Below are 72,089 nucleotides of genomic sequence, written 5' to 3' on the forward strand. Positions count from 1 at the left end.
CTGGCTATTCTCATTCCACTAGACTGTTGCATACCTATGGACTGGGGAAAGATTTTTGAAAAGGATTCAAACATATGTTAGAAAAGGCATAAACTGCTCATTCTGGTTCACAGTGTTTTGATCTTAATGACTAATTGAAGCAGCATAGAAGTTGACATGATGGAAAATATATCTCATTATCTATCTTTTTATCTCATTATCATTGCCTCATTATATCTAGAATCATAGATTTAGAGGTAGAAGTAACCTCAGAGGCCATTTAGTCTAATCTTCTGCTTTACAGAAGGGGAAACTAAGGCCAAATGTGCTTAAATGACTTGCCTGGGGTCACACATGTGGTAAGTGGCCAAGTCAGAATTCAAACCAGGTCCTCTGACTCCAAATCCACACTTTTCTACTCTCTTTCTGCCCCATTGCCTTTTGATCATCCTATTGCCTTCTTTCCGGTCTTCCTTGCCTTTCTTCATATGGTCTCTTTCTCTCTTATTTTTGTAACCATTATTAATCTTGTATCTTTGAATCTTCATGATTTCATCTTAATTCACAACATAAATTCCATCAGCAAATAATCTAAATATCCAAGTTTCTCTCATTCCACTCATTCTTGTATCAACCATACTCCATTAGTGGTGGGAGGTGAGGAGATGAGGGGAGGGATTCTTTTTACCAACGACCTTAGGACTCTTGGGGAAGGGTTAAGCTTAATTAATTAAGCTCAAATATTTCTAATAAAAGAACCATTCTGTCTCTTGCTAATCATCCCTTATGATCTTAGTAAATTGCAATTACCAAGGTAACTTAATTAGGTTGAGGATTTATTATTATAGAACTGAGACACTAAAATCTTGCACATTAGCTAAACTTGTTTTTAAAGGAGATGTGGAGAGTGGAAAAGATGCCCTAATTGTGCATAAGAAGTAGAGAGATTGAGTGGAATATTTTGAAAGGCATTCAGAACATTTTGCTGAGACAATATTTAGTGTTTTATTTGAGATTACAGATCTGTTTTCAGCTCCCAGATTCTCTAGGACAATCTCCTGAGGCCAAATGAAGAGTAAGTTTTATTACCCATCAGGGTCTCCTCATCCTTTCATCTTTGTGAGTTAGATAAATTGTGTTCTCTACAGCTCACTATCTGTGGCTCTTTTTCATTTAAGTCCCAAAGCTCTGTTAGTTCTTCATAGGCATTTAAAAAATTCCATGACATTTTCCAGAAGAATTGGGCCTTTAGCATAGCTTTCCCAGTCCAGCATTACAGTGATAGAAATTAAAATCTTGGGAAAGCTGAAAACTTTGTTTCTCCCATATTGACATGAGTGCCTTAGGTGTAACTCCTTAACAAGAATAACATCTAATATTATTGATACTATTTATATTATTTATATTTATATTATTAATGATTTCTTATCATCTTGACAATAACCTTTCCCTCAGGACTTCACATAGAATTTTGATATGCATTTCTCTAATGCTCTTAGCTTGTTTTACTGTGTGCAATTATGTATAATTGTGTTTTATTAGTTGACTACATGTTAAAAGGATTGAATCACGTCTAAACATTATCTCTCTCCTTAGGCCTGGTCTCAAATGGCATTGTATCTTTCCTGAGCCTGGTCTTGAATGGTGCTCTGCACACAATAGGCCCTTAATAAGTGTTATTTGAATTAGATGATAATTTGCTCTTCATAAAAATCTCTATTGGGTTTGTTGGGAAGAGCTGGGAAATTGTCCCCATTCTATGGGGATGTACACTGAGAATCAGAGAATGTAAGTATTATGAACATGCTTGTTCAGGTGGTTGGTGGCAAGGGCAAGATAAAAATCTAATGCTCTCCTAATCCAGTGTTTGGCTCTTGCTATCATTCTGCATTGTCTAAATAATAATACATGTATATTATATATTGTGGAAGTATGAAACAAAGGCAAATGTTTTAAAATACATTTAAAGCAAGTTACTGGAAAATTATAACAACAACCACAATTTGCAGAAAAATAAATATAAATTTATAGTAATATAATAAAAACTTCTCCCAGGATGTCACCATTTCTCTCACAATTTCATGGAAAAAGATGAGAATAATATTAATATTATCATTAATTTTAATAACATAATATTTATAATAACATGAGGTATTATACGTAGTGGCTAAAGTGTTGGTCTTGGGAGTTATGAAGAACTGAGTTTAAATCTAGTCTCAGACATTTAGCTGTGTGACTGTGAGTCACTTAATAGCTACCTGCCTCAGTTGCTTTAACTGTAAAATGGGGATCATCATAGCCCTACCTCCCACAGTTGTGAAGATCAAATGGGATATTTGTAGAACATTTAGAATTGTGCCTGTCACACCATACATGCTTAATAAATGCTTTTCCCCTTCTCTTCTTAAGTGACTTGCCCATAGTTACATAAGTCAGAAATCCCATAGGTTGGAATTGATCCAATAATTTCCACCTTTCAAAACCAGCACTCTACCTATTTATATCATGCTGAAACCCAAAACAATCAGAATACAGATAAATAAAGGTGAAAAATGCCTGGCATACCCTAGATTATGGGGATTGGCCGTGGTAAGTGAGAACAACTAAAAGTTCATGAAAATAGAAGAGGAGTCTTCCTCAGATCACTGAACAATGAGATAAAAGGAGAATCATTGACCAAAATAAAATAATTCAAGAACTCACAAAAAAACCCTAGCAAAACAAACAAACAAACAAAAAATCCCTTGGATCCAATGTTTCCCTCAGGAACAAAGGGATTCAGGTTCAGATAAAGACAGTTGGTTCTCTAGATTATTTAATGCTAATTCTATGACAACAAAGGTCAAAAAAGAAATTTCCTCCCATATCAAACACTGCACAATTTTGGTATATATCAGGGTATCAGATTACTAGACTGAGACCATCAACTATCTATCTATCTATCTATCTATCTATCTATCTATCTATCTATCTATCATCCATCCATTCATCCATCCATCTATCCATCTATCCATCCATACTTCTGTCTGTCTGTCTATCTGTCTATCTATCTATCTGTCTAACTGTAAGAGCAGTTGTTCTCTTGGACTCCTCTTTTCAGCATTCATAAGACCTTTAGTATCTCCATTCTCCCCACCCTGACTTTTACAAGATATCTTGTAAATTTATCTCTCAAAGCAAATTAAGTTGTGTTGCTGCCATCAGGCATCTCTTCTAAATAACACTTGGTCCAATCTGACTGCTTTGCTGTCTTTGTTTTCTTTGGTATTAGTTGTACCTTCCCTAGGGGCAAAAATCCAGGATTGAGTTTTTAGGGTCTAAGTTTGGTAGCTACATTGTCTTTGAGGTTAAAAGTTTCTTATTTTAATTTGAGTAGAGTTCTGACTTAATGAGACACACGCAGTAATTGCCACATAAATGTTCATTCCTTTCTCTTCCTCTCTCTCCCTTCTAGCTGGTAGAGCAGAAGAACTTAATTATTGTAGTTTGAGCATTGATGATTTTATGATATTGATCTGCAAGCAAATACAGTTCAATTTGTCAAATACTAGCCCCTAATACGTTCATGTCATTGTGGTACACACTTTAGGGATATAACAAAGTCTTTGTATCCAAGAAGCTATAAAAGCTACAAATTCATTTACTTAAAATCGGGTCCAGAAAAAAAAAAAAACAAACTAAAGATGAAAAATGAGTTGCAAGGGTAGGGAAATAAACTTTACCCACAGCCAGACTTTCAACCACTCTAAAGGGCATTTTAAAAGAGGGGTACTATAGTTATCTAGATATCCCATCACCTCATTGACAGGTAAGCTCTACACAACCAACACTTTCTCAGGAGTTAGGGAATTTCTGTCCCTTTCTATTTGCAGATAATTAAACCACATGCTCTGGGGTGCAATATTTACAAAGAATTCCTTAGGCTGTTTTAGCAATTATTTTACAAGCACCACAATTTCACCTTAATTGTAAGCACCTTGAGGAGAAGGTCTATATCTTGTTTAGGCCCTCTCTGCATTCCCCAAACTGTTTATCAAGGTTGTTTGCACATGGTGGACACTCAATACATGTTTGCTGAATGAATGCCTTCACCAATTACATGAGTCATGAAGGAAATCTTGGGGACAGAAAAGTGCTATGAAACATCATTATAAGTTAAGGCACCGCTGGTTTACTGCCATATTCTAAATTTTGGACACTGTCATCACCTTCACTTCTCCTTCATTGACAATTTTCAAGTCAGTGTTTTGAAGATTTCTCCTTGGAAAAACATTCAAATTTTATTTATTGGGAAGAGAGAATTTCTTGGACAGAAATTTGTTCCATAGCCAATCTTGTTGGAATGCATATTCTCCAAAATAAAGGGTACCTGGGGTACTTTGTAGTTTTTAATAGTAAAATGTAGGAAGGTTTTTATTGGGATATATTACCAGGAAAAAAAACCTCTTCTATATAACCACGCATAAATGTCCAGTTGTAAAAAGAACTATATGTCTATGTTAGTCTTCTGGAACATAAAGAAATAGTTCATTCAAGCACCAGAAAAGGAGGCAATGAAAAAAAATCAAAAATATTTTTTATGAGCTTTTTTACAAAAAAAATTACAGGAAGAAATTTTAGGTTAATCAGTGGAAGAAAAAAGTCAATATCATACATGATTTTTAAATGCATATCTATACATAGGTATAAATATATATGTGTTAATGGTGGAGATAGTAGAAGGGAAGATGAAAAATATTCAAAAACACTTTTGACATAGATATATTTCAGTTTAATCAATAAAAGAAAACCAGTCATCATAAGATATTCATATGTACAATATTTAGCCATCATGTGAAAGCATGACCTAAGGTTTAAATTCATCTTCATCAGTTATGAGTAACCTAATGAAGACTGGAAGGTAGCCCCATTATATAAATCTGGCTAATTATTTTATCCTGATTAATATTAAGCAATGTTTTTCGTTGGTGAAGGCCTCAATCCTCATAATTCCCTAGAGATTTCAGAATACAGTCAAATATTTGAAAGATAAAATTACATTCAAACATGCCAGATATATCTCAAAGAATTTCCGTACTATATCTCCTCAGTCTATAAGTCAAAAGATGATTTTCCTCTCTGGCATCCCTATATCCTCCATCTGGAATCTGAAAATTAAGCTGCTTTTTTCTCTTGCTTCACCATTAGTCATGAAGATTTTATAGTTAAAACTTGGCCGACAGTGTAAGACGAAATAAAATCCAGTACTCTCTCTTGGATCTTTAATTCTTCTTCACTACTTGGGGAAACGTATCTATTTCTCCTGAGGCTTTGATGACCTTATGCCTCTCAATCCTTTAGAAATTTTTCCTCATATGCGATATCCTTTCTGTCTTTGTAGCTTGTGTCCATCTTAATACAAAGCAGGAAGAATGGTGATGCTCTAGTCCTACTTCTATGGCCTGCCATATTTCCTAAAAAATTGCTAAGAAGTCAACAAGCATTTACTAAGCTCTTACTATGTGCCAAGCACTGTGTTAAGTATTGGAGATACAAGGAAAGGCAAGATGGTCTCTAAACTCAAGGAGATCATGTTGGTTCCATAATTTCTTACCTCTAGGACCTTAATTATATCCTTTCATCTCACTGGGTCTCAGTTTCCTCATTTTTCTAAATCAGGGATTCTTAACTTTTTTTTTTATATGTGTCTTAGACTCCTCTGTTCATCTGGTGAAGCCTATGGAGCTCTTCTCAGATGTTTATTCCTTATATTCATACTTGAAAGAAATAAAAATTTTAGATTGAGGATAATTAAAATAAAAATATAATTTTATTTTCCACTGAAGTTCATGGACCTCCTGAAATCTATCCATGGACCCCTTTAGAAGGAGTTCAATGTATACCAAGTTAAGAGCCTCTACTCTAAAGTCACTTTTAGCTCTAAATTATATTATTCTTTGATTTCCTGCTTATGTTTACTTGATTTCTTTGGCCCATGTTTCCTTTCTTGGCTTCTGCTGTCAATATACTTAAATATCATACATTATGCAACATATACAAAAATATATTTTAAATATATAAAATGTACACAAATGTCATACATCACGCAAATAATCTTTTTAAATTATCTCTCCTGGATCTATTTTCCAGGTCAGTGGTTTTTCCAATGAGATATTTCACATTGTCTTCCATCTTTTCATTCCTTTGGTTCTGTTTTATAATATCTTGATTTCTCATCAAGTCACTAGCTTCCACTTGCTCCAATCTAATTTTTAAAGTAGTATTTTCTTCAGTGGTCCATTGGACCTCCTTTTCCATTTGGCTAATTCTCCCTTTCAAGGCATTCTTCTCCTCATTGGCTTTTTGGAGCTCTTTTGCCATTTGAGTTAGTCTATTTTTTAAGGTGTTGTTTTCTTCAGTGTATTTTTCAGTATTTTTTGGGTCTCCTTTAGCAAGTCATTGACTTGTTTTTCATGGTTTTCTCGCATCCTTCTCATTTCTCTTCCCAACTTTTCCTCTACTTCTCTAACTTGCTTTTCCAAATCCTTTTTGAGCTCTTCTATGGCCTGGGACCAGTTCATGTTTTTCTTGGAGGCTTTTGGTGTAGGCTCTTGCACTTTACTGACTTCTTTAGGCTGTATGTTTTGGTCTTCTTTGTCAGCAAAGAAAGAATCAAATGTCTGAGACTGAATCTCGGTGTGTTTTCACTGCCTGGCCATATTCCCAGCGAACTAACTTGACCTTTGAGTTTTTCAGTGGTGTATGACTACTTGTAGACTAGACAGCTCTATGTTCCATGTTTGGGGAGGAGGTGCCGGCTCTGCCACATCAGCACTGCTCCTTCCCCAACCCCCAACCCGGACTGGGCTTAGATCTTCAGCAGGCTGTGCACTCCTGCTCTGATCTGCCACTTAATTCCTCCCACCAGGTGGGCCTGGGACCAGAAGCAACAACAGCCTTGACTGCCCCACCTCTGCTGCCCCTGGGGCTGGAAGCCGAACCGCGAACTCCTTCCACTCCCGCAGCTTTTCCCACTAACCTTCTCAGCAGTCTTTGGTGTTTGTGGGTTGAGAAGTCTCGTAACTGACGCAGCTCACTGATTCAGGGCGCTAGGGCATGCTCTGCCCAGTTGCTGGTCTGGTTGGTCCACGCCACTCAGGCTGGGCTCTGCCTCACTCCGTCCCGGCTCCCAGCTCCGTGTGGGATAGACCTCACCCAGAGACCATCCAGGCTGTCCTGGGCTGGATCCCTGCTTCCCTCTGCTGTTTTGTGGGTTCTGCCATTCTAGGATTGGTTCAGAGCCATTTTTATAGGTTTTTGGAGAGACTCTGTAGGGAGCTCACGCTAGTCCCTGCTTACCAGCCGCCATCTTGGCTCCGCCCCCCATACGCAAATAATCTAATAAATATTAAGCCAAATCTCATTTCATATATTGCCACATTGTAGCTTATACGTACGATGGAAATAACACCGGATCTAAAATTAGAGCACTTAGCTTTAATTCCTGATTCCCACACTATCTGAACATGAACAAGTAACTTCTCTGAATTAGTTTCCTCATCCTTAAAATGGGGGTTAAAATGATTTTACTGCTCATCTGACAGGGTTGTTGCTGGGAAAAGCACTTTATAAAGCATTACATAAATATTAGAGAAACAGAAAGAAGGTGTAGGTACAAGCCTTGTCTCTGACAAATATTGACTATGTGACCAGGAGCAAGTCACTTAATCTCTTAGTGCCCTCAGTATCCTCAGTGCCTAGCACAGTGCCTGGGACAGAATAGGTTCTTCATACATGCTTGCTGTTTGATTGATTGACTGATCTTTATCCATGCAATAGCTCTCCAAGAAGGCAAGTTTTATTATCCTCACTTAACTAGAGAGGAAGTTGAAAGGGAAGAGAAAGGGAAGGGAGCAAGCATTTGTTAAGCACCTACCATGAGTTGGGCACATTGTTAAGTACTTTATAAATATCTCACTTGATTCTCATTTGAAATTGAGGTAGACAGAGGCTGTTACACATTTTGTAAGTGTCTGAGGTTGGATTTGATTTAGGTCTTCCTGACCCCAGGCCTCGTGTTATATCCATTGGGCCATCTAGCTGCCATAAATTTAAATGTTGTCCTTCAGTCATTTTAGTCATGTCAGACTCTTCATGACCCCATGGAACTTTGTTCATGGGGTTTTCTTGGGAAAGATATCACAGTGGCTTGCCATTTCCTTCTCCAGTGGATTGAAGTACAGAGAAGTTAATTATGGGATCATAATTTTTTAACATTCATTTTAAAATTTTAAGTTCCGAATTCACTCTCTCTCTTCTGCTCCTCTTCCACCCATTGAGAAGGCAAATGATATGATACTCATTATACATATGACATCATGCAGAACATGTTTTCATAAGAACATGTGAAAAAAGCAGAAAAATAAAGTAACAAAAATATGCTTATTCTGTACTAAGAGCTCACCAGTTCTCTCTCTCTAGAGATGGATAGTCTTTTTAGCATGAGTCCTTTGGAATTGTTGTGGATCATTGTATCGATCAGAGTAGCTAAGTCTTTCAGAGTTGACTATCATTAAAATATTGCATGATCAGCAATTTAGAGCTAGAACCAACCTTACAGACTTTACCTCCAATGCAATTCCCCCTTGCCATTTTCCTAATGTGGGAAGGCTCCTTAGGTATATTGCCAAGACCAAAAGTCAAGTCTGCTTTCTGCCAGGTTCAAAGGTGTGAGGTGGCAGTACAATTACCATTTTGTTTGTCTATGACTGAAACATCAAAGAATAATTGAAATTCTAAAATTGAAGGGGACCTCAGTGGACTTGATCTGATCCATGGCTTGGAAGGAATCTACACTATGTCTGACAAGTATGTTTTCATCTAGTCTGTACCTAAAAACCTCCAACTGGGGACAACCCAGTCATCCAGAGACATGATATTCCATTTTTGGAGAGATCAAATTGTTGTGAATTTGTTTTGCTGACTTCCACCCTGAATTTGTTCCTTTGCAGCTGCCATCTGATTCTGCCCCCTGGGATCAGAAGACAAGTCTAATCATGATTCAGTATAGCAGTCCTTATACATGAAGACAACAACTATGCTTCCTTTCCCCTTCCCCCTTAAACCTTCTCTCTTTAAAGTTAAACATGCCTAGTTCTTCATATGTTAGGGGCTTAGAGGTCTTTACCATCCTGGCTGCTTTCCCCAAAATACTTTCCAGTTTATTGAACCCTTCTTAAACAATGGTAAAGCCAGAACTGCATGTAGTACTCTAGATATAGTATGACTATGACAGAACAAAGAGAGATAACTTACTTCTTTGTTGCTGGAATCTCTCAATGGAGCCCCAAAATGTATGAGCTGGTTGAGCTTCTATATCATACTTTGGAATCATGTTTGCAGTCCACTTATACCTTCCTCCCCCCACTCCCCCTAATCTCTTCCTTGCAAATTGATAGCTGCTAAGCTTACACAATAATATATTTGTGAAAGTTTTTTTTTCAACCTAAGTATAAAATTTTATATTAATCTCTATTGAATTACATTTTATTAGATTTAGTCGAATACTTTCAAAGCCTTTCTTATATCTTGACTCGGTTATCCCATATGTTAGCTATTTCTTCCAGCTTTGTGAAACCTGGAAATGTGATGAGAAGGCTGTCTATGCCTTTAGATATGTCACTGATAAAAATAATAAACAATACAGGGTCAAATACATATTCATTGGCCATTAGCCTTTTATCAGATACCCCTGAATCTGTATACTATCCCTGGCTGTTCCTTATTTCTCTATTTCTTCCCCTCCTTGTCTCTGTGAGAGAGCTCACAACTTACAGCTTTCTCTCTCTCTCTCTCTCTCTCTCTCTCTCTCTCTCTCTCTCTCTCTCACACACACACACACACACACACACACATATACACACACACACACACATACACTTTTCAGTAAAGTTTGAAGCAAGTCCTTCTGCTAAGGAGAGGGAACTGGAAGATGTGAGAAGCTTCACAAAGTGGAGTTTTGGCACAACCAATGTGGATGGTATGAAAGAGAACTGGGAAGGAGGAAAAAGATTGCCTTGCTGCAGTGAGGATCCAATTAAGGTTAGATGGCATAATGATAGAAAATAAGGGACAAAACTAGACCCGTTGCTTGATTTCTTCCAGCTCTGCTCAGTTGCTTGTGAGTAGGAGTCAAGGTGACTAATGTTAGGAGTAAGCCAGGGCTGAAGTTTAAGACTGCTTTATAACTATTTTATTAGTGTATTTTTTCCAAATTCACCAGTTTGAATCTCTGAGGATTTTTGTTTGTTTTGTAGTATTTCAGAGGCCTTCCACTCTCTCCAATCCCATCTTCACGCCTGCCTTCTTGACACATACCAGCAATGTGATCAGTGACATGACTCAGGAAGTTCTTTAAGACATTAAGTTATAGAGAATCTGACATGCATTGGTGAAGGTGTTTTTTTTTATTATTTGAGAATTTCCAATAGCAATGAAATCACAGATCTTATCCTTACCCAATAGCATAATGAAGAGGATTCATAAATCTATCCATAAGATTATTGTTGATTTAGTGCTGGAAGATCTCTTAGAGTTCGTCTACTTTATATAATCACCTTACAGGAGGGCACATTGAGTCACAGAGTAGTTAAATTACTCTACTACCACCATACAGACTGTGAAGAAGTACCATCATTTAGAATGTACCCTATGGGAATTCCATTCATTATAAATAATGAAAAAAATTCCTTCTTTCCTTGCTTCCTTCCTTCTTTTCCTCCTCCCTCTTTTCTTTCCTTCTTCCCTCCCTTGCTTTTCTCTCTTCTTCCCTTCCTGCCTCTTTCCCTCCTTTCTTTTATTTCTTCTTTCTTCCCTCCTTCTCTCTATTTCCTCCATCTTCCTCCTTCTGTACTTTCTTTCTTTCCACCTTCCTTCATCTCTCCCTACTTTCTTTCCTTCCTTTTTTCTTCTCTCCCTTCTTTCCTCCCTAAGTCTTTTCTTTCCTTTCTTCCTTCCTCTGACCCTCCATTCTTTCTTTCCTTTTTCTTTCCTCCCTCCTTTCCTCCCTTCTCTCTGTTTTCCCTTCTTCCCTCCCTCCCTCTATTCCCTTCTTCTTTCCTTCCTTCCTTCCTTCCTTTTTCCTTCCTTCCTTCCTTCCTTCCTTCTTCCTTTCTTCTTCCTCTGTCCCTCTCTCCCTTCCCTTCCTTCTTTCCTCTCTTCCTTCCTTTCTTTCATTCTCTTCCTTCCTCCAGTCTACTTATTGTCTTCCTTTCCAAAGATCTAATAGCAAAAAGAGACATTCGGATTATACAAAAACTAATGTAAATTCATATATCTAATACTGGAACAGACCTTAGGGGTCATATAGTCCAAACTTAGAATTTCACAAATGAAAAAACTGAGATCCAGATAAGCAAATCGAATTGAAGTCACACAGATAGTAATTGGCATCTTCAAAAGAGATCTATTTTGTGTACATTCTTTGTAAATGCTGGAATAATGATTAAGCTTTTTTTCATTATTTTTGAGTTTTTATTGCTAAAATAATCATTGATCAATAGGAAATCTCCATGTTACATCTAAGATCACAGGGACATAGATGTAGAAATAGAAGGAGTTTTAGAGATAGAATCCTAGCATCACCTCCTTCATTTTCCAAGTGAAGAAATGGAAGGATTTACTGAGTGTACACAGGCAATAAATGGCAGAACCAGAAATTCCAACCTAGTTCATTCTACACAGCACTATATTTGTTGATTGGTATATATTTAGTTACTACCATGTAATGTAAACAGGTCAGGGACATTTACATACCACCAGTATGACAGCATGACTTGGGGAATGGATAACTTTTAGTTTTCTCAATATGGCTTTTCATGATCGTTGTATATGTGAACTGTGAAGATATAGCATTCCCAGTTCTGGGTCACAGAAATGGGAAGGGTCTAGACACTATCAATCCTCATTCTCCTTCTATTTCTATTTAGAAAAAAACTATAAGGTTTTGTTAAGTGTTGAAAAATAGCTTTCATTATCAATTACTAAGCAATTCACTTCATGCTTCCTTATTCCCCCCTCCACTCATTTGGATTTCCTTCCTCAGATAGGGTTGCTGATATGAAACATCTATTTTCTGCTAACTATTTTTCTGTTGAGAGAACATTCACTTAACTCATAGGGTGATGAATCAGCTTTCCACAGATTTCCCCAAATTGTTGCTGTGGAGAGAGGCAGAAGGAGAGAGAGAGAAAGACAAAGAAGGAAAAAGAGATGGAGTGAGAAAGAAAGAAACAGAAATAGATGAAGGAGAGGAAGAGAGACACAGAGACAGATAGAGACACACAGAGTCAGACAGATAGAGACTAGGAGAGAAGGAGAGAGAGGCGTGAGAAAAAGGAAGGGAAACAGAGACAGAATGGGGAGAAAAATTGACAAGAGAGAAAGAGAAAAGAAGGATACAAAGATGGATATAGGCAGAGAGGGACAGAAAGAGATGTAGTGGGGAGAGAGAGAGTGAGAGAGAGAGGGAGGGAGGGAGGGAGCAAGGGGGAGAGAGAGAGAGAGAGAGAGAGAGAGAGAGAGAGAGAGAGAGAGAGAGAGAGAGAGAGAAACAAGCTCTCTAAGGGCAATTTTTCAGAAACTTATAATGACTGACAAAAAGGATTGTAATGGATGGTGTCTTTCAACCCTAACTCTAGTAGGCACAGCCTAAATGCTACAATTCATCACTTGACAGGCTCTGCTGTCCTTTAAAGTTCCACTAAAGTCTTTGAAGCTCAAATAGCCTGCAGCAAAGGACTCACAAGAAAACCTTCTTGATAGGCACCACTAAACCACAGGGAATTCTCTTATCAAAGAAACATTTTGCTTTATGTTTGAGAGAGTGAACATAACTAATTCATAGTTTGTGATAATGTGTATGTAATTTATAAGAGATTAGAAGCCTGTCTTTATTGTGGATTGAAACACAAAGATTTTCCATTCTTGAGGCCAGAAATGTAGTTCATTTCCAGCAGTGGGGGCTAGAGGGGTGAGTGGTATATTATAGTAGAATGAGCATAGACTTGGAGTTAGGAAAACCTGGGTTCAAATTCATTCTCAGACTCTTACTGGTTGTGTGACTCTAGGCAAACCCCCAAATCTCTGAGCTTCAGTTTCTTCTCCTGCAAAATGGGAAAACTATAGCTTTTTAACCCTAATGTTGTCATTCAGTCGTTTCAGTTATATATGACTCTTTATGACCCCATTTTGGGCTTTTCTTGGCAAAGATACTGAAGTTTGCCATTTCCTTCTCCAGTTCATTTGACAGGTAATAAAACTGAGGCAAACAGGGTTAAGTGACTTACCCAGAGTCACTCAGCTAGCAAGTGTCTGAGGCCAGATTAGAACTCAGGAAGATAAGTCTTCCTGACTCCATGCCTGGCACTCTATCCACCGTGCCACCTAGCCTGCCTCAAAACTTAACATAAATGTTAGGTTTTTATTATCATTATATATTTTATCCCATTTATCAATTTTATTGACATATTTTGTTTTGACTGGACACTTCCCAAACTCCCTATGCCATCCCCATCCCATCCCCATCCCCCCACTCAAGTCTACACCCAGAAGACAGTTAACCCAAAGTGTCCAATGGCATGATTCAGATTGATTCTAGATGACTACCTTTTTCTTTTGTAATCTGCTTATTGTTAACAAGAGGGGAAAATCTGCAGCTTAATTTTGATAGTTATCAACATTGTAGCTTTGCACTTGATATGCAATTGGTTGCTTTTTAATATCATCTTTGTTTACACTTTCCTGTTCATTGTATTGTTATTTTTATTCTGCTACTTATACATTAAATCACTTCATCTTAATTGCCTCTTGTGTTACTTTGCATTCTTCCCATTTATTGTTCTTTGTAGAATAATACTATTCCTCTAAATCGATAAAGCACAATTTCCTCACCTGTTGGCATTGCTAATCTCCCTACTCCATGCATTTTCATTTGCCATCCTCCTTAGCTAAAACTTTCACATTTTTGCTCCTGGCTTTCTTGGCTTCCTTCAAGTTCTAACAAAAATTCTATCATCTATAAGTCCTTTTCTAATCCCCCTTAAATCTCTTCTCTGTTGATTATCTCCAATTTATCCTGTATGTGTTTTCTGTACATAGTTCTTTGCTTGTTGTTTTCCTCATTCAAATGTAAACTCATTGAGAGCAGGAGATGTCTTTTGCCTCTGTTGTGTCCCAAGCACTTAGTGAGGAGCCTAGCACATAGTTGGCACTAACTAAGCACTTGTTGACTGACTGAAGATCGAGGGGGAAGTAACTTCCACTAATTTAGGTGACAGCACATTTCGGAAAGATCTTATTGTCATGAATTTCTCCTCTATCAGTTCCAAATCTGCCCTTCTATGTTATTTTCATTCATTGCTCACCTACCAAGCAGATCAAGCTGACTCACTTTTCCATTTGTCGGTCCTTCCAATAATTTGAGCCAACTTTCATCTCTCCTTTACATCTTTTCTTCCTCAGGCTAAATAAATATCTTCATCTCCTTAAGAAGATTCTTGTATATCTCAGTATATCTCACAATCCTGGTTATGTTTTTACTCCCCCTAGTCAACTTCCTTCCCAAATTATGACTTTCAGAACAGAACACAGCAACCCAGTAGTGATTTGGCCATGCAAGAATGCCAAATTACTATCTACCTCAACATGTAGGGTATTGTCATTTGTCCTTTCTTTTCATTTGGAGGGGGGAAAGCAGGGGATTTGGGGTTAAGTGACTTGCCCAAGGTCACATAGCTAGTAAGTGTGTCAAGTGTCTGAGGTCAGATTTGAACTTAGGTCCTCTTGACTCCAGGGCCTGTACTCTACTCACTGCACCACCTATCTTCCCCTTGTCCTTTATTTTCAAAAGAGGACCAATAATATCATGATATTGGGGTCAGGGTACAGTGTGTTCAGCTGTGGCTGATCAGTAAAATAGTGGATGATGAGTAATTTCTTGACTTGTGCATGAATTGGATTTAAGTGAAACAGAATTGTGCAAAGTTGTCATCCTCACTCTCTTTTCCAGAGTCATCACACAAAAGTGGCAAGACAGAAGTCAGGATGTTGGGTGATGCAGAGGAATGCAGAGAAGGACCTTGGCAACTTCAGTTTCTGACTAAGCATCTGCTTTGTCACCTTCTTTTGGCCACTGGGATAAATTCTTCTCTCTACCCATCCTACCAAGGGAATTCTTCACATGCTTGGGGGAAGACATCCTCCTGACTCATTATTGGATTTGAGGCCGGGTGGTTACCCTCAATCAGCTTTAGCTTATCTGCCAAAATGGTTTTATTGGGTTGTGTCCACTGCACATGCTACAGCTTCTTGGAGCCGTAGTTGAGAATTGGATAACTGATTAGACACCAAAGGTAGATGAGCAGCCCTGAAAAAGGCTTGGCAAACCCTCACAGCAGAGGTGCTAGCCCTTCCTGAACACCCCATAAAGCATATAGAAAAAAATCCTTTACAGAAATACTACTTACTGGTTGTATGGTCTTAGGCCAATCTTAGCTTCTCTAAGTCTCAGTTTCCTTATCTTTAACATGAAGTATTAAGACTGGATGACCATTTAAGGTCACTTATAGGTCAACATGTATGATATTTTGAACAATGAAAATAATGGATATAATAGGAAGTAGGTATACATGGTGTAATAGATAGAATATTGAATCTGAATTCAAGAAAACTGGACTTGACCTCTGAGACATTTACTAGCTATATGCTGTATATATATATATATATATATATATATATATATACAGAGAGAGAGCAAATACTGAATTTACCATTTGAGAAGTTTCTTCTTCTGTAAAATAAAGTTAATAGTTACCATACAACTGGGTTTTTGCCAAGTCCACAAGTCTCCTAGCATTTCAAAAGAGCCTACCATGTGCCAGGTGCTCTGTTAAGCAATGGGGATAAAAAGAAAGACAAACACAAAAACAAAAACATGCAAAAAACCCAGCCTCTGCTTTTAGTGGATTCACATTTTATTCATGGAGATAACATGAAAACCACTATGTACAAACAATATATATGGATAAAATCAAGACAAATTGTCAGCATCAAATGAAATAATGCTTCTAAAGCACTTTGCAAACCTTAAAGTATAGCAATTTCTGCTATATTATCTAATTATCATGGACAAAAATAAAAAAAAATGTTTGAGAAAGCTTGGATGAGTTTCAATCTATACCAGTATGAAGAAGTCTCCATGTCAATAAAATCATGCATTCACTGCAGTATTGTGTCATGTATTTGTCACAAACTGTGTTTTCTTATCTTCCTTGTAGTTGTGCTTTCTTGTTTAAAAATAATACATGTAGCAAGTTGACAAATATTTTGTATGGACTGGCCAAATAGAAAAGCCTGCCTTTAACTGTATGACCCACAGACAATATCCACCACAATATTAGGTTAATTGCTAATAGCAATAACAATTTGTTTACTTACTATATAATTACTGCCAGTTGCTTAAATCTTAATCATTCAAAATAAAAGGCATAGATTCCATAAAGATTCTACAATAGAATTTTCAAAGATGTTCATTTGAAGTCAGTCACAAAATCATCAAAGAATATTATGTAGAAGTTTACACAGGTACTTGGATGGCCTGGCACATAGTAAGCACTTAATAACTGTTTATCGAATGAATGAACAAATGAATGAATAATCCATTATTTCAGTGTTGTGAGTACTTCTTTCACTGGGACAGACTTCTGCCCCCATTGTTCTTTTCCTTTGTATTTCTTATGCATTCCCTCTAATTTTCCATAGGTGATCCACATATTTTATAGCTCTAGTGCAGCATTGGATTATCCATGTATTATTTCTTGATCTCAATACATGACCAGGCTACCACTTTTTCTGATCATACAAGTACTCAATAATGTCTTCTAAGCCACTTATTAAGCACAATGCATTATTGGTAATATGTTGCAACCTACTTCTACATGTCAAATGTCTTTCCTTTGCCCTTAAGGTAACCTGGAATCATGATTCTCCTGAAATCTTAGTGTTCCATGATTTATAGTTACATACAACCCCAGGGAGAATATTTAGGGGGAAGGAGCAGCTTGGGATATTGCAAAGTATTGTTCATTTTCCCAAATGCAATCCAGGTTCTTTTCCTACCCCTTATTCTATCATTGACACAAGACATTATCTGTTCATATAACATATGTATTGATCAACTAACTCAATGGCTGCCCCTTCCCATAGCATGTCACTAATCAGGTAATATGCATTATTTATCTGGTTGCTTTTTTCTATACATAATGCCAGGCCAACCACTTCTGAATGGATATGGATCTCATTGTGGGGGCCCTGTAGTATTCTGCGGCTTGATGGAACCATCATAATGTTATTCACAAATGGGAGCATCTGGAGACATTTACCATTTGTAGAGAATCCCTTTTCCATTTGTACTTTGTACCAGATCTCCTCTATGATGGAAATTAACAACTCTGGCGAGAGTGTTTCTTCTCTCTGTTTTATGCACTTTTGATATTGATAATCAGAGAATCAATAAGCAGAACTATCCTTATGATGGTGCTGTATTGATAAATTAATCTTACAGAATTTTAGCATAAGCTTGAAAAGAATGTTGTTGAAGGAAAACATTTTGTTCTACCAAACCATATGCTTATTATTATTATTATTATTATTATTATTATTACCTTATTATTATTACTATTTAAAAGCAATTGTGGAGTAAATAATGGAATTTTGTATTATCTACATCTCAATCAACTGTGTGGCTGTGTAGACCCTTTACTTTGGAAAACTACTTGTGAAAACTTGCTTAGTTCCCTCTTTTTTTCTGTCAAAGATTTCCTAGATAATACCCAAGATAATACCCACGCCACTCCAGTAAAGTTTTATAGAGATGAGAGACCAGACATCTGGTCTGGTAGTTGCTAAGTAAGCCTTTTGGTGATAATATAATCTGTTATCTTTTTTTTTAATTCCGTGAGAATCCTTCCCTCTGAAATATTTTGAAAATGGATTTCAAAATAGCTATAAAATTGTTTCTTCTCTAAAATTCTTCTGATTAGATTTAGTCCTTCTTTCTTACTTTAAATTCTATTTCTATGTCCTCATGTAGCATATTGCTTACTGAGGGAGGTAGATGAAAATTGATCAACATAGAAACTCAAGCAAAAGTGTCTCATTCCAAGACTGCTTATTTCTATGTATAATGTCAGGCCAACCACTTCTAAATGGTTCAATTTCATCAATACATGGCCCTTGGATCATTTGGCTTAATTTAATCAATCCTTCCATAACTTCATTTTCCATCCATCAATCAATCAAGAGCACAAGTAATAAACAAGCATTTATTAAGTGCTTATTATGTGCCACATATTGTTCTAGGAGCTGTAAAGAGAAAAGCAAAAATGTCTGCTTTTAAGGAGCTAACATTCTTTATGCTACTTTGTGTTATATGATACTCCTTCATATGCTCTTTCATCCTATGCCTCAGTAATGTCTTACAAATGAGCTTGCCTCCTAAACTAATGTTGGACCTTGTTGCTGTGTCTCTTCTTATGTTGTTTGCCGGCTAAAGTAGTTTCTGAGCTCTTTCGGCCTCCTCATTGTGCTGACTTTTACATAGCTATACTGATTTTAAAAAAAGAGAGATAATAACTTGCATCAGTATGTTTAATTTATCCACCTTTTATTTTCCAGGGTGAATAGCCTGTTAAAATAGGTTGAATTACTTTTTTTTTAATTTTGTAACTCACCTCATTCTCCACCCCCCCCCCGAATTTGGTATATTTATGAGCTACTATTTAAACCCAAAACAAAAAGGCAACAAAATTTACCACATGGTCTAATAAAAGTGCAATAAAAAACTTAACTATATAGATATATTCAATCTCTCAGAAACCTATTTTAAGTTAATACAGGATTTGTTAGATATTCTGTATTGTTTTAATTTATATAAATTCCATAATAACATATTGAGCATGCAATAATTTTGAAGAATATACTTGATTTGTCAAAATGTGGAAAAAAACTAAGAAGACAATGCAATCCTTCCATATGCCTTTGTGAATGGGATAGTCTATAATTGTTGAGGGGCTGCATTTATTTGAGTTAGGAAAGACCATCACTCAGAAAACAAAGTATGGACTATTCATTTTCAAATTGAAGTGAATTAAAATTAGTTTGTCTTCAGAAATTCAATGTTTCATGATTAGTGATGACAATTTGAGGTCAGCTAAAAGTAGGTTTAGGAATAACTTTTGGGGGAGGGGGGTGGAATTATTTTGCTTTTTTACTATTGGATCCAGGAGAGGGCAGCACCTGATTTCTCACCCTGCAAAAGTAGTTCTGATTATACATTGCAGTTCTCTGATCTTAAGTCATGCTCGGGCTCCCTCTGCTGTCCTTTTGGATTTCAGATTGGGAAAAAAGAAGAAGAAAAAAGAAAATCCTTAACCCCCAAACTAACAAAGTTTTTCACATTAATTTTCTATGAATTTCTGATGCTCAGATGGCTACATACAAATATATGATATTTCCAAAATAAAGAATATACTAAAATTTCTGTACAATTTCCCCACTGGCAAATCAGTGTGGGAGAATAGTCAAAGATACTAGTCAAAGTTGCTAGTCCTAGTTCTCAGACTAATTGTGCAATGTTGGAAAGTGATCATTTATCTGGGCTTCAGTATCTCCATCAGTAAAGTCAGATAGGGTAAGGAAATAAGAATATTCTTAGTTTCTTTCATTACCCAAATTAAATTATTCTTTAAATCTAAAAAAAATTGCAAATAGAATAAGGCGTGGATAAAAAAAAATCTATAAATAAATACCACCAAATAAAAATTCTCTAAATTTGAGCATGAGGAAGGACTTCATTGAACCTTGCATTTTGTTAGAATGATATGAGTCACAAACAGATACAGACTGGTTCTGCAAATACAGAGACCTTCAGGATTGAGGCAGGTAACCAGATAATGAAGACAGAAGGATTTTGTGGCTTGAATTACTCAGATAATGATCTCTGTCCTCCACTTTCTGTGAACATGGACACAGGCTCTGTGCTGCCTGCAATGATTTCTGATCAAAGTTACTTTTCTTGGTCATTCTATTGTTTCTGTTGTCAGTTCTAATGAAGCCAGTGTCTAGGGTTTTAGCAAGACCTCAAAGTGGGTCTTTTAAAAATAATAGAACCAATATGAATTAGACTATGTCTGTACACATGAAAAGTGATGTAGAGAGTTGAGTCAATTATCTAGATAATTAAAAGCAAAAAAATCCCCCCAACAAACAAATACATAATAGTAAGAACATAAATTTTGAACACTCAAAACACTCAGATCATAGAAGCAGAGACACTTAATCTTTATTGAATTAATTAGACCTGAAAATAATCTTAGAATGCACCAAGTACAAACCAACTCTTTTTTTAACAGATGAGTTAATTGAGGCCCGTAGGTCTTTAGTGACTTTGTCCTTTTTGCTCAAAATTTCACAAATCAAATCTTTAATAGTTCACCCTAGAAGTCACATTCTCTGACTTCTCATTTAGTGTATTTTCCCCTGTTTTCTTCTACCTGGACATTTTTTTTCCTCTTGGCTTTAATCGTTAGCTCATTACCTAAACTTATCACTTCATGTTATATGTGAAGTGAGTATATATACACATACATAAATGGATGTCAGTGAGAAAACACCATTAAGGTTACTGAAATATCCTCTACTTAAGCTTCAAATAAACAAACTAACTGTTTACTTAACAAAGTTGGCCAAGCTTGCTTCAAGGATATTCGTGAACATTAATCAACGAAACTATGTTTGCATTTCCCAAGTCTTGCATTTTTTTCACCAGGAAGCCAAGCCTAAGTCACAATTTAACATGAAAATACAGAAATATTTGAAATGTGAAAATATAACAGCTGTTGTAAATGATAATGAATGCTATTAACAAACGAAATAGGAAAACTTGAAGGCAAAACTAGTCTGCTGAAAGGATCAGTAACTGTTCCTCAAACACAATATGAATTCACAACATGAATATTACTATACACTAAGTACCTTTCATTAACACCTCCTAAATAAGAAATTAAAAAAAGAATGACTAAATTTGAGTGAGTAAAATGAGGAAGAAGAAGTAATTTTGGGTAGATTCATATGAAATGTTGAACAGATCAACAGGACTTGTAAAAACTATCAAATCTGATATTTACTATCTCTGTGTCTTTGGGCAGAGGCACTTAAACCTCTGGGTCTCAGTTTCCTTATCTGTAAATTGAGGTGGTTGGCTTGGATGGCCTCAGAGGTTCCTTCCAGCTCTAGATCTTAAGACTTCACAAAGTTGTCTCAGGACGTGAATGTAGACCATCAAAAATATGCTGCTATAATTGGTGTAATGGAAAAGGTGGTGAAATTGACCAGAGGCAGAGGATCAGAATTAAAGTTCCATCTCCCACATTCACTAGTCATGGAAACTTACCCAATCTCCTTGAGCCTTGGATTGTTTATGTTTAAAGTTAGGAAGAATGATAGTTCTTTTTCTTGACGTCACAAGGTGTATTGCAAACATCAAATCAAATAATATATAAAAAACATTTAAAAATTTTAAAGCAATATATAAATGGAAGTTCTTTTTTTAAATTCCAGTGGTCAGACTTATTTGAAAATCAATTTTAAATTTTTAATTTAATTTATTACTATTATTATTATCATCATCAATCTGTTTTCTAAGTGCTTCACTTACAGCATCTGGAGCTGTTTATTCTTTGGAATGAACTCCTCATCTCTGTGACTCCAAATTAGGATATCTGGAGAGTCTTATTCCAATGAACTGACCTTGGAATTGGACAATCGTTTTTTTTGCACCTTGGCCCTATAATTTCCTGGGTCCATGATTTTGACATAGTGGTAACCTTTATTACTATCACATCATCAGGTCATCTTGAGAGTTATGGCCAAAATGCTCATTACCTTGGTGTGTATGATGCTGTTTTGTACAATGATCCTCTTGGAACTCAGCTAGATTGTCCTTGACTCAACAGGTGAGGTGAGTTTCTGTAGCTTTTCTAGCTCAGTTAGACCTACCAGAATTTACACTTTACTGTCATGGTCTCTAAGAATGCAAAGTCTTCTCCATGGTGGAATGATATTAAGATAGGACTTCAGTGGAGGTTATAGGGTAACAACAACGATGATGATAATGATGATGATGATAACTAACATTTGCATAGTATTTAAGGATTACAAAGTACTTTTTATATGTTATCTCATTTGATTTTCACAATAACCAAGGAAGATAGGTGCTCTCCCTGTTTTGCGGATGAGGCAACTAAAACTGAGCAAAGCTGACTTGCTTGCCCAGAGTCACACAGCTAATGAGTATCTGGGTCAGTATTTGAACTCAGGTTTTCCTGACTACAAGTCCACTAAACTCAGAGACATCAGATATGAAGTTGCTAATTGCATGAGGCCCACAACCTTTGAAGGCACATACCAGATTAAAATGCAATTAAGAAACACTTACCAAAATAAATAAAGACAATTTTGTAACAAGAAATAAATAAAACAAAACATAGGTAACATTATACTATAAAACTAATTAAATATGTATCCACACCACTGCCGTATACCACCTGGTTGCCTGTTGGGTTTTGGAAAAATAAAATCCTTGTGTGATTAATGAGAAAGAATGGTGTTAGTATAGGTAAAATATATTTGATCACCAGATATTTGTAGGTAAATAAGTATAGATAACAAACATTACATTATTATTTTTAATATGCATTTAAAAGATTTTTCTAAATTTTCTTTTAAAAACATGAACATATTTTAATATGCACAAATAATTGAAGATGGTATGTGAAACTATGAAGCTCTAATATATATAGCTTAAAATACATATATACATGTCTGTGAATATTTCATGTATATATTTGTATAATTTAAGTACCAGGGTTGCCTTGTTTATCTAATGTTTCCCTTTGTATATTTTTAAAATGTTTCTTTCATGAATTTTTTTTCTTTTCTTCAGACACTTTTTATAAGATACTTTTTATTGATGGTCAATGAAATCACATGATTTATTTTTCCAAAGTTTTAACATAATTTCTATTAAAATCCTTATGATAACCCGGGATCCTTTCAAGCAGAGTTTAAGTTCTGGTAGGTCCAACTAAGCTGGAATGAACTCCCATTCAAATAGAAATGATATAGAGCTCCTATCACTAGCAAATAAGCTTGCAGCAGAGTAGGTAGATTAGTCAGAAAGACCTGGATTTAAGTCCTACCTGTCTTTCGCTCTGTCTCTGTCTGTCTCTCTGTCTCTCTCTATCTCTCTGTCTCTCTCTCTCTAACTCTGTCTCTGTCTCTGTCTCTCTCTCTTTCTCTCTTTCTCTCTCTCTCTCTCTCACACACACACACACACACAGACACACACAGACACACACACACACACACACACACACAGCTGGACAACCATAAGCAAATCAATTATCTTCTGTGTCCTAGGAAACTCTCTAAGACTTTAAGATATAAATTCCTTGAGGATGTATATTACTAAAAGGTATTCTCTTCACCAAAGAAATCTCATGTCCGGAACTCTCACTTCTTGGAAAAAAAATCACCAACATTGTACACACCTGTTTCAGAGTGTACAGATTTAAGTAGAACAAAAACAGATAAGGGAGGAAAAGATTAGAAAATGGCTTTTTTTCATTTACTTAAATACAGCAGAATCTTACTTTCGACTTTTGAGACTGGGTGCAGGGAAAAGTAACTAACAAAGTAATGATGGGCTTGTTAAAAGAAACAAACTGATATTAAAATTGAGAGAAAACCTATCCCTCTTATATTGTTCAGTCACTGAATGAACCCAAACCAAAAAAACTTTTGCTAAGAATATATTTGGAACACTGTGCCCAGATGCAGATTAGAAAATTATTCATAATTCATTATCTGAGATAGCTGGGACATTGAGAAATTAAATTACTTCCTTATGGTAGGAACAAAGGAAGAAAACAAGCATTTATTAAATGCCTACAATTCTTGGAGGTCCCATGATTTTGACATCGTGGTAACCATTGTTACCACCACAGTTTTCCTATTAATACTAATAATGCTATCTTTACCCTTATTGGCCGCTTACAGTCCAGAGGTGTAATTGGAATGGAGGTCTTCCTGACTACAAGTCTAGCACTCTATGCAGTATTCTGGGCTGCCTCTGAAGAACAGAAGAATATGTCCGTTAATAAATTCAGATTTGCTTATGCTTTTTACTCTTTAGTTCCATAATAATAAAGGAAATTTTGATTATAGCTTCTGTATTTCCTTCCTTCTTTTCCAGTTTTCTTTGAGGTTTATTTGCAAATCTTTCTTATGTTCATCATATAATAAAAGGTCTCTTCTCCCATTATCTTTTTTTAAATCTCCATAAAGCATTTTGAGAGTATAATTTTTATTAAAACTATTATGCTGAATTATGCATTCAATTCTGTTAGTTTTGTGCTGCTTAGATATAGTTATAATGGAATTTTGTTGCAGAAATCCCCAAAACTGTATGTTTCAGGAAGAGGAAAATATACACATACACGCAAATGCAGGGTTTAAGTTATTTTAAGTGATAAATATCACAGTCGTAGTATAGTTTTACCTTGGAAGTGTCAGTAAGATTTACTTTGCATCAAAGTTCTACTTTGGCATGTTTATGTGCATTTTCTTCTTTGCCTTACTATTAAGAAAGTGACTCAGGATCACAGAACAGTCTCCTTGCTGTGACTAATCCCCCAAGTCTGGCCCAGCCTTTTAGGCTATATCACCTGCCTAGACCCGCCTATGGCCTCCAAATGTGGAAAAAAAGAAAGCTGAAATTCAGCAAAAAGTCTTTTTTCTTAAGAATGTCAACACATTTACTGAGTAGATTTAAATGGAAAGTATTTTTTAACATTGGCATTGATATATATATATATGTATATATATGTATATGTGTCTATATATATATGATTGTGTCTGAATCATGTGTATATATTTAACTCTAAAACATTAAAGTGCTGAAAATATTTTCATAGATATTTGTCTAAATGGCATGCACATGCTTATAGCCACATACAGAATATGTATGAATGTTAGTTCTTAGCTACTTTTTAGTTTCACCACTGTGGGTAAGGGTCTTTTCTAGGATCAACCTTGAGCCCTTGATAGTGAGAAACTCCTTCTCAACAGTGAGAAGGAATTGAAGGTCTGGATAATCTGAGCAAAAGTAACTTTATTGAAGTAAGTGAAAGTACTCTTTTCCCTCAAAGAAGAGCTGCTTACAGAATCCACATGATAAACCCAGGGGATTTCATTCAGACTACACTGAAAAATAATACATTAAAAATGTGATTTACTCTTCAAATGTTTCTATAGATAGGGAGAAGAGAATAAGAAATACAGAATATTAATATAAATCAAGAGATTCAATTTAGGGCTCTATTATTATCTGTATATGAACATTTTGCAAAGTAGTGTTAGTTTAGAGTTTTTTGGTCCACATTTTGCAATTTTTATGCTCTGTAATTGTTGATAGTGTTCTAACATGGATTAATGGATGGAATAAGGTAATTAAGTCATCTTTCTGTATCTTAAAGAGTGGAGTATTTTATTTTCTTGCATTTTAAAGTTAAAATATTACTTATTCCCTGTATATGCTGACAGTGTTTGTGGATTTATCAACTGACCAGTAGCTTCACCTGCATCTTAATGATGATTGTTCTGGGGGTGTGGGGTGCAGGTGGCAATCACACACTGGAAAACCAAGAACCAAACCAAACCAAACCAAACCAAGCCAAACCAAACCAAAAAAGCTTTGCAGTTAAAAATACTCTTCTGGCAGAGGAGTAGAAGACGTCATCAGTAAGAAATTTACCAGTCAACTTCATTTGCAGTGTAAAATAATTCCACCAGATGGATGAGTAGTATTGCAAATTGTTCTCTTTCCAACAGGTTTCTGATTTGGTGAGAAAGGATAACAGTTTACAGATTAGTACGTAGTGATACAGACAACTTTATCCCTTACCCTTTCAGTCCCTTGGCAACTGCCAATTTACATGGCGATTTCCTCATCAAGGAGCTCCCTAAGCATCTTAATCTTCCTCATCAAATAATTTAAATTCTCCCAAAGCAGCTTTATTTTCAGTAGCTTTATAGTCTGACAGCAGCAAGGACTTTATTCTTTCCTATGCCTCTTTGGAGGAGTGCATATGAGAAGATGGAGGAAGGAAAGATGCTCTCTCTCTGTGTCTTGGAGCATTGTCAACAATCTGTGAGATAGGGGAAGAGTATCATTTGCCCTTTCAAGGAAGACTCTTCACTTTCTTATCTCCCCAAAGGTATTTGTTATTATATCTATTGTTTTATTATTTTTAAGTTATTCCTATTTCCTTTAGAAAATCTAGATGGGATTGGGCATGATAGCACCTGATTCTAGCCCCTGCTGCTGAAGATGCTGAAGTTGGTGGATTGCTTGAGTTAGGGAGTTTAGCCCTTCATTAAAGTTAAAGCTTGGTGGGTGTATGTACTAAGTCTGGCATTAATAAAGTGTTTCTCTGAGAGTAGAGGACCAGGACAATGACTAAGGAAGGGGAAACTAGATCAGATTGGAAAAGCAGAGAAGGCCTGCTCCACTTTTAGTATGTGTGAGATGGGGACTTAGTCTTGAAACCACAACATAAATAAAAAAAATGTAAATGTGCTTAAAAATCAAATTACTCTGTTCTGCACCTGTGAACTTGGTAGGGTGGGATATCATAGGGTTCTCAGAATATGACTCATATAAAACATGGAACAGACATTTGATACATATTTGCTGAGAAGACTCAGAGGTTCATAGATTTAGGGCTACAAAATACTTTAGATGTCACTGAGCAAAATCTCCTCATTTTACAGAGAAGGAAACTGAAGTGAGTCACACAGGCAGTAAGTAGAAGATCTGAGATCTGAACAAGGTTTTTTGACTTCCAAACTTAAAGCTTTCCGTAGTACCATATGTAATATAATGAATGTTCAGGTTATTAATATGTTCTCTAGCATGTGAAGGAAAGTAACTCCTCCCCTAATTTTAGAGGTGAAGCACCTCATAAGAAACTTGTCATACAGGTCTTGGAGGAAGTACAATCCGATGTGTACCTAGGGTGGATAAAGGAAGAGCCAGATACTGGGCAAAGATAGAGATCTTATTGCAACTTTGACCAAATTCTCAGTGGATAAATGGAAATCAGCATAAGGAAGCTTTGGTGTTCCCAAGACCTACCAGACACTCTGGGAAAGAGTGAGAAAGGAGTACCAGATAGCTTAATCAAATAGACAGCTTCTGCTGAACATACTCATCAAATGCCTTTATCCCTGTGCTGTGACTTTGCCTAAGTTCTGGAGTGGTGTAACAAGTACAGGTGTAGATAAGATACTCTGAGAGACACAAATATTATTCATACTCAGGGCACCTTCCCCAAAGGGGATGACTGACCAGTAATCGCAGAATCACAAATAGAAAAGAAATGCCAAAGTGCTCAGGCCAACATATCTACAGTGTTTTAATGGGCCCTGGAATCTTCCATAATTCTTCTATCTTCTTTCCCATGTCATCTTTCAACACCAAATTCCATCTGTCAGAAGTTCTAGTGTTGCTTACTTTGCACTCTGCAAAAGGGATTGGGCAAGAAGAAATTCTGGACCACTATCCTTGGTCAAACAGCCTTACCTTCTCCCTTCCTACATCAACTGTTCAACCACCTTACCTTCTCCACTATGGTAAAAGTAGCAAGCATTCTCATATCATAATTTGTATGGCCAGGAGCCTTAAAAAACAAAAAAGGGATAGGTTCAGAGAAACATGGGAAGACTTGTATCAAATGATGAATAACCAGGTGAGCAGGTCCAGGAGAACAACCAGGTGAAAAACAATTTTGAAAAATTTAAGAGCTCTGATTGGCACAACAGTCAACCCAGAGGAGTCATGATGAATTATGCTGCCTACTTCCTTGTTTGTAATTTTAAAAAAATTATGGAATACAACAATCATTTCCATAACATAGTACAATCAGAAGATGATTGCACATGAAACTGCAAATCTACTGTGCACAGCTTGCTATTCCTTTCAAATATACAAGAAAATTATCATGTAATTTTCTTTTTTTTTCTCCCCTCCTCCTAGAAATGGCTACCATTAGACATAAATAGGTATATACATACACACACACATATATTATATATATATATATGTGTATGAATGTATGTATATGTAATGTATATATATTTACATATATGTGAAATAATTCTGTACATACTTCTATTTATTAATTCTTTCTCTGAATGCAGATAGTGACTTTCTTCATATGTCCTTTATAGTTAAAAGGGATGGTTTCAAGATTCAGAGTAAGACATACATTTTTGGAAATGAAACATGTGGGAATTTGTTTTTCTTGACTTTGTATATTTGCTACAAAGGTCTTGTCTCTTTTAATGGAGGAAAGAGAAGATAAGTGCTTGCTAATTGAAAAATCAAATAAAGTTGGAAAAAAAATTGGAAAAAGGTAAGTATGTTTAGTATATCAGTTCCAAAAAAATAAGCAGGTTCTTTTAACTACCATTGAGTTTTAGAGGGAAAAGAAACAACTAAGCATTTTCTTAAGTGGGGGGAAGAATATTTAGTGAGAGAAGGTTCAAGACAGTGAGTGGGATGTATAGTTGGTACTGTGCATAATCAAAGAGAGTTCATACTCTCATGCATTCCATTCTTATTTGCTTATAAGTGCTTTTGTTTATCAAATGAATGTGCAAACTGAATCCTCAATAACAATTATTAACTAAGAGAAATAAGATACATATAAAGAAATAAAAATTCAAGAGGATGTGATGTAAAGAATTTCAAATGAATGAATGAATAAAAATATTTTTAAGCACCAAAAATGTGCTTAGCAAAGCATTATGCTAAGTAAGTCATCATAATTGAAGCAGAGGGACTGCAGTAATGGTCCAGACCTCTGATCTATGCATTTCAGTGTCCTATAACTTAGAGAGGTATGAGGGGCTGATAAAAATGTTGTCTGCCATTTATACAGTGCTATAAGGTTTGTAAAGGGGAAAGGAGGTGGTGCAGTGAATAGAGTGCTGGGCCAGGAGCCAGGAAGATTCCATCTTATTGAGTTCAATTCTTGCCTCAGACACTTACTAGCTGAAGGACCCTGGGCAAGTCACTTAACTCTGTTTGTTTCAGTTCCTCATCTGTAAAATGAACTAGAGAAGGAAATGGCAAACCACTCTAGTATCTTTGCCAAGAAAAGCTCAAATGAGGTCATGAAGAGTCATGCATGACTGAACAATAACAAAGTTTTGCAAGGCATTTTAGCATATATTTATAAGAGCCTTTGAGAAAGGTGCTATTATTGTCCCTATTTTACAGACGAAGAAACTGAGATGCAGATTAATTGACCTGCTGAGTCCAGTCTAGTGAGTTTCTGAGTGTGAATTTGAGCCGATCTCCTAGCTTAAAGTTCCACACTCTATTTACATTATTACACTGCTTCTAATTATATAAGGGTATGACTTCCTCACCTCCACCCTAATAAGATCTTAAGGACATTCTTTTAGTCATAGTGACTTGTTCTCCACCTTAATAAATTACTTAATTTATACTTGTTAGAGCTCTGTCATCCATGAATTAATTTGAACTTAAAAAAAATCGGTTGGGGAGAAGGCTGATGTATTCAAGGAGATTTTGGCAATGCTATATAGCTTCTCCTCTTTTAAAACACACTCACATGGTATATTCATGACTTACTGCATATCTCTGCACACCTACATTGATCCAATGAATGGCTGCATGTGTGCACATGAAGCCACATGCCTTCACAAGGGCATTTCCCCCCAGTTATAACCCATGGCCTTGCAGACTATTGCCCAACTTTCATAGCCTGAAGCATAAACAAACCTTTATTTCCCAGTTTGCTGATTTACTGCTCAATAGATAAGTATAATCCTAGGATCATGACCTGGCCCCTCCTTCTTGGTCTCCTTGCCAGCCAATGGGATGATAAGTTCTGGCGTTGGCCATCCTGTGGAATGAAGATCGTTTATATTTGGCAAATTGGGGAATTTCTGGCTAAGGAATCTGACACCTCTAACCAAGTATGGAATATCTGGGACCAGCAGATGTTGCTCTGCATAGTTCTTGACTAATGACGTTTCTTACCATGCAAAGATTGTAATGTTTCTCTCCTTTGTGAAGAAAACAAATGAGAAACCCTTCTTTGGGAAGGGATATAATTTCTCCAGGAAAAACAAATCAATACCAGCTCTCCAGTTTCAATACTTACAGTAAGTGCATATTTTACATATCTCATTCACAGAAGCATCCTTTTGTGCCAATAAATATTGATGGACACAGTAATGTATGCTCATTGCTCAACTTCCTCAACTGAGAAAGCTAAAGATATTTTTTAAAATCCCTGCCAGGACTGCCTTAATTCATAAGAAAGTTGAGAAGGCAAAGTTTTCACACAGAGATCATATGTATGTTTTGCTTTCATTGTATTAAGTAATCTAGAAATATGGTTGAAAAATATGTGCGCCAGTGGCCACCACAAGTGTCTGTATTACAGCTTATGTGGTTGAGCTGGAAGAAGAGTTTGTGGGTGAAACTAAGCTCCCAATACTTATACCAACACCATAAGAGTAAAAAGGATCACATAATTGTAACCCAAAGCAAAACTGCAAATTCAAAATTATATATTTAACTCTTAAGCTTCTGGGGAGCTCTAATCTTTTGCTGTCATGCTAATTTTCATCTGTATATTTTTGTTAGCTATCTCCTTTCTGTCTTTGTATACCCAGGTGGGCACAGCATATATTTAATAGGTTCTATTTGATTGTTTGATTAGTTGAAGGCATGAGACATGAATAGAGAACTTCCTTCAGAGTCAGGAAAACCTAGCTTCAAGTCTAGCTTCTAATGGGCCTTGACTGTGTTGCCCAGACCTGTCCGTTTACCCTGTTCTTGCTTTCTGTTCCCTCTAAGACAATTTATTAGTTGCAGAACAATAATGTATTCCATTGGTGGAAGAAGCTGTGAGGAGCTCCCAACATAGATGAAAATACAGGATCCTACCAAACAGATACATTATACAGAGTTCTATTCATTTTTAAGTTAGGGCTGTCCTGATGATATCATTTTCTATCTAGTTTTGAACTGTTGGTAAATAGTCTCCTTTATGCATCCCTTGATTATCTTTCTTTTAGATACAGATTTCTAGATGTTTCCTTCTAGGATGAGATCGTAATTGTTCCTTAAATTTTACTGTCATAGTTGATTTTTTTTTTGGCGGGGAGGAAGGGTGGGGTGGTTGTGTTCAAAACTAATTTTGCAGCTATGAAGATCTTCTCACTTGAAAACTCCTACCAGTGTAGATCAACAAGTGTTTTGAACCTTATAGTTTAAAAGTTTCCTGGGGTGTTGAGAGGTTTACCTGGCCAGGGTCATATAGCCAACGTGTCAGAGGTGGGAAATGAGCCCAAATTTTCTTGGCTCCAACACACTCTCCAATATGCCATATTTTCTTTCTTTCCCCATCACTCTTCACTCCTCTTGTGGTCAATAAGCGGCTGGGGGAATAGGTCAAGGAAATTGCCTTATAAATTGTTTTTGAAACCACTTAGAAATTTTGTAGATGGCTGTGTCTCAAAGCCAGGAAGACCTGGGTTCAAATCCCTCCTCTGACAAATTATGTATGACCTGGAGAGTCACTTAACCTCAGTACTATAAACAGCTTCTGAGAAGTTTTATAAATGACAGATTATAAATCACATGGAAGGAAACCATTGGGATTAGTAGAGAAAGCTTTCTCATCTAGCAAATCCCTTTGCCAAGAAAATCACAGGTCCAATGCCTATCTCTATTCCTACCGCAATGATGACAAACCATGTCCAGAGAAGGCCATGTTGCAAAGTTTTGTAACTACAATGCAAAGCAATCTCTCCCCTCCATTACTGGTTTCCAGTCTGTAACAGTGTTACATTGTAAAGAACCCCACATGGATTCCAAATGTGCAGTAAATTTACACGCACTTGCCACATATATCTATTTTCTTTCCTGGCCGCACTCACCACTTCTTTCCCTTCCTGTCTGACAATATGTTGCCATGCTATAAAAGCCCTAATGCCCATTTTCAACGATTAGCTGTACATCAGTATTACCACCACAAATCCACAAGTTTCACATCAAGCATTAAATGGGATGAATATTGATCTGCTAAAGAGGATTTATTTATTTCTAGCTCTATCCAAAGATCAACCGCTAGCAGCTTTTGGAGGATCTGCTGAGCTCTCACAGCACAAAGCTCCTGCACACATGACACTGGACTTGACATTTCGGTTCTGGAAGAAAACCAAACAGTAAATTCAGTGCAATGATCCTAGATAAATGAGATGATCACTGGAAAAGCTGAGATAGTTAAGTGGTCTATCAGAGAAGTCCAACGGATGGTATCGAACAGTTGCTACATAGAATCCTTGCTCATGTCAATATGGTCCAAAGTGCCACCATATCAGATGCCAATATAGTTACATTGAAAACAATCCTGCCTCTTCCTTAATTTCAGAATCTTGGTATGTCCATGTCTTCTGACTTTAAAAGGCCAATGTTAGTATATCAAGTGTCCCGACCTAGAGCTTGAATAATTTGCATAGCAATGACTGAATTTTATGAGCAATTTGATTGTAGCCAAGTCAATTATTTAGGAAATACATTAAGGCATACGTCACACAAGGGCAGGTAGGTGGTGCAGAAGATAAAGCACTGGTCTTGGAATCAAAAAAACTTATCCTCATGAGTTTAAATCCAGTCTCAGATACTCACTAGCTGTGTGACCCTGGACAAGTCACTTAACCCTATTTGCCTCTGCTCCTCATCTGTAAGATGAACAGAAGATGGAAATGGCAAACCACTTCAGTATCTTTGCCAAGAAAACCCCAAAAGAGGTGACAAAGAGTTGGACATGACTGAAATGACTGAAACACAACTAAAATGACTCAAAAGTATGCATCACATGCACTCTAGCACCATGTTTTTTTTTTACTGATTTTAACTGGTAACTTAGTTAAGATTTCTAGGTACTTCAGGTGGGATAGTGTGCTAGCCTTGGAGTCAGGATGACCTGAATTTGAATAATACTGATTAGATGTGTGACCCTGAGCAAGTCACTTAGGCTCTGTTGACCTCAGTTTCCTCAAATCTAAAATTTGAGGAAGGGTACTAATAACACATGTCTCACAGTGTTGTGGTGAGGATCAAATGATACAATATGTAAAGCACTTTGCAGACCTTAAAATGTTATATAGCTGGTAGCCATTATTATTACAAGATAAGAACATATATTTATACCGCTTAACACTGGGAATTCTGGAATCACAGGAGAAACAGAATCTTAGCTTTAGAATTGGAAGGGATCACTGAGCTCATCTAGTCATTCCCCTCACTTTATAAATGAGGAAATTGCAGCCTAGAAAGGCCGAGCAACTTCCTTATGGTTACAAAGGGAGTAAGTGGCAGAAATGAACTTTGGGCTTTTGAACCCAAATCTTGTATACATCCCACTGCAACAAATTAACACTGATGTGAATTTTATGGGACATATACTTTCCCGGAAAAATTCTTGCTCCGCAATGGTATTCAGCTAAACTAATCAGTTTATTACATGAAGGTTGATGATCAGGAAAGATGTCTTTTAACTTTGGATTTGTTTAGCCTCCAAATTCTTGACTGTGGCTTTCACACAATAGAATTTTCCCCACAATTCCATTGGACATTGAGAACCCAATTTTGGTTATATCTAAACAGAAAAACTGAGATTTGTAATTATTCAGTGAAGTTGATGGACATAGACAGATGAATTTGAAAGCTAAACTAGTCTACCTGAGCTTTGGTCTATACATTTAAAAAAAAAAAACCTGTGAAACCTATTAATTGGTTCTGGTGATCACCTCACTCAAGTTTCACTAATCACTAATTTGACTGAACAAATAACTTATATTTGTATAATACTTCACAATTTTCAAAACATCTTCCTCGGTAGTTATCTGATTTTATTAGATAATAACCCTGTGAAGTAGACAGGGAGTGACTAGACTAAGATCCCCTCAACTAAATATGCAAAAGATTATTGGTAATTATGTCAGGATGGGGAACTGTCATACATGGAGTGAAGGCCCTCCATGATTATTTGAACCATCTAGGGGATAAGTGGTCTCCTCAGATCTACACATCTCAAAGACAGGATATGAGTCTTTATTCCAAAGAACCATGGGAAGAATTGGATGAACTGATACAGAATATGATGAGCAGAAATAGAAGGATTGTTTATACTACAAAATCAATAAAAATGTACAGTTTTGAAAATTTGTATCAACTGATGAAGAATTAAATGATCAGAACCAGGAGAGTAATTTATATAATAAAAACAACAGTATAAAGCTTGCTGGTGTGCTGGATAGAAAACTAGGCTGGGAAACAGGAAGTCTCCTCTTCCTGAGTTCAAAACCAGCATCAAAAATTTACTAGCTATGTGATTCTGGGCAAGTCACTTAACCCTGTTTGCCTCAGTTTCCTCATCTGCAAAATGAGCTAGAGAAGGAAATGGCAAAAGAATCTAATATCTTTTCCAAGAAAACTCCAAATGGAGTCATGAGGAGTCAGATACAACTGAAACAACAGCAATAAATACGAACAAATCTGAGTGTTATAAGAACTCTGACCAATGTTATGACCATCTATGATTCCAGAGGACCGATGATGAGCAGGCCAGTGATGAAAATTAAACAGATCTATTTCCTGAGAAAGAGATGATAGATTCAGGGTATAGAATGATACCGTTTTTTAGAACAGATAGCGAGGAAATTTGTATTGCTCAGTCATGCATATTTGTCACACCTTTTTAAAAATAAATTTCAGTAATAGGATAGGGAGAGAAAGTAGATTTTTATTCATTTAAAAATTAATTGCAATTTAGGTAAAGCCCAGCACTGTATCTACTAGGCCACATAGCCTTCTAATATCAAGGCAGTGTGCTGTTATAGAAATAGCAGTAGATTTGGAGTCAGAAGATGTGTTTAAATCACATTTCTATGACTCATTGCTAGTTTGACCTTGTGAAAATCAATTTCCTTATCTGAAAAATGATGGGGTCTGTAAGTTTCACTCCAGCTTTGTATCTATGAGCCTATAATTGCATAGTCTACAACAGAGAAAGTATTCAAATTCAGGCCTTCTAATTATTAATCCTCCACAACCAGAGTTTTTTTTATTTGGTTTTTCCTTTTGCTTGAATTAAAAAGAAAATCCATGCTCAAACTCCAGTTCACTTTGGGATATAGCCACTTGTCATGAATCACAGAATTTAGCAGTGGAATTTAACTTAATAATCATCTAGTTTAAGTCATATCTAAAATGAATCTCTATTCTAACATGCCAGACAGTGGTCTCCCAAGTTGTAGCCCTCCCTTGAGGTGAACCCATCAACTTTTGAGGCTGTCCATTCCATTTTTGGCCAGCTCTGATTTTAGGAAGTTTCTTTTGTATCAAAACTAACACTGCCCCTTTACAGCTTCCATGATTTGCTCTTGGTTCTGCCCTCTGAGATGAAGCAGTACAAGCATAATTTCTCTTCTACTTGACAACCCTCTAAATACTTGAAGGGAGCTCTCACATTCCTGCTCTCCTTCCCCAAAGTTTTTTCTTCTATAGGCTTAAGATACCCACATCCATGATCTGATAGTGTCTATTCCTAACCATATACAGATAAGGCTATATTACCATTTAAAATATTTTTAAAAAAAATTTCTATTATCAAGAATGTATTTCTTCCTTCCCTCTTTCCACCACCACTGGGGGATGGGGAAAGAAGAAGTGAAAAAAAAGGAAAGAATAATAAAATCTATATATCATCTGAAGCCCCTTAGAAAACCGAGATTTCTAATGTTGTAATGTCAATCAATAAGCCTTTGTTATGTGCCTTCTATGTACCAGGTATGGTGCCAAGTGTTGGAGACACAAAGAAAAGTAAAAGACAATTCGTGCTCTCAAGGAGTTCACAGAATGATTGTCCCATTTCAGCTTAGTTACTTCACTGAAAAGAGAAGTCTTGGATTTCAAAATACAGCCATTTCTATAGCAAATACTATTGTATTCCTCTGCTATAAATTATTCATATTTGGTTTAATTATCAAGCCCTTTAATCTGTTCTAATTCTGTGATTAATTGTGAGACAAGTTAAATTGGAAGAAATGAAAAGGAAACCAGGAAGGAGCAAGGACTCATGGGGAACACTGACTGTTCCAAAACATGATAAGTATCGTCTCACTTTGTAAGCTGAACATGGGAAAATCATCACCATTTAGGGAAAAATGTTCCTGTCTATTAATCACTGTTTAGTTGGAAGCTGAAAAATGATGCTTTGTTGTGGATATTTGAACCTTTTGGGTAGCTGAATGTCCTTGGAACAGGTACCACTTAGTTTAATTAGGTTTGATTCACAGCCCTGAGTGTCTGGCTTGCCAAGGCCAAAATGATTTTATCAGTCTGAACAATGTAAGTGGGGGAAAAAAGAGGAGGGGGGAAGAGACAGATAGAGAGGGGTGGAGGGAAAGTGAAAGAGAAAGAGACAGACAACCTGGCATAAATATTATGCATTCATAGAATTTCCAATTCATGCTAGTCATCCACAACATGATAGTAGTCTCTATATGAATGAATAAAAAGAACAAGGGAACAGAATATATGTAGATTGTGTAGGGAGGCATTTTGTTTGGATTGGTTGATTTGAAGAACATTTAAGAGCTAGCTCAAAGTCAAAATGAAGTATTTTATATACAATTTTATTCTACCAAAATGTAGCAGTAGTTTCTTGTCTGGAGCTAATTCCCCACATTACTGAATGGGAAAATACCCATGTAGGAAACAGGTGTGACTCAGGAAATGAAGTGAGAATATTTTGGGGTCATGACACCAAAAGAAGAGTGATTTTGTATTTAGGTCCAGACCGTTATTATTTTCCAAACCAATGGTTTTGATACTCTGGGAAATCCTGAGAGTTTTATGGATGTTACAGGTTTGGTTTGTGGATACAATCCCAAGAGTGGGATTTTTTTCACAATTTCTTCCATCTCATACCTAATTATTAAGTTGTTTTGTTCTTTCCTTTCCTTTCTTGGTCTTTTAATCTCCACCTATGTTTTAAAGTATCCTTTTTTTTTGCTTATCCTCAAGTTTGCCTAAGTATATCTTTGGCTCATGTAAAAACTTGGTCATATTTTTCCTTTGTCATACACTTTAGAAATGTACCCAATTAGGTAAGGATTGTATAGTACTGAGCATAGTGCCTGCAACATAGTTAGTACTTTATGAATTTTAGCTATAAGAACAATAGTTGTTACATAGTTTATTATTATTATTATTATTATACTATTATTATTAGTATTATTAATAATATTAAGTTATGTAATGTAATATTATACTATAATTACATAATCATAATAACAATTAATTCTAAGTCTCTGATCTATAAATCACTTAATCTCTCTTGACCCCAGTTTCCTCTGTAAGATAGGGGTATAGCACTCAAATATTTGTAAGGTGCCTTGAAATTCTATAGCTATGTCCCTGTGATCCAACAGGCTGATACGGGGTGAAATAAGATTTAGTGAAAAACTCTGGGGAAATCAGAGACTTCCAAGAGACTGAGAAACACCAATCTAATCCAACTACCAAAGCATTTTGTTATCATTGGAGGTAAAAAGAGGATTTTAAAAAGATGTTAAACTCAAAGTCGTGATTCCCAGTTTCTTTTAAGCATTTCCTGGATGACTGGAATCTGTCGTATGGGAACAAAGGTTATTTAAGTTAGAAATGACTAGAAAGGGTTATGATCTCATCAGTGTAGGATCCATCTCCATCATTTTTACCCAAATCCTTCCATAAATCTTCCCGGCAGGATCTAGCCATCATGCTAGAAGATTTTCTCTAAATGTATGCATGTGTACATCCAAACACATACATGTATATCCACAGAAATGTATAAATGCATGGCTAAACACAGCCAAACAATATGCATGTATCTATATATGTATGTATACATATATAAAAAATTATAATATGTATTACATATTCCTGTCATTATTACACATATCTTATCCTTACCTGTTGCTTATTGTTATCACCTAGATAGGTAGATACAGACAGACAGACAGACAGACAGATAGATAGATTCAAAGGATCACAGATCTTGAACTAGAGAAGACTTCACAGGCTGTCTTGTCCAACCTCTCCATTTCATAGATGAGGAAACAGAGACTGAGAGAAATGTGATTTGCTTAAGACCAAAGCATTTCCTGGATTCTGCTGCAGTATTTGGTGTGTATCCACACATGGACATGTGGACACATGTTGACACATGTGGACACATGCACATGTGGACACACACATGTGCATACAGACACCCCTAGACAAATTTACCCTAATCCTCCTGCCGATGACTCTATTAAATTTGGGGTTCTCTTGACAAAGAATAGAACACCGAAACTCTTTCTCTGTCAGACAAAGTGCTTTTACCTCGCATTAACTTCCTTCTTTAAAAACACTTCATAACATATGCCAGGCTAAGATAGATTGCAGTGCTTGTGGTTGGCGTAACATGGCAACATTAAGATGTGGAGGGAACCTTCTTTTTTATTCGCCTTCCCTCCCTCATGCCTTCCCCCTTTCCCAGGACGCCTCTGGAGGCTCCTTCTCCCTTTTCCATTTAGTTCATAGCATTGTTCTCTAGTTGTGCTTCCCCCCTCCCCCATGCAGATAAACCAAGACTATTTGCTTCATGTGCTGCTTTTGTTTTACTTGTTTACCTCCACTTGGAAAATATATGCATTTGCATGACATGGAGGGAAAAGAATCTTTCAAGCAGCAACCCGGAGTGTTGAGCTGGAAATTCTATTCGTGAACAATCACTGTCAAAAGTGGATAACCATTATTTTGCTGTGCCTGATTTCTGAGGGTTACTCAAATACCTGGTACAATTTTCCCAATCTTCTATGAAGTACAAAGGAACTTGACTTGCCTTCTTCCTCCCCCCACTCCTATGCCCTGTGTTTTTATTGTCTTTTTTTTTAATCACCAAACATGTTGGCTATTTATCCCTTTTTTCAGTGCAATAGTAATGATGGGGGTGGGTAGGAGTGAGAGAGGGCTGATAAGAATCCCTTGATCTAGACAACAGGTTTTTTATTTCTTGAGAGCTATTGTTCTAGAATAGAATAGAACAAAGGACTGTTGTTCTCAACATGCCAGGCATGTGCTATCATAACCTATATGGCAAAAAAAATGATAGGAGGATTTTTTCCCCCTCTTCCAAGTTCCATCTCCCAGAGCTGGCTGACAAAAGTCCTAGCAACGTAAAGTGATGCAATAAAGCTCTCTAACAGTAGCTGATTTGTATGCAACAATGACCATAAGGGTAACTCTTCAGTAAACCTGAATCTCATATATAATGCATAACAGTTAATAAATCATAGTAAAATCAGGTGGCTTAAAGCCAACAATACCTAACTAGTAATGGAAAGGGGGAAAAAGATTTATTGAGAGCCAGATTCTGTCTGGATTTTGCTTTTAAGAAGCTCACATGGCTCACTGGAGTCGCTTGTAGAGATTTTTCACTGGACATATGTATTTTCTGTTGACTGGCCCTATCATATCTGAGTAGACTTTGGCAGGCAGCTAATCCCATGGTCCCTCACTCCCACCAGCAGGTGGGGCTTTTCCTATTAAACAATTGAGGTTTTCCTCCCCTCCTTTCCTTCTGGCCCAGAAAATATCTTATCTGGGGAAGAAAGAATCAGGAATCATAGTTCAAGAAAGTGTTACTACTTAAGATGTAGAGATCTCAATTTCAAATAGGGAAGCCTTTAGGCTTCCCCCCTATCAAGCTTCTGGCAAATATGCAAACTGAATTAAGAATAATAACAAGAATAAATCACCTTAAAACAGATTCTAATCTGTTATCCTTTCCTGTGTTGAATTTAATTGGGTATGTATTCATATTTGTTTCACAATGGAAGCTGATGTTTTCAAATAAAATGGTTTCATTAAAATTCTTTCATATATACATATATATATATTCGATGTATCCATACTTTGGCTTTTCATTTGCTTCTCCCTCTCCCCCATCTATGGCATTCAAAAACGCAAATGTCACAAAAATATACATACGTCAGGAGGAAAGAGGTTCAAAGACAATAGCGATTGCACAGACTAAAGGGAATAATTTTCCTTTAAATCTGTTTCTTATTTTTCATAGGTCTTGTCTAATTTCTGATGATGTAGGTGGGCTGTCGATCCATGTTGGAAACATGTTACCTCACTTAGGAATATTATTATCTCCTGAATGAAGTCCTTCCACGAACTGTTTAATATTATAAATATAAATTATTCTCAAACTGAGAAAAGCAGAGGTGCAAGCAATGGGAAATATTAATGAATTCAAATTGGCATTTGAGAAATTTTCTATGCAATACTGAATGTATAGTTCCAAACCTATTTTAGATTTTACTTCTAAGGAGCTCCCATTTAGGAAACTCCCTCCACAAATGCAGATTACCACCTGCTTTGCACCTTTGTCTTGAAAAGTTGCCTGGAGTATTCAAAGGCTGTGACTGGAGAATGTTCTTGAAGTCAGTATTTATCAGGAATGAGTCTTGGACCCAAGGTCAGCCTGACTCTGAGGTTAATTCTTCATCTATTATGCCACATAAGTATCAATTTTAAAGGTTTTGTCTTTGACACTGGATTTGGATACTCTGAATATAGAAATGAATTGGCATTTCTCAGATTTTTATTACTATCTCCTCACTGAAAATAATTACTCTTATTTTTTTCTCTCCAGACAAGAATTGGGAATATGGTAGGCTAGATTGATAAAAGGAAAGACTAATTTCTGTCCTAGTGATTGAGAAATTCCTGTTTGGACTCCCACTGACCACAAGATGGCAATGCGACCTTACAAAACACCTCTCTACCTTTCCAACTGCTGATATTACCAGGTAATAATAGATTTCTGAGTCAGAAAGGGAAAAGAAAAGGAAAATGAAGGATCTTCTTGTGTTAGGCAGGGAGCAAAATAAAACTGAGACAAGAGTTTGAGATAGCAGGAGGAGGTTAAGGCTGAAGGTAGTAATGCATGTCTTTTTGAAACTTTGCATTTTGAGACAATAAAAACTTCTAGGTAAAACGGTAAAGTGAAGAAATTAGGCAGTCTGGTAAAGTGAAAGGAGCCCTTTCTCTGGAGTCAGAAAACATGTTACACTGAGTAAAGTATAAATAAAAGATAAATACATGCTAATTGGAACATAATAAAATAAACCATATGACCACCATCAAAAACTTTGAGCATGCCACTGTCCTAGACCCAAGAATTTCCCTCCAAACATAGGACTGATTGTACCCTAGGAGTTCTAATGTTCATTGTCTGAGTCTTCCTTTGAACAGGGAAAAAAGTGAAATCATGATTCCAACAATTCCCCAAATACTTGACTAACATTTTCCGAAGAACTAGTCATCAGAGATAGATGTAGGAACTTTAAAGTCAGGGTCTCAGCTTACTCAGGAGTTCCAGGAACCCTGTTAACTACTGGGGATACAAAAATAAAAATGAATCAGTCTCCTCCCTGTAGTTACCTTCTATGGGGGAGATAGCATGCATATAGAAATAATGTCCAAAATGTACACAAGATAAACATTAGTGGGGGTAGGCACTAGTAGCTGGCAACATCAGGAATGATAACAACTAGAATGCAGTGTTTGAGCTGAGCTTTGAAAGAAACTAAAGTTAAAAATCAAGGAGGGCACACTATTCCAGGCATGAAAGACAAGTGACCGTTGGTAATGGAATGTAGCTAACTTGTACCCAACATACGTTTCCTCATTGACTTTTGAGCATCATTCTTTGGGCATTATGGTGTTTCGAAATTCATAACGTCTCCAGGAGACCAACTGTGTTGAAAAGATGGATCTTTGTAAGGAGTAACAACTTGGCCTCATTAAAAGCACTGTCCAATTCCACCCCACCCCCATCCTCCCTGACATTTCGTATTGGTGTTAAAAATATCCTGCTGTCATTTTAGAATTTATAGCTACTTGACTGTGCAATTAACCGGCTTTTGGCAAGCTCAAGGATATGGGGCCTGTATGGTTTCTAGGACTATGAGGTGGATTTTGATGAAAGGGAGAGGTTCCGTAGACATTGTTACTATTTGTGATTATATTCTAAAGCCCATCAGTTTTCCAAGTTACAGAAAAAAAATACACAATACATACACACTCACAGGCATATGTGTATATGCACACACTTTTCTGGACATTAAATACAATTAAGACCAATGACAAATAGCAAGCTCAACCATCAGGTGCTGAATAGGTCAGGAAAAAGACTATAGGGTACAACAGATAAAGAATTTCTCTCACAAGAAGTTATTTTTTAAGGCCAAGGGAAAAATGTAAATTTATCTAAGCTTTTTCTTTCCCTCAGTTTTCAATATACATGTAAGTAGTACTGTGTTGTAGTGAAAAGAAAAATCAACTTGGAATAAGACTTGGGTTGAATCACAATTCTGCCATTTCTTTTTAGCAATGTGACCTTAGCCCAGTCATTATATTTCCTAAAACTTTGTTTCTTGGCCTATAAAATTTAGAAAGTATTATTTGCATTATTCTCATTACAGAATTGTTGTCCGAATAAAGCATAATATAAATTTAAGTTAATATAAATATGCATGTACACTGTGAGAGATGTGATTTTGAGGAACTCTTTATGTGGGTAGATTACAGAAGTGGTGTCAAAGTCAAATAGAAATGGGAACCACTAATGCGTATATAAAGATCCTTGTGGGCCACATCTTGACAGCTGTAAAATGCAATATAATCTATGTTTTATTGACTTTTTATTTATTTTATTAAGTCTTGTCCAAATATATTGTAATCTGGTTTGAGCTACATTCAGGAGTGTTGTGGGATATATATGGTCTGTGGACCATGTGGATTATGGTATAATTTAAAATTGGCTGCATTTGTGTTATAATTTTCAGGATAATTTTTCATATAAATTAAAATCAAAAGTTGAATGTATGCATATAAACATAAACACACATATACACATACACATATGCACATACACTTGCTTGTGCATGTATATAGATAGATATATACATTCCAGGAGCAATTCTGAAATTATGGTATGTATACTGGAATGGCCACCAGAAGCTCTGTATTCTAATTCTGGTTCTATCCCTAATTAGTTGTCGAACGTTAGACAAATCACTTAGGCTTGTAATATCTTTCAGGGCAGGGACTATTTTTCCTTTTGTCTTTGTATCTCTAGCAGTTAGAAGAATACCTGGCACATAATAGCAATTAAATAAATGCTTATTCTTTGATTTATTAATTTTTTATTGATTTATTAATCTCACCCTCATCTGCAAAATGAAGGGGTTCAAATTGAGGTTCTCTATGGTCCTGTTTAGTGGTCACAAAATTATCCATTTCAAACAACTTCTGCCCCTCAAATGATACTCACACAAGTCCCTTTGACTTGATCATCTTCTTGGTTGTATTGTTTTCCTTATTCCTATCTTTAGACAAGGTCAGGGGCAGGAATGGTTGGTGCCTAAGACTTCTCCTTGGATGCAGCCATGATGTTGGCAAGTTGACCTAGGATGAGTAAAGTTGCCCTCAAGAAAAGAGACATCAGAAGATATGACCAAGGTCTAGAAGTACAGGTTAGCAATGTTAGAGAGATAGGCTCTGGAGGATAAGACAAGCAAGTGAAGTCTTAGGCAGGCATCCAAGGAGCTAGGTACCCTAGATAGGTTTGGACTTATACCCAAATGTCTATTTCCAAATTTGTCTCTGTTGCTGCACTGATGGAGTTGATGTTCATCAAGTCAAATCCATAATATTCTGGGATAACTGCCTTTCTTGGTCTTATGAAGGAGTTTCACCTGTGGATAGCTCCTTGTAATAGAAATAGCTGAGTACTCAGGGCGGCAGCAGCTACGTGTCACAGAGGATCTCCATTCACTGGAGTCAGGAAGACCTGAGTTCAAATCTGGCTTCAGACCCTTACTAGTGTGGTGAAGGAATGGATGAACCTCACATGTAGAAAAAGGCCCACATATTTTAAGGACAGGGCTGTTGTATCAAAGGGAGGCAGAACAGCCATCTCTACTCTATTCACTCAGCATCTTTCTTCAAAGGAGACTTTAATTGCTGCCAGGAGAAGCTGGAGGTTGGGGCCAGACACCACTGTGCTCTCCTCAGAGAGAGGGAATGTCGGGTTAGAACTCTATCTCTCTGCTTCCTTAAGTGTTATTAGTCTAGGAGATATAGCTGGGTTCCACCTAACTTTTGATCACTTTGCCATTTGGGGGGTAAGGGTGACCCCAAGCTCTATATCTTTCCTACCTAATACCAGTTTCATAATGAACAAACATAGTGAATAGCAAAGAAACCCATTTATATATAACAGACAATACAGAGTTAAGGAATTCTCTCTCTCCCATTGGGAGAAAGATAACTCTGCTCAACTTAGAGAGAGTGTCCTATATCCCACTCCTGTCATATCTTCCCAAAGTCTTTTCCTACAGCAACCTGAAGTGGCTAGAAGACAGAAGCGTCCAGAGACTAGACACTTAAAAATGACTTGACACTTGATGAGTACCCAAGGGGAACTACCCCGAGGAATCTCAAAAAAGGCAATTTAAGAACTGAGGCATTCTATGTCTCACCAACTCTGCTTTGCCCTTCATGAAAAACATGGAATTAATTCCCACCAGTAAGGAGAGAGACCCATACCAATGGACTTTAAGACATAGGTTACACTCACATTAGCTGTGTGACCCTGGGTAAGTCACTTATCTTCTGTCTGCCTTATTTTCCTCATCTTAAAATGGAAACAATAGCACCTCTTCCCAGGGTTGTTGCTAAGGAACAGATGGATCATATTCATTTAGTGCTCAGCACAGTGTCCAGCATACAACAGATACCTAAAATGCTCATTTCCTTCGTTATTGAAATAATTGTCCCATAGTTCTCCCCATAACCCATCTGACACGGAAACAAATATTCACAGAATTATGTAGGTTAGATTGTAGAGTTTTACTGGAAAGAACTTTAGAGCAACTTGTTAGTTGAGAGGTGTCAAAGATGTGGTCCTAGGGCAGTAAGTGGTCAGCAAAACTCCCTGGGAACCAGATTAACATGTAATTGGGGAATGTTAAAAAAATATACCAGTGCAACATAGGTAATGTTAATTGGTGGTTTTTCTAAATCAATATGTCACCCGTAGGGATCTATTTCTATTTGAATTTGACACCTCTGCTGTAGTGCAACTCTCATTTTACAGTAGGGGAAACCAAGGCCTACAAAGGTGTAGAAGATCTGCTCAATGTCATATAAGTATTAAGCAGCCAATATGACATTTGCGTCCAGGATCATTGATTCCACATCCCATGTCCTTTCCACCACACTGTAAGAACTTCCCAGTGGTCCACATATAACCCTATGTGTTGAATGACACACTGAATGAGGGACTGTGACTGTGAGCCAAATTAATCCACTCTAAGCACATTTTGGAGAGGCAGCCCTGCTAAAAGGGATACAGAGCCAACAGTGAATCCACGACATTAAAGTCCTCTTAGTTCACTAACTGCATGTACCTGGGTAAGGCCTTGGGCTTTTCAATGGGCCAGACAATTCCTGGAAACTAGAATTTACAGCTCAACCGCTGATCTGGACAGATGCAGAGAGTTTCCTCAATGGGGGTTCTCTACATGAATAAAACCACAGAACCAACTTTGACAAAGAATGTTTCTGCCACCTTTTGTGGAAGAATACAATTCTATGGATAATTCCCACAGCTTAATATCTAAAATATATAAATCATTTAAACCCAGTGAAGAGTTCTTCCTCTCCCCAAAATGGATTATAAATACCGTGGTGCTCTTTGCATTGAGCAGTCTGTCTACCTCTCCTGTGTCTAGACTCTCATTTGTATCTTTGTGTGGATTGTGACAGATAGTGGTTACAGAGAGTCAGACCTAGACATTTTCTGTGCTTTGAAGGTGAATAGAACATTTGTAAATAGTCATTACAGGGATGGACAAGGAAAAAGTGGCAGAGCTGGGGGGTGTGTGTGATTCAGAAATGTTGTGAACTCTAGATAGAAAACAACAACAGCATCAACAATCACGGCAACATCATCATCGTCAACAACAACAAAGCAGAACAAAAAATAAAACCCTCACACCCAAAGGAAAATGAAGTGAAATGATCAAACCTTCCAAAGCCTTCCTAAGGAGGCTTCTTAAAAGAGTTTAGCCAGCTTTGAGGATGAGTGGCTCTGGATTACTATTAGACAAGGATGGAGAAGCTTTCTGCTTACCTGATAAAAACTGCTTTGCTCTCTCTTAGCCGAGCTGTTCTCAATCGAGAAAGGATTTAGACCATTGAGGTTTCATAACAGAATTTAACAGTAGTTGCTAACATTTGTATAGCACTTCACATGCATTATCTCATTTAGTCCTATGAATAATGGTGTTCATTAGGTGCTGTTATCCACATTTTAAGAAACTGAGAGGCTGGGAGAGGTGGAATAGCTTGTTTACCATCACACAACTACTAGGAGTTGAGGGAGGATTTCAACTCAGGTCTTGCTGAGTCCAGGTTGAGAGTTCTATACAACATACCATCTATTTGCTTCCCCAAGCTTAACAAGATTGGGATTTAGGAAGATGGAGAAAGTATCACTAGCAGGAATTCAACTTTTCCTGGATTATTTGACTTTCACCAGGATATGATGTGACAATAAATTCTTTTTTTATTTCTCTACCTCCTCTTCTTTTTTCTAGGACCTACACTACCTTGGTGGTTAAGTCAAAATGACATGAGATACCTGACATTATGAAATTTATATCAAAGTAATATGCAGTAGTATTTTTGGCAAATAAATAGAGAAATAAGAAACAAAGCTGAAAAGAAACTATTGATGGTTGTGTGACAAGAATGAATTAAAATTTTATTGTATTTTCCCAGCTGTAGATACTGTCTGCACATATAATCTCTTTTTCTCCTCTCCTCATTCTTCTTTCTTTTCTGTCTCTTTTATTTCCTTCTTGTCTTCTTTCTCTCAATAGAGGAGCGAGAGAAGCTGGGCGTTGAAAACACTGGACTGACACAATAGGAAGAGGCCAGGATTTAAAGTCAGAAGATATCTCAATTTTTACACTTCATTAGTTGTGTCAAAGAAGTTATTTTACCTCTGAGACTCAGTTTCCCAAGGATGCATTGTGATATTGTAGAAAGAACACTGACTTTGGAATGATAATAACTGAACTTGAGTTTGGCCTCTGTCACTATTTGGCTGGATAACCTTGGCCACGATGCTTTGGCTCCCTGAGCCCCATTCTTCTCCTGCAAAAATAAGTGATGGGGTGAAACAGTCCAACTCAAAGTCCTATTGGCTAGACTAACTTGACAAAATCAGTTGACCAGTGTAGACAATGCTGAACTCTGCAGGCTTGAAGACTAGCCATGGCATTCCTTATGGTGATCCTGTAGGAGCAGGAAGATCAGCTTATCATTGAGATTTCAATGTCACACTAGACATCAAAAGAGCATGAGTAGAAAAGGCAATGTAGAGCACGTTTTCATCAATCCCTTTTCATGTATCAGCTGGATGTAGGAATGTTGGGTAGAAATACCCTGTCAAAGCAGAGAGAATGGAGATGGCAATACTCTGGTGTAAGTCATGGCAAAAACATCTGTAAGGAGTTACACCCCAGAAAGGATGGTAATTAGATAACACCATTTAGAACTCCTAAGATTGAGGATTATGGATGACTTTGAGAATAGACGACTCTGCTATACCAGAGGAAAAAAAGATGGTGTTAGTCTATGTAATGCAAAGCAAGTCACCTCTGACTCAAGAAGATTCTGTTGCTCGTGATGGGGTTGGGTAGCTCTAGGTCACAGAAAAGTCTTTCATGTGTGAGCTTCTGTGGTTCTCTAAGAACTCATTGGGGTTTGCTGCCTACATTCATCTTATCTCAATAGCATAGAAGGTAAGATCCAAGAGTTCAGTCCATCCAGAGCTACAAAAGAATCTGAGCATGGACCCAGGCAGTGCAATCACTGATCATTTAACATCTTCATCATTTAACCTCCTTCTTCTCTAGAAAATCCCTAAGTCATTACCCAGTTCCTGGAGTATGGCCCCAGCCCCCTAAAACATAGGGCTTGAGGAAACAGCTATAATTGGCTATACCTTAAGGATAACTTTATATCTTTGCCTTTACTATATCAGAATCTGGGACTGAACTTTCTTGATTGGTGAGCCATGAGAGCAAACTCAACCTATTATATCCATCTGGCCTCAGACCATGCTTTACACTTATTATTACACTTTACATCATTCTTCCATCTGCACCCCTTCCTCATTCCACATCTTGCTCCAGAAACTGTAATCTAAGCAACACCATACTGCCATTACATATGAAAATGGTAGTTTCAGTCCCCATCTGTAATTTGTCAGACCAAAACTCCCATTCCTGGCTTTATCTCTTCTATATGTGCTGCCTCTCTCTATTAGAATGTAAGTTCCTTGAGGGTAAGGAGTCTCACTTTTGTCTTTGTATCTTCATAACCTAGCACAGGGGTGGGGAACCTGCAGCCTTGAGGGCTGCATATGGCCCTCTAGGTCCTGAAATACAGCCTTTTGATTGAGTCCAAGTTTTACAGAACAATTCCTTTTATTAGCACAATGTTTGTGACATAGTAAGTGCTTGATAAATGTTTTTCTTCCTTCCTTCCTTCTTTCCTTCCTTCCTTCCTTCCTTCCTTCCTTCCTTCCTTCCTTCCTTCCTTCCTTCCTTCCTTCCTTCTTTCCTTCCTTCCTTAAGGATCTGCCATTTTGTGCATATTATTTGTATTTCTATGTATATAAAAATTCATTCATAGAGGGTTCTTTGTGGGATGCTCTCTCTCATATGTATATAAGTATGCATGTATGTGCACACATATTGCTGAAGCTCATCACGAATGAGACATTCCACTAAGATAATTGAGAATAAAAACAACAAATAGCGAAGTCCACTGGGGTCTTTGTGTCTCGTTTCCCAGGGCACCGTAAGCAGCCAATCAAGTTGATTAAGAAAGCTCCTCATCACCCCAGTGTAAACATCAAACATCTGTTCTGGGCAACCTGGGGCCCAGTTTTGATCTCTGTTTGAGACCCATGTTTCCATAACAATCCAGAGGCTGGAAGCACCTTTGACTATCACAGAAGAAATGTCTGCACAATGCCATCAGTTTTGAGAGTTTAAAAGAAAAGTAACATTCATAATTGCAGAGGTTCTTCACTTTTTGTGTGTGTCAATGGGCCCCTTTGATACCCTGTTGAAACTTACATTTTAAAATGCATATTATCATGAAGAAAGCACATTCTTTTGAAATAGTTATCAAAATATTTTTTAAAAGTTCAGAAACCCAAGATCTATAACATGTATCTTTAAAATAGGCTTTGTAAACTCAGTCAAGCATAGAACTGGTCATTAAAATTGAGAGGTGAAAAAGTTAGGATTACAGCAGCTTTTTCTTTTCTTTTAAGTACTACCATGTGCATGGTGTTAGACAGGATGCTAATTAAATAAGATGAATCCCTGCCTATTAGAAATTAATTTATTCATTTATTTGTAAAACAACTCTAGGTCACACACTCAGGGACCTTGGGGACCTAATGGAGAAAATAAGCTTATGTAAGTAGAAAAGTAGGAATACATGAGTCGGAACATTTTGAAGAAATGCATACATCAGCTATATAACATACAATAATACGAAAAAATACTTATTTTTCAAAATATTTTGCCATTTATTAGCTAGTTAAGGGCTTTTTTAAATTAAATACATAAAAAGTCCAAAGAAAACGAAAATAATTGAAAAAAAAAGAGTGTTTGCCAAATATATTTGTATTATAGCTCTTTGTGAATATTAAGCTGTAATGTATATAGAATGTAAGATCCTTGAGATCAGGGACTTTTTATTAGGTTTTTTTTTTTGGTATCCTTGGCACCATCATATTGTTTGGAACATTGTAAAATACTTTAGAAATAAAGCTCATGGGACTGAAGAAACCATTTTGTTCCCTTCTCCCCCTATCCACTGGATTTTAGGCATTTTCAGGGGCTCTAGGAAGTATAAAATTTCTTATGTATCCTTATTAGTCCATCATCTAATGCTTTACATATAGGAGTAACTCAAATAATATTTTTAATTGAATTACATTTAATCCCCCTAATTAACCAATGGTGACTTTCTTATCATCTTTGTTATGTGAGAAATTTGTGTATTAAAAGTAAGAAAGATGATACATAGAAGAGGAATAGCTAGGCTATGGAAAATTTGTTTTATTTAGTAAATGGAAGATAATTGTGGTGCTTCTTCCATTAGAATATAAGCTTTATGAGTTGGGGTTGTTTCATTCTTTGTACCTGTATCTCTAGTGCCTAGTGTGGTACCTCACACATAGTAGAAGCTTAATATCATTGAGCAATATTGGTCACTTAAATTAATCAGATTTTGATTATTTGTTAATGCTGTTTTTGTTTATATTATTGTATTAATTTTGTATATGATTTTCCTGGTTTTGTTCACTTTATAATTTATGTCTTTACCTGCCTCTTTGAATTCCTCATGTTAACTGATTATTGTGGCATAATAATAGTTATATTTTCCAATTCATTCAGAAATTCCTCAATTGATAGCCATCTACTTTGCTTTGGATTATTTTACCAACACAGAAAGTGCTGCTATGGATAAGTATGTGTATGTGAGAACTTTATGTCTTTAACTTTCTAGAGCTATATGTCCACTGAATGGCAGGGGGGGAGGGAAGTTTGGTCAAAGGGTATAAACAGTTAAATGATTTTTTTTCAAATAATTGCATGTAGTTTTCTACAACAATGGAAGTGGAAATGGAAGTAGAAACAGAAATGGAAGTAGAAAATGGAAGTGGGAAATGGAAATGGAAGTGGAAATAGAAATGGAAATGGAGATGGAAATAGAAATAGAAATGGAAGTGGAAATAGAAATGGAAATAGAAATGGAAGTGGAAAAACCACAATTGTCCCCACAGCACATTATTGTCCTTATCTTCTTGTAGTCCCTCCAATGTGGACCATATCCATATTTTCTTTGCTTTGCTGATTTGAGAGGTTTTAGATGAAACCTTAGAGGTTTTTAAATTTGAATTTCATTTATGATGATGGATTTGAAGCAAACTCTTCTATAAGAGTTTATAAATTACAATTGTTTTCAAACTTGTTCATAACCCTTGACTATCTAATGTGTCTAATAGATTACTTTCAATTCTTTCTATATCTTAAATATCAGATTCTCATCAGGGATATTTCATTCATTTTTCATTTGAATTTTATCTATGTTTTACTAACAACATTGATTTTGTTCACGCAAAAGGATTTAATGTTAGAAAAGATGAAGGTATACTTCCATCTTTCCTTTAGTAATATCTTATTCCTGTTTAATTTCTAGGAGATCAAATTGAATTACTTAAACTTTGTTTATCTATGCATCAAAAATTTTCTCATGATAATCATTTCTCCCATTCAGGGAGATTAGAAATCTATGGTGACTTACAATTGGTAATTTTGTCATGGTTTGGGGATAATTTTCATTACAGTTGCACTAATTCTATTGTATGGAATTCTATTATAATTATTTGTTATTATATTTTATATTATCTACATCATCTAACAGCTCTATTACATAAATATGATGTCAATTATATTATAAGTACACTATATACAATTGTATAATATCTTATCATGCCATGTTCTATCATGTCATATAACATAATGTAACATATTTATATAAACATATACATGACATAAATATACATATATGCACACACAGGTATAATATACCCACACATATATACAGACACACATGAATATACATAAGCATATTGTTACATATACACACAAATACTATACACACATATACATTCCTTATTTTAAAATTTTGCCAATTTCCTGGGATCATAAATCTAGAAGTAGAGAAAACTTCAGAGGCTATTTAATCTAATTGCTACCATTCATTTTACATAAGAAGAAACTGAGGCCTAGAGATGCTACCTGTCTTCTCAAAGCTTTACATCAGAGGTAGAGTATAAACCCTGGTCCTCAGACTTCTGTTCCAAGCTGCCACCTGATTGAAAATATTTACATAATTGATGGCCCAGGTCAGACAGATAAGTACTTGGCATGAGTAAGACTTGCACAAAAGTCATTTAATTCAAGACCTTATGCTCTTTCTGCTCCATCATTGTACTTCTAAAATAAGGTTGTTTTTCTTTCATGTGAATTTTAAATAATCCTAGCATCCAATATTTTGAAATGTTAAATTGGTCATCAATTTGAGGTACATAAGATTAAAAATTGTCAGTATCTCTGACATTAAGGTAAATCCTTACCCCCACCCAAGTTTTTCCCCTCATTGTTCCTTTCTTATTTCTTATCAAATAAGACAACAATTGTAAAAGTATTTAGCAGAGTGCCAGGCACATACTAGACACTTAATGCATATTTCCTCTTATGATCTTTTCTTTCTCACAATGACTTTTATTTCTCCTAAATCCCTGCCCTCATGAAATTTACTATCTAAGAGGAGCATATGGTACATGCACCAATATCTGACACAAAATCTAGAATAAGTGCATAAAAGACATACAAATTTCATGATGTGAAAGGTGGAGGGACGTCCCTATGGAGAAATTTCTAAGTGGTAGGTGGTAATCATGGCCCTTAAAGGCAGGGTAAGCTGTAGGAGTTTAAAAGGTGCAACTGGATTTAGAGGGAGTGAGGGGAGACTATAGAGCATGGGGCATTTACAGGTTCTAGCAGATAACCCAATTTAGCTGATACATAAATTATGTAGAAACTAATAGTATGAAATAAGATGGAAAAATGGAAAAGCACCAGATTGTAGAAAGCCTAAGATGCTCAACTAGTGAATTTCAATTTTATTAGGTAGGCAAGAAGGAGTTACTGGAGTATTAATAAGCAGACAAATAGATATAATCTCCTATATTCATATGGAAGAAAAAATGAAGTGAAATTCAAACAGAAGAAAACATTGGCTTTAGAGTCAAAAACTTGCTTTGAACACAGTTCTGTTGCAAACTGTGTGATATTGGGCGAGTTGTGTTATCTCTCGGTCCTGTAGATAAGGACCGAAGGAAACAGTGGAGAAATGCCCACCAGTGAGGAGGCTATAGTGATAGCATCTTGATATGGTAGAAAATGTCTGGTCTATGATGCTGACCATGGCACATATGAGAGATCTTATAGAGGGACACAGATTTGCCCCATTGTTAAATATGAGCAATGAAGGAGGAGGAAAGCATGAAAGAGAGTATCAAGTTAAGTGAGGTAGTAGTGTTAATGTATACTCAGTGCTTATAAGTGCTTGAGGAATTGTCCTGAATGAATCAATGCTTACGTTAGGTTAGAAACAACGGGAAAATCTAAAGCCATCCAACAAAGATTTTAAGTTCCCAATATGTGCAAGGTGATGGTAAATCAAAGAGAGAAAGAAAAAAAAACAGTTTTCCCTCGAACAGCTGATTTTCTGCTATAGTGATATAACAAATAACAGTCATCATGTTAATATAATAGAGTCATAGTATGGTATAATATAGTATGCAATATATATATATATATATGTATTGTATATATGTATATTATACATATAATCTAGCATAGTCATAACAATTTGATGAATGTAGAGATAGAGAGTACTGACAAGTGGGGATGCACTAATGTAAGAGTTCATCCCTGAGGTGAGTCTTGAAGGAAATTTGGGCTTCTAAGACATATGAAGGGAAGGCATTCTGGTGAAGCATGAAGTACACTGTTAAAGCTACAGAAACAGAAGTTGTGGTAAAGGTTGGACAGAGGCAAGGGAAAAAATGAAGATGCAAACATTTATTTCAGCTATGATAGTCTGCTTCCAATAGCCCAGTATTACTCATGTGTTGGTTTTTATTTCCTTACTCTTTGGGGCCCTGTGGACATAGAATAATTTGGATGCTCAGAAGATGAAAATCACACGGTACCTTTTATGGAGGACTTGACTCAGCAGCATTGAAAGAGATTGTCTTAGGGAGCCACTAAACTAGCCAAGCCTCCTTAGACTAAATGCTTTTTTCCAATTCCACATGTTCATCCATATTCTAGACTGTCCCAGAGGCAGTCTGGCACAGTGGATAGAATGCTAAACTCAGTGTCAGGGGAGCAGGGTTCAAATCTTGCTTCAAAAACATATGGTCCAGCCATATAATAAACAAGTCACTAAACATCTCAGAGTTTTAGTTTTCTCATTTGGAAAAGAGGGATACCATTTGAACTAACAACCTCAGAGGATTGTTCTAAGGAAGGATCTAAATTGCAATATAAAATGAGTTATTGTTAGTAAGTGCTACTTGTGGTCAAATGTTATAATATATTGTCATAACAATATCACATCACAAAATTTTTAGAGTTAGAAGGAATCTTGATGGCCATCTGGCCCAAACCATACCTGTAAAAGAATCCTCCCTAAAATACAACTGACAAAGGATAATGCAACCTTCAACATGTGAAGTAGGTCAATCGCCTTTTGGGTATCTAAAGTTATTATTTAGGTTGTCCTAACATAGAGTCTCATTTGGCCTCTGCACAACTTCTCCCTATTACTCCTAGTTTTATTCTCTGAACCTTAAAAAACAAGTCTACTACCATTCCCCTCAACAGCCCTTTAAATCCTTAAAGATGGCCCTCTCTTCTCCAGAATAACCATCCCCAGTTCCTTTTATTTATCTCCATTATGGCATGAAGTCAAGTTACTTGATTAGTTGCCCATTTCAATATTCCCCATGTCATTAATGTTCTTTCTTTCTTTCTTAACTATAGTGACCAGAATAATAGCCATAGTTAACATAATAATAACATAGTTAACGGTATACAGAAGTTTAAGGTTTGTGAAACACTTTACAAATATGATCATGATTATTCTTTATCTGCAAAACGGGGGTGATAATAGCACCTACCTCCCAGGTTCTTGTGAGGATTAAATATTATAAATGGTTAGTATAGTGGCTGGCATGTAGTAAGTTTATATAAAAGTTATCATCATCATCATCATCACTTCAAATATTATCCTAGTGTCCCTAGAAGATAGGTGTTATTATTATCCACATAATACAGATGAGAAAATAGACATAGAGTGCTTTGTCCAGGGTCACACAGCTGGTAATGTCAGAGGCTAGGTTTGAACTTCTTGACTCCAAGTCCAGTGCCCTGTGTCACTTAGATGATATGTTCATTATTGAATATGATATTCAACATGCATTTGAATGAAACAAAGGACAATGGGATCACTGCCCTCATATTTCTGGGAGTTTCACCTTTTTTTTAACATACTCAAAGATCATGTGAATTGCCTGTCCTATCAACATCTTTTTAAATTATGACTTTGTCTTACATTGTGGTAGCTATTTCTCTCAGCTTTGTATCATTTAGAAATGAGATGATTCTCTTTATTTCTTTTTCCAAGTCATTGTTAAAAATTTTAAGAGGCATATGGTCAACTAGTCAGGCATTCAGTCAATAAGCATTAATTAAGTACTTACTATGTTTCAGCAACTGCGCTAGGTGTTGGGAATACAAATACAGGTGGAAAGAAAGATAGTCCTTGTCTTCAAGAAGCTTATGTTCTAATACAAAAAGACAAAACATAAAAAGAAATTGAAATGGTGTGTGTGTGTGTGTGTGAGAGAGAGAGAGAGAGAGAGAGAGAGAGAGAGAGAGAGAGAGAGGGAGAGAGAGAGAGAGAATAGGATAAGAATTGACAAAGTTAACCTTCAGAAGATCATGGTAGAGAAACTCTACCATGGTAGAGTGAAGCCTGGAGCAGAATGGAACATAACTGTCTTAGAAAAAAATATCCAATTAGACAGAAAAAAAAACACAAGAGCTCAGAGAGTATTTCCAATGTATGGGCAGGAATAACTTTCAAGACGAAGAGGTAGAGAACTGGAGATCCAGACACCAACTCAGAAGAAAACAATGATGTCAAAGCAGCTACAAGAAAAGCCTGAAATGTGAATCGGATAGAAACTCAATAAAAATTCCCAGAAGAGCTCAAAAAGGATTTTAGAAATCAAATAAGAGAAGTAGAGAAAAAAATCATATGATAAATAGAGTGATGTAAGACAATTATCAAAAGAATGTCAACGTTGTGGTAAAAGAGGGACAAAAGTACTGAAGAGAATAACATCTTAGAAACAGAATTGGCCAAATGGTAAAAGAGGTGCAAAATCCATTGAAGAGAAGAATACCTTAAAAAAGCAGAATTGGCAGAATGGAAAAAAAGGTATAAAAATTCAGTGAAGAAATAAATTCCTGAAGAAATAGAATTGTCCCTCGTAGGAAAAACAGAAGAGAAAACAGAAGCAAAATGAGAAATGAGCAACTTTGCCTTTTTTGTTATTAGTTGTCATTATTTCAACCACCCCTAACAGTGTTCTTTTTCTTTCTTTTAACTCACTCTTTCTTCCTCAACATATTCTTCCTTAGCTTTCCTCACTATCCTCAGCTCATTTTGAACTTTAGTCCTCATTATTTTTATAGGATCTGCTATGTTCTTTTAGTGACATTCTGTTATCTTTTTTTTCATATTCCTTTCACTACTGCATTCACCTGTGAGTCAGGCTTGTGATGACTGTCCTGAGCTCTTCGTCTGCCTTGCCTTTCTATCCAATTAGTCTTCAATATACTCTACTGATAAATTTGCTTCTGTTTCTCTCTCCTTCCATTGATTTCCACTTAAATGTCCTTCTTCTGGTTCCTAGGATTCCTCACATGAATATGTCTTCTTAATATACAATGCTCATTTATCCCAGCATATTTGATCACTATAACTTTTAGCTCACATAGAGCAATATTGCAGTCTCATTCCTCATTCAGTCAGCAAGACAAGCCAAAGGTCCTGATGGCAAGTTGTAACTCACTGAGACTTAAATGTTATGAGACATTGGCATAAATAAAAAAAAATCCATACTCAATGTCAGTTCAAAATTCTTTATTTTATCCTGAGAACTTATCTTTTAAATTGCTTGACACTCACCTCCAATGTGTCACATCAATACCTTTATCTTTTTGTCCAACTTGACCACCTCACCTAGTGATCTTCTTTCACTAATTTCATATTTTATCTTACCCATTTGTTGTGCTGTTTCTTACATCCCTTTTCTTACCTTTTTTTTGATTCCTTTTATTCTCCTGCTCCTTTCTCTCCATTTCCTTTTCTCCTTCAATTCTAGCCTCTTTATTCCTTTACTTCTAATTCTTCTCATTCACTTTTTCCCTTAAAGTTAAGTTCTTGGATTTATTCACAAGTTGAATATTTCCCAGGTAATTTTGTTATATTTCTAATAATGAAACAATTGAATTTCTATAAGCATTCTTGAGTAAATTTCATGCCAGGAGTCCAATGTGGTAATAACTCTATTCAAGGAATAAGGCTTAATAAATTAAATGATTAACTCCACAACACAGATAATCATAATTTATGGATTTACTAATTATTCTAATTTATTAATTTGTTCATTGGCATTGAGGTGGCACAGTGGATAGAGTCCTGGGATAAGAGTCAGGAAGACCTGAGGTCAAATCTGGCCTCAGACACTTACTACCTTGGAGAAGTCACTTGACTTTTGTTTCAATTTTCTCAACTATAAAACTAATAAAATCAGTACCTGCCTTCCAGGATTATTGTGGGGATAAATGAGATACTATTTGTAAAGATACTATTTTTAAAGCTTTTAGCAGTGCTTGAAACATAGTATGTATGTATATATGTGTATGTATATATATATGTATACACACACATATATACATATATATATACATACATACACACACATACATATGTGTGTGTGTGTGTGTGTGTGTGTGTGTATATATATATATATATATATATATATATATATATATATATATATATTCCTTTCCCCTTCCTCTCTATCATTAGCAGTAGCCAAATATACGGTATTATGATGGTAAGGCATGCTTTTCAACTTCTATGAGAATACTGTAGAGGCACTTAAAATAATATGACAATGACTCTTATCTGAATAATTCCTTATGCTTTACAAAGTGCTCTCACAAGCTTTGGGGAGTTCTAGCAACAGCATTGTAAAGCAAGCAGGGCACAAATTAATATCACCATTTAACAGATGAAAACCTAGATACAAGTCAAAATATCCAGCTCAGCGTTCCATGGTTCTATAGTGATGAACTTGCAACTAAAATTTTGATCTCTTGTGTTCACCCCTCAATAATCATAATTGGTAAAGTACCCTAAGGCAATAGGCACTTTCTGGCAAAATAAAAAAAAAAACAGGGAAATAAATATAGAGGAAAATGTCATGTATTCTGTTTTTTACTTAATATTTATGATATGTGAATACATGGCAAAATACCTTGGTGTATTTGTTCTATTATCCTTGGCTTGGAAAAAAAACTGTATAAATTTACTGATTTCAAATCAAGAAAAATTCATCATCATATTTTAACCAAAGAACTGACATGTAGTTTTATAGTGTTATTAATTGTCAGGTCCTATAGTATAAAGAGTGAACAGTTTTTATTACATTTCCCCTTTTTTCTACAACTCTTTGAACAACTAAAATAAACTTTTTCTTATTTACTTATTTTCCTGTATTTTGCTATGCCTTTAGCAAAAAACAAAACAAAACAAAACAAAAAAACTTCCATATTTGAATTTCATATTAAAAGCTTCCAATCATCTCTCTACAGGCTTTGTCATTCATCTGCCCCCAAAGTGGGGGGAGGTGGGAAGCTAAAGGGTCTACTTCAGGCACTTAGGTTTGGGAAACACTTTAACAGCCCACACAAGAAGAAACACGTTGGTTCAAACAATAACAAGTAAATGCTAGAAGATTGGAAGTCTTCTTGGTAGAAAAAGATGCCTGGATGAACTGATGGCATTAGTGTCTGAAAGCAAGCTGACCCCATTACTGGTAATTATAGTTAATCAGCAACAATTGTCTTGACCAAGATATAGATCAATGTTGAGCACTAACCTAACAGGACCTAATAAGGGTAATGGAGGATGGATAAAGCCTGATTAAACTTGCAAGACATTGAATGACCTGAGTAGATGATGCCTGCCCTGTCTGTTTCCTTCTGTTTTCTCTGGAAGGTGCCAGTTTTCTTCAAATCAGGTATTATGATTATACTTCCTAGACAATATGAAATACATTGAATCATTCTTCGAAAAATAGTTAATGTTTAATTCAGTGGGTAAATAGCTATTTGCATTTCTTGCCATATTTTAGTGGAGATGCTCAGGCTCCTGAATAAAAGGGATTCTGTGGAGTTAGCTTTTATGTTTTCTTCCAGCCACAGCTAGCCTGGCACATCTAGAATTTAATTTCTTTTCACAGATGGATAGATGCACACTCTATACCACTGTTACAACTGCAGCCTGAGAACCAGAATTGGCCAGTTGACTAGAAAAAACACATTTTCTATTGTTCCCTTAATCTACAATGGAATTTAATGCTCATGAAAAGGATTAGCTAATGGCCTTCAATGGAAAGGAAGAATGGGATCAGTCTTTTCAGAACAGTATACAAAACAGATAAGATGACATAAAATTAATGCACATTTAATTTACAATAAAATTCAATTCAATGAGTATTTATAAGGTATTCATTTTATGTGGGGCACTGTTTTGATAACCTTCTACCCCCAAAATAAAATCCCACATCATTTTATGAATATTATCCATATTTATTAGTGGACAAATACTGTCTAGTAAACTCATAGATCCATATCAAATCTCTCTCTCTCTATCTTAGTCTCTGTCTCGGTCTCTCTCTCTCTCTCTCTCTCTCTGTCTCTCTGTCTCTCTCTCTGTCTCTCTCTCTCTGTCTCTCTCTCTGTCTTTCTCTCTCTCTCTCTGTCTCTCTCTCTCTGTCTCTCTCTCTCTCTTTGCCCTCCCTTTCTCTCTCCCTCTCTTTCTCTAGCTCTTTCTTTCTCCCTTTCTCTCTCTCTCTCTCTCTCTCTCTCTCTCTCTCTCTCTCTCTCTCTCTCTCCACTCTCTCCCTCTCTTTTTCTGTGTGTTATTCTTTGTCTCTCTCTGACTGTCTTTGTTTCTGTCTCTCAGAACTGTGAGTAGGTGACTATCATCATCATTTCCATACCATGGATATTAATGAACTTTTGAGTCATGAGTAAAAGCAATCAGTGATTGGGAAGATCTTTCCCACCCATTCACTGGGCTTTGGGGGTGGGGCTGTCAGGATCCTGGGGGGAGTGGCTAGTTCTGTTCCACGTGATGACATGAAGCCTGTGGTGGGAGGAGCTTGCTGAACAGTTGGAGCAGAGCTAAGAGGCAGTTGGTGAGAGCAGTAAAGAGCTGAAGGAGAGAGGAAGCAGTCAGCTAGCTGGAATACAGTTTGGAGATTGCAGTGAAAGTGACAGAAGCAGTGGCGACGGTGGCAGGCGCTACAGAAAAGCAGGACTGACCCTCATGGAGACCAGAGAGTGCTGAGCAGGGGCTTGAGGCCAGTGGGTGGTCTTCTTGCTGGAGGGCCCTGGCATTGGGGGGGGAAGCACCAGTATGGCTTGGCTTGCTGACATGATGCTCTTTTTTTCTGTGGCCTCCTGGTCACTATTGTGAGATGGGCATACTGGTTTTGGAAGGTTCTTGCCAAGATGTCGAATTGGGGACACTGGTCTGTGGGTCTGCTACTTTTGAGTTTCAATAAATGCTTTAACTCCTCTGCCTTCTACTTAGAGAATTCCTTATATCCTATGATTCTGGACCATTCAGGCATATTTGTGGTTATCTTTGAAGTCATGAATTCTGCCTTACTGATAAACTCACTTGGCTCTGTAATGGCAGGGCTATGAATAAAAATTATTTTAAACTTTTTAACTTGTTATTCCATGCATTCATTATAATGAATATCATAGTTTACTCTATCCTATTAGCCCTTTTCTTCACTAGTTGAATTTCACATCAAGAAATTATATATGCCATTTTTTTGCATCACTGTTATGGTTCTTAGGACACTCTTTATGTATTCTCAAACTAATTCAGATTAGGCCGATCAATTTAAGAATAGAACCATTATGACTGATTATTTGGCAGATGTAAGCATTCAGTATTTCATACGTTTTAGAGAAAGGCTTTATGGATACACCATTTGTAGAAGTAAAATCATTTAATAAGTAAAATCATTTAATAAATAAAATTCATTTTATGAGTTAGGGAAATCCAAATTTATTGCTCATTCTTTCATGTCATTTGGCAAAAGCCTTAACTATACGTGGCCTAAATATGAGAAAATCATAAAATCTCATTTTAAGTTCTTCATATATTTTTGGCTAACTTGGGAGTTGGGTTTGGGAAGCATTTCTTTAGCAGAGCAAGGAAAGGGGGAAATTCCTTGAACCTCCTGAATTAAAGTTCTTTATCTATTAGATAGGAATGATTCTTCCTACTGGTTTCCTTATGTGATCTTTGTGAAAGCTGATTAAATGTGATTTCTTTTGAACATTTCTTTGAGTGGCCCAGAAGAATAAAGGCATAGAAATATAATAGGAAGGACAAGTGGAGAAGTACTATTTATTACAAAATAGTAAATCTTGCACAATTTCCTCTAGATCTGTTTCCACTCTTGGTTCTACTTCCTCAAATTCATACCGAGTTATCTAAATTGTTAAGGCAGTATCTCACCACTTTACCTACAGGTAGTCCTCTAGCTTCAATTATATGTCAAGGTTAATGTCAAGTGCTGTAATTTTTAATTTAGTCTCAGATAAGTGGATGTGATTAACTGAATATCTTGTTGAGTATCTGATTCTTCAGACGTTAATGGTTCATTTTTTATAAGACCCATGCCCATACATGCATGGGTGCATACATTTAAAATGGTGCTTATCCATTTTTGTTATATAATTAAAATGTGGAACCTATTCCAATGAACAATTTAGTCACATGGCATATATTTTTAACACATGCAGAACTACAGTACTCTCAGTGCCAATAACGGCCTCAGACAAGTATGGAAGCGCCTCAGGACTATTAACTTTTTTAGCTCAATAGGGGCATGTTAAAGAGTCAGAGATCACTTTCTGAGAAGCAATCTATGGCTTTTCAGTTTTAAACTGATACTTCTAAACATTCCAGAGATACAGTGAAAGTTTATGAAATGTTTGGTAGCAAAAGTTTTAATTGTAACCACCCTAGTGCCAGTTACGTGTTTTCCCTTTCCAAATGTAAGAATATGTTCCTCACTCTTATCTCTGAGCTAGTTGTGTTTGTGATTTCTAGACAAGCTTATGAAAGCCTACAGAAAACTGGCATCACCTGAATGGGAATTGCTTAGATGGTGACTTGAGGCTTTCTTCACCATGTGGAAAATTAAGGAAATTCTTCTATATTTCAAAGATCTCTATATGTGTGCCATCTCTGGTGGAAGCAAACTTATTTATGGCATTCGAAATTTCTCCATTTACTGTAACCAATGGTTCCACATATGGATGGTTCAGTACTGGCTGGTGGAAAACCTCTGTTTTCCTGTTGTTAACTTTCAGTCCAAAATTAGCACAAGTGGCAGAAAATCTGTCCATAGTCTAGTGCATCTCAGCTTCAGACACAGCATTGAGTACAGAGTCATTTGCCAACAAAAAGTCATGCACCAACTCTCCCTCTATTTAGTCTTGGCTAGTAGCCTTTTCAAGTCAAATAATTTACCATCACGGTGGTATCTGACTTCAATGCCATTTTTATCCTTGTTGAAGGCATCTGACAACATTGCTGAAAATATCATACAAAAAGGACGAGAGTAAGCACATAGCCTTGTTTCACTCTACTGGTGACTGGGAAAGCATGAAATCATCATTCACTATCCAGAACCCATGCAAGCATGCCCTTGTGAAACTGGCATACAATGATGATGAGCTTTTTTTGGCAACAAAATTTTGCCCTGACCTGCCACAGGCCTTCACAATTGGCAGTATTAAAGACCTTGGTCAGATTAAGGAATGTTGTCTATAGACCTCTGTTCTACTTCTGGCAGTCATGTCTGATTCTTTGTGACCTCATTTGGGATTTTCTTGACAAAGATACTGGAGTGGTTTGCCATTTCTTTCTACAGGTCATTTGACAGATGAAGAAATGGAGACAAATAGGATTAAGTGGTTTGTCCAGGGCCATACAACTTGTAAGAGGACAGATATTAACTCAGGTCCTATTGACTCCAGGCTGGCACTCTAGTTGTGCCACTTAGCTGCCAATATATGATATGTGTTTTATTCATATATATTTTTATTCACACATACACATGTTTTATGTATGTATGCATATGTGTTTTATTCCTATATACATGTGTATGGTTTTATTCATCCATACCATATATTCATACACATGTGTACATATATGCACATCTTTTACATACATGTATATATATGTATATATACATGCATACATACATGCACATGTATGGGGTGTGATCTTTATCTTCGGGGAAAGACTCAACATGAATAAACAAATGAATTTTGGGTAAATGAATGACTAAAAAAAAGATGTATTAAGAGCTCACTATATGCCAAGAGTTATACTAAATCCTAGTGAAAACTGACTTTGACCAAAAGGAGCTTATGTTTTATCATAGCCAGAGGAATGGTGGTCATGGAAGAGCACTCTGGTCTGGAAAGTTACAGGCATGGTCAATAGGATAAAAGAGGAATAGATTGATATATCCCCTAGAGAAACAATGACAGAGTGGATCTGATCATGGTCCGTATTTCCAGAAATGAGATTTATGAAGGCATGCTCATGGTAGTGATTCAATTGCAAAGAAGCTGACTAGTAGGTGGAAAAAGAAGAGGGAGTGAAGCGAATCATGAGTCCAAGTCATGTGGTTTTGTCAAAATGGAATCACTCCCATGCACAACAAAACTTGCTTAACTGTATGTAGTTGTTCTATTCTTGGAGCAGAATCAATTAAAGTAGTAAACATATAATAAAACATGAGTTAGCATTCTATAGTGGCTAGAGGTCTAGCCTCAGAATCAGGAAGACTTTGATTCAAGTCCCACCTTTGGCATTTTCTTTAAAATGGAAATAGTCAATTAAGGGAAGGGACAAAGGGGCAGAGTTACCTTCCAGTGTAAGAAAGCAGCTGTGGAGGTATATGATATTATTTCCTTCTTTTACAAACCAGAAAACTGAGACAAATGGCAGTTAAATGACTTTCCCAGAGTTGCACAGCCAGTAAATATTTGAGGACAAATTTAAATTCATATCTGGATTACAGGTCCAGCACTCTACTCATTGTGTCCCCTTGTTGCCTGGATTCTTCCAATATCCTTCTGCTTGATCTCCATGCCTTGACTCTCTTCTCACTCAAATTCACTCACGCTTATAGATGCCAAAATTATTTTCTTAAATGTGATATCTGACCATGTTACTTCCCATTCAGTGAGCTCCCGTGGCTCTCTAATACTTCCAAGATCAACTAAAAAGCCCTTTGTTCAGCATTTAAAGCATTTTGCAACTTGGTCCATTCCACCCTATTTGGTCTTTTCAGACCTTACTCCCTTTGACCCACTCTGCAATCCAGGCACACTGGCCTACTTGCACATGACATTCTATCTCCATTTCCAATATCTGGTTCTTTGTATGCCATAGCTGGAATGCTTTCTCTCCTCATCTCTGCTTCTTGACCTCCCTGGTTTCTTTCAAGACAACTTAAATGCTGCCTTCAGGAGGAGGTATTCCTATCTACTCCAAGTACTTGAGCCCTCCCTTATATGGTTTCCTTTTTCTATCTATCTATCTATCTCTATCTGTCTGTCGGCCCGTCTGTCATCTAGTTATATGCATGATCCCTCCCCCTTTGGAATATGGCTCCTTGACAGCAGAGAATATATTTTGTTATATCCCCAAAAGATAGAACAGTGCTTAATAGGTAATTGTGTGTTGATTGATTATACATATGCATATATACACACACACATTCATACATACATATGTTATGTTGTGTTACACATATATGCTTACATTCACAGGCATATGGATCTACTCACGCATGTGTATATGTACATATATATGTACAAAGACAAATACAATATATAGTTATTTCTTAAGGACTAATCACAGCAAAAATTATTTATGCCTAGTTAGCATAGCTAGAAGTTTAAAAAGAGGAAGAAACTATAGGAATATTTCACACTGATAGATCTCTACATCCTTTTCTAGCTCCTCTTTTCCGACCTTTCCTTATTACCGTACAAGCCTTCAGTGGTGATAGATAAGAAAGAAATGGAAGCCATGATCCAAACATCTATCTATTCATACTAGTAGAAAAACCCAGTCAGAAAACATATACAATAAACTATTAATAAATAGTTAATAAATATTAATAAATAAAATATACAATAAACAAAAAATATCAATTATTCAATACCTCATTACCAATACTTGGTAGATGGGCAGCTAGGTAAGACAGTGGATAGAGCACCAGGCCTGGAGCCAGGAACATTCATATTCCTGAGTCCAAATCCATTCTCAGATGTTTACTAGCTGTGTGACCCTGGGCAAGTCATTTAATCCTGTTTGCCTCTGTTTCCTCATCCATAAAATGAACTAGATAAGGAAATAGCAAACCACTCCAGTATCTCTGCCAAGAAAATACCAAATGAGGTCAGTCAGATATGACTGAAAACAACTGAACAACAAGTATCTTGCTAACCTTTAGGCAGTTAGGTGGAGCAGGAGGTGGAGTGATGGACTTGGAATCAGGAAGATGACTTCAAATCCTCCCTGGGATACTCACTAGTTGTTGCCCTGGGTAAATCATTTAATTCCTTTTATCATCATTTCTCTCATGTGAAATAGATAATGATGCCCACTTCCAGCATTGGTGTGACTATCAAATGAGATGGGAGACTTAAAAGATTTGGCAAACTTTAAGTGATACATAAATGTTGTTCTTGTTTTCTTGTTGTTGCCATTAGTAACAGTAGTAACAATGATATTTTGGTCATTTCATCTTTACTAGTATATTTAGAGTGGGAGAGAAAGGATGGAAAGAGGAAATCAGTTAATTTTTGGAAACTGGTACATGAGAGAGGGAGAACATATCAGAGGAAAGTGTTTGAAACTCTTAGCTGCCATGAGGCTTTTTGGATTATCTGTGACTTTAATTTATCCATGTGATGCTTATGTCCTCCAATTTCATGAATAATTGAGTTAGAATAATTGAGAGATGTTTCATCCAATTTCAGTATAATACCTACATGTTAAGTATTTGAGGCTTAATTATCAGATTAGCCATGATAGATATATTCACCTTTTGGCTCAGTTAGGACTTCTCAGTGGGTACATGCCAACACCCAGATCAGAAAGTGCTGGGGATCTCTCAAGAGGCACTGTTCTTATTTGATGTGAAACTAGTTTTGTAATTCCAAAAGAGATGCTGATGATCTAAATAAGCCATTATAATTATCTAGGCCAGTCACAGCTCTTTACCATTCTTGGAGTTCACAAAACATTGAGAGGTAGAAAGAAGTTAAAATCCTAAGGGATTGCATATTTGAAATAGGTAAATATAAAGGAAAGTTCATAAACTTATTTTCCCTATAATATGAAATGCTATAAATCCCATGAGCATATCCTTACATATGTTTCCATAAGAAGATGAATATTTAATGCATATCAGGTTCTAGTAGTTGTTAAATTAACTTTATTTTTTTTATTGAACTATAGAGAAAATTAATTCAGAAATCTTACAATTTGATGTCATGCAATTCTCAGTTCTAATATATGATCTCTTTGTAAAGATCAGTTTTCCCTTTCATTGTTTTTGGTTGTTTACTGAATATGCATATCTCCTACATTATCTCTTCCCTTTCATCTAACTCCCAGCTGGAATTAAACATCTTCTGGGTAACGAAGAGGTTTCCACTTGTACTTAATGGAAATGTGATTCAGTGAATTACACATCAGCATATTTCATCCTATACAAACATATCCTGCACTTGTGAAGATAATGACATTTGCTTGGTAGTTTCTTGTATGATTTTTCACCCTTTTTAATGAACAAGGCCCTTGGGCTTCCTGTAACCTGTGACAGAAAGGATGTGGCCTCAAATCTTGATTCATTATGGGATAGGAAAAATAACATAATTGGGGTAGGGGAAAGCTTTCCTAAATTCTATCAGCTAAAATTTCAGATGGGGACAGGCAAATTCTGAGTCTTAAAAAATTTGATGTACCTGGTTGCATGACCATAGACAAGTAACTCAACCTTCTGGTATCCCAGGCTGCTCTGACTATAAGTTTCAGAACATACGCTAATCTAGTAATAATCTAATAGTAACACCTCCCTCTCAGGGTTGTTGTTATGAGATAATATTTGAAAGTATTTTCTAAACCTTAAGAAGTGCTATAAAATGCTAGCTATGTTACGATTAATGCTATTATTATAATTAATAATCATTATTAGTTGGTATTTCCTACTTGAGAGTGCCGTAGATTACTGAAATCACAGGTCTGGTTCCCCATCTCCCTGGATGGCTGCACTATGGAAAACAGAAGGAGAATCATATGAGTCTTGTTAGCTAGTCATCCCAAGCCTTTTTTACATTGAGATGGACTCTTTAGGGGAGGTTCCTGTTAGAAATGTGAGAGCTTATTTCAATGTCTTTCCTCCCTTGGCCAAAATAATAATCACATTTATAAATTATTTATGATTTACAATGTGCTTTGCTTGCATTGTCTCATTTCATTTTCACAACAACCTGGGGCACAATTACTTTAGGCATCATTATCTTCACATTACAGGTAAGGAAACTGAGGCACAGGAAAGGTAAATGGTGTTTGCTCAGTCAATCACTAGTAAATATCAGAATTGACCCAATCTCAGCTGACTCCAAGTTCTGTATTCTTTCTAGAACAACATTCTTTCTTTTTCTACAAGTGCAAGGTAAAGCTATGGGCAGGTCTAGAGGGGAACTTGGTGATTTCAAAAGCCCCAAACCTATGACTTGAGAAAAAACATTACAGATAGATATTCTTCAAGGATGCTTTGCAGATGTGGATGCTGGCCACCTTACTTAAATTCTTTATTTTTTTCAAATTTTGTCATGGATTCATCTTTGATTGTAAAAAAAAAAAGTCTTCTAAATCAATTGTGAAGGGATATGTAATTGAACACAAATAATTAAAAAGAGCATTTTTAATCCTTCTTTATAGTGTACTGGCATAAAAGCTCATGTAAAACACTTGAATCTATCTATACCTTAGTTTTCACACCTGCAACATGAGAACAATACTTTAATTTGTTTTCTTAACACTGTTAAAAAGAGTAGTTTTTAATTTTATTTTTAAAAACTAACAAACCCAGCACGTACAATAAAACATATACATCAACCAAAAAGGACTCAAAATAAGAATATCTCAAATGATCTGTCAATTTCCATGGATCACTTTCTCCACTTCCAATAGATCATGGATCTTTGTTTTCTGGAGTCACAATTTCCTAGGAAGGCAAGTATTCCTGGAATTTTAGTAGCTCTGAAGAACCATCAATAAGGCATGGGAAGTAGGAAATAGTAACATTTACAAAGTAGTGAATGATCAAAGATCCTTTGAATTCTAAATGTTGCCATTTATTGTCAATTTTCCTCAATGATGTTGAGGATGATAATCAGAGGCAGGAATGATACCATAATACCTCCAATACTTTACAACTGAATAGAGTAATAGAGAGATGGAATGGATATGTGATGTCATCGGCATAGGTAATTCCTGGGCAAGGAAATCCCATCTATCAATGCAGGCTGACTATTTCTATGGCATTTATAGTCCCAGAGTTCCACAGCTCATAGAGAATGTAAGTAACTATCTAAGTCTAAACAGCCAGTGTGAGTCTGAGGCAAGACTTGAAACTAGGTCTTCCTTACTTTGAGGCTGATTCTTTTCATGGCCATGTTCTATTTCATATCACTTATTAGAATTGTACATACAATTATTTATAAAATTAAAAGTTATGTAATATTTTGCTACTGGAGATGGAAATAGAAAATCACTCCAGTATCCTTGCCAAGAAAACCCCAAAAGGGGTCAAGGAAAGTTGGATACAAAAATGAAAAATGACTTAACAAAAAAAAAATAGTATCTTGCCAATAGGCATATGCCTCAAGGAGGTCAAAGATAAGCAGTTTAAATATACATCACAATATTCAAAGCACTTTTTAAAGTAAGAAAAAATAATAAACACAAACAACAATCTGGACAAAATAGATTGCTATTATTATCAGCTAATGATTACCAAGTACCAGATACTGTGCTAAGAGTTTACAGTTATTGTCTCATAAGATCCTCACAACAACCCTGAGAGGTAGGTGTTATTATTGTCGTCTTTTGACAGATGACAAAACTGAAGCAAACAGAGGTTAAGTAAATGGCTCAGGGTTATACAGCTAGTAAGCATTGGAGGTCAGATTTGAACTTTCTCTTCCTGATTCCAGGCCCAGCATTCTATCCACTGTGCCATCTAACTGAAACAACTAGGTACCCACCATTTGGGGGAAGGGTATGAGTAAACATGCGGCATATGAATGTTAAGTAATATTACATGATAAGAAACAATGAATGCAACAAATTTCTACTAAGCATAGGAAAACTCATGAACTGGGACAAAGTGAAGTAAGCATAATAAGGAAAATAATTTACTTAATGCCTCCAACAGCATAAATGGAAAGAACACTAACAACACAATGATGTTAACACTATGTAATTATAATGACATAACTTGGTCCTGAGGAAATGATGAGAAAATGAACCTTCTTTTCATTGTTAAAGAGGTGGGCAATTATGGGTGTGGAATACGGTGTATACTGTGACTCATTTGGTGTGTTGGTTACTTTTGCTGAAATGTCCTTTTCCTCCCCTCTTTTTTTTTTAAATTTTAATTTTATGTTCATATACTTTTCCTTTTATTACTTTTACAAAAGATGGTTGCTCTGGTAGGGAAGGGAGGGTTCATTTGGAAATAAAGGGGATGTATAGATAGATAGATAGATATGTATGTGTATATATATATATATATATATATATATATATATGCATATATATATATATATATATGTCACTAATGTCTTTAAAGAACTTCCTTATTTTTCATTTGATTTTTATAGTTCTATGAGAAGGGCAAAACAGACACTATTATTTCACTTTTCACATGGGGAAGCTGGGGTTGAAAAAGTTTAAAGAATTTATTCCAATAACCAAATGGTAAGTGGCATAGCCTGAACTAGTAAGCTACTTTTTAAAACTATAATTCCATAAAGAGTCATAATATCATAGATTTAGAGATGAGAAGAACTTTAGTGATCATGTAGTCCAAGAAACTCATTTTCCATATGAGGAAACTGAAGCTGCCCAAGAACTCACTGGTAGTAAACACCAGAGGACAAATCTGAACCCAGATCCTTTGCTTCCAGAGGCAGTGCTCTTTCTTTTAGAAGATGTTGCCTTACATGAAGTAAGCATTAATGTGAAAAGGTGTTTTGTGCTATGGTAATTTCATGGTTCATTTGGTTATTTTAATCCAGTTTTTCAGACCTTTTGAGGATGGAAGATCATGAAAGATAGTTAAAAAAAAAATTCAGCCCAGGAGGGGCACGCCTCCCTATTTACAGCAGTTTACTCTGGAGAATCAAGATGTGCAGTCATAACAAATTGTTTTACCTCCAGGGAAAAGAGTTTCCAGAGGATGTCAAACCTTTCTTTTCTGGCAGTGACTGAAACTCCCTGGGATGGTGTGGTCAGATATTGTAGAGATGAGCAAATCATACTCAGTAATTTGCACATTCAGTACATTTGCACATCCCTTGTTTAATTTATACCCTAGCTAATATTTCATTTAAAGACACAACTAGGACACAGCCCAGCCATCTATTTATATGTACACTGGGCCTTCCCAAGAGCAACCAAATTATTTTTCACATTTATCAAATAATGAAGATGTACCATCAATGTGTAGTATGATAGAATACATCAGCTTCATAATCCCTCAGGTCTGTCATGAGATGTCTATTTATCTCTCTTATCCAAAAGAACATCCTGTGTTTTTACTAATTGGAATAAAAGACTGATTTCAAAGGTGGAACAAAGAGTGAACCCAATTTTTACCAGTTTAGGAAGTTTTATCAGTTAGAGCTACAGCATTTGGCATTGGAAGGTTGCAAAGGACTTTGCTTATGTTCCTCTTATTTGATCCTCACATCAACACTAGAGCTGTTGCTGCCTGCATTTTAGAGATGAGGAAAATGAGGCTAAAAAAAGTTAAGTGGCTTGCTCAAGGTAACACAGTTAGTTTGGGAGGCAAGATTTAAATTTTCTCACTCTATGTCCAGCATTCTAATCCATAATGCCAACTAGCCTGCCTATACCAATAAGCCAAGAAGAAAGATTTGATGCAGACACAGACACAGATATATAGACATGTGTGTATGTATGTATATGTGCATTCATGTTTATATATACATATATGCACAGATTTCTCTCTCTTTTTGAGAGAGACTCAAAAGCAAAGTTAATTTTCAAAATAAGAATAACAAACAAATATATGAAATTGATACTGGGTTTCCTCTAAGTCAGCCCTTTAAATGATTAAAATCTAAGTCTGACTCATTGGTGAAGAATCTTTGACTTCACGCCCACATGTGGTGCTCTAGGTACTCAAGTGAAGGCCTTTGACTGAATGCTAACTTCACAGAACAAATCCTTTTCTGTTTGGATTCAGTCAAAAGGCTGTACTTAAGGACTTAAAGGGCCACATGTGGCCTCAAGGCCAAAAGTTCCCTACCCTTGAAAGAGCATA

The sequence above is a fragment of the Trichosurus vulpecula genome, chromosome 6, assembly GCF_011100635.1.
Source record: "Trichosurus vulpecula isolate mTriVul1 chromosome 6, mTriVul1.pri, whole genome shotgun sequence".
NCBI classification, from domain to species: Eukaryota; Metazoa; Chordata; class Mammalia; order Diprotodontia; family Phalangeridae; genus Trichosurus; species Trichosurus vulpecula.